This window comes from Castanea sativa, chromosome 1 (genome assembly GCF_040712315.1).
Source record: "Castanea sativa cultivar Marrone di Chiusa Pesio chromosome 1, ASM4071231v1".
Taxonomy (NCBI): domain Eukaryota; kingdom Viridiplantae; phylum Streptophyta; class Magnoliopsida; order Fagales; family Fagaceae; genus Castanea; species Castanea sativa.
The window spans coordinates 65,592,356-65,663,236 of record NC_134013.1 but is presented as its reverse complement, the minus strand read 5'-3'; the positions used below and the strand labels follow the sequence as shown (position 1 = coordinate 65,663,236).

At 35.6% G+C, this 70,881-nt stretch overlaps 6 protein-coding genes across 10 annotated transcripts in view; 4 read left to right on the top strand and 2 right to left on the bottom strand.

Moving 5' to 3' along the window:
- Nucleotides 1–16,093: 16,093 nt before the first annotated feature.
- Nucleotides 16,094–26,008, top strand: LOC142612738 (golgin candidate 6). 2 transcript variants are annotated; one of them, XM_075784889.1, is made up of 20 exons: nucleotides 16,094–16,340; nucleotides 16,451–16,503; nucleotides 16,887–16,939; nucleotides 17,516–17,643; nucleotides 17,729–17,781; nucleotides 18,547–18,693; nucleotides 19,078–19,151; nucleotides 19,245–19,314; nucleotides 19,681–19,734; nucleotides 19,837–19,932; nucleotides 20,776–20,826; nucleotides 20,902–20,988; nucleotides 21,098–21,211; nucleotides 21,304–21,375; nucleotides 21,694–21,879; nucleotides 22,034–22,137; nucleotides 22,302–22,350; nucleotides 22,492–22,557; nucleotides 23,984–24,751; nucleotides 25,243–26,008. In XM_075784889.1, the coding sequence occupies exons 2-20, from the start codon at nucleotides 16,480–16,482 to the stop codon at nucleotides 25,792–25,794; spliced, it is 2,748 nt and encodes a 915-aa protein (XP_075641004.1). In that variant the 5' UTR covers nucleotides 16,094–16,340; nucleotides 16,451–16,479; the 3' UTR covers nucleotides 25,795–26,008. The 2 variants fall into 2 exon arrangements, with proteins under 2 accessions (XP_075641004.1, XP_075641011.1); XM_075784896.1 differs by having other exon boundaries at nucleotides 16,150–16,243.
- A 1,118-nt stretch (nucleotides 26,009–27,126) lies between these two features.
- Nucleotides 27,127–32,637, top strand: LOC142611125 (glucuronokinase 1-like). The gene is made up of 6 exons (XM_075783167.1): nucleotides 27,127–27,500; nucleotides 29,161–29,310; nucleotides 30,322–30,510; nucleotides 30,597–30,713; nucleotides 31,740–31,900; nucleotides 32,337–32,637. Exons 1-6 carry the CDS (start codon nucleotides 27,276–27,278, stop codon nucleotides 32,578–32,580), a joined length of 1,086 nt encoding a protein of 361 aa, XP_075639282.1. The 5' UTR covers nucleotides 27,127–27,275; the 3' UTR covers nucleotides 32,581–32,637.
- Nucleotides 32,638–34,128: 1,491 nt separating this feature from the next.
- LOC142611135 (uncharacterized) lies at nucleotides 34,129–35,896 on the bottom strand. The gene is made up of 2 exons (XM_075783179.1): nucleotides 35,371–35,896; nucleotides 34,129–34,674 (listed from the first exon to the last, which is right to left on the bottom strand). Exons 1-2 carry the CDS (start codon nucleotides 35,746–35,748, stop codon nucleotides 34,516–34,518), a joined length of 537 nt encoding a protein of 178 aa, XP_075639294.1. The 5' UTR covers nucleotides 35,749–35,896; the 3' UTR covers nucleotides 34,129–34,515.
- A 2,654-nt stretch (nucleotides 35,897–38,550) lies between these two features.
- On the top strand, nucleotides 38,551–47,162 carry LOC142617500 (uncharacterized). Its single transcript, XM_075790390.1, has 9 exons — nucleotides 38,551–39,636; nucleotides 40,261–40,316; nucleotides 40,405–40,487; nucleotides 40,617–40,695; nucleotides 41,442–41,552; nucleotides 42,650–42,759; nucleotides 43,559–43,642; nucleotides 44,050–44,087; nucleotides 46,718–47,162. The coding sequence occupies exons 1-9, from the start codon at nucleotides 38,646–38,648 to the stop codon at nucleotides 46,786–46,788; spliced, it is 1,623 nt and encodes a 540-aa protein (XP_075646505.1). The 5' UTR covers nucleotides 38,551–38,645; the 3' UTR covers nucleotides 46,789–47,162.
- Nucleotides 47,163–48,112: 950 nt separating this feature from the next.
- On the bottom strand, nucleotides 48,113–54,892 carry LOC142617477 (uncharacterized). 4 transcript variants are annotated; one of them, XM_075790360.1, is made up of 15 exons: nucleotides 54,693–54,892; nucleotides 53,575–53,749; nucleotides 53,358–53,469; nucleotides 53,098–53,253; nucleotides 51,198–51,302; nucleotides 50,425–50,508; nucleotides 50,226–50,341; nucleotides 50,008–50,109; nucleotides 49,806–49,919; nucleotides 49,222–49,278; nucleotides 49,036–49,102; nucleotides 48,893–48,946; nucleotides 48,718–48,792; nucleotides 48,599–48,634; nucleotides 48,113–48,410 (listed from the first exon to the last, which is right to left on the bottom strand). In XM_075790360.1, exons 2-15 carry the CDS (start codon nucleotides 53,592–53,594, stop codon nucleotides 48,297–48,299), a joined length of 1,212 nt encoding a protein of 403 aa, XP_075646475.1. In that variant the 5' UTR covers nucleotides 53,595–53,749; nucleotides 54,693–54,892; the 3' UTR covers nucleotides 48,113–48,296. The 4 variants fall into 4 exon arrangements, with proteins under 4 accessions (XP_075646475.1, XP_075646487.1, XP_075646495.1 ...); XM_075790372.1 differs by having other exon boundaries at nucleotides 53,575–53,706; XM_075790380.1 differs by having other exon boundaries at nucleotides 53,575–53,615.
- A 13,230-nt stretch (nucleotides 54,893–68,122) lies between these two features.
- Nucleotides 68,123–70,881, top strand: part of LOC142639111 (SAGA-associated factor 29 homolog A) — a 10,080-nt gene continuing 7,321 nt past the window's right edge. Inside the window, exon 1 of the mRNA XM_075813213.1 lies at nucleotides 68,123–68,523. Within this exon, the coding sequence (XP_075669328.1) occupies nucleotides 68,406–68,523 (118 nt within the window). The 5' untranslated portion in view covers nucleotides 68,123–68,405. The remainder of the gene's footprint in view (nucleotides 68,524–70,881) is intronic.

Below are 70,881 nucleotides of genomic sequence, written 5' to 3'. Positions count from 1 at the left end.
CAAAGGTGGGTTACGGAAAACAAACAGAACATACCTCAGGTGGGTAAAGTGATACTTTTTAAACCATGGGTAGGCAAAGTGATTTCGGGCCAAATCAGAGGTGAGTTTACTGTAATTACCCCTAGAAAAATGATAGAAGAGACAAATAGCCCTCACTTTAGACCCATTTTTGGCGTTGGAATTTGCTACTGAGTTAGGAATTACACATGCTGTTTTGGAAGGTGATTCCTAGATGTTGGTTCAAGCTTTGAAGAGTGGATGTGTTGATTTGTCTCCTTGTGGTTTACTTTTGGATGATGTTCGGTATAGATCTAGTTTTTTTTACTGAATTGCATTACTCTCATATAAAGAGAGAAGGCAACAAGGTAGCTCCTTGTCTAAGCTCGACTTGCTGTTAATGTACCAGGTTTTTTAGTTTGATAAAGGATGTTCCGTCTTAGTCTTTTTTTTTGTGCTCAATGCTGATTTAGCCGGTGTTTCTAAATCTTAATGCATTGTCCTTTTTCTCAAAAAAAAAAGAAAAAAGACCTATTTAATTGTAAGAAACCATAGTGAAATTAAAATAGGAAAAATTTGAATAAAAATCAACCACATGAGGCTTAATGACCAATTATAATTAGATGGATATTAATTCCTCAAAAAGATGTCCTAGTTAACCAAACAAAAGGATCAAATTTTTAGCAAGTTTGACTGTAAGTTAGGATTCTAGCAAATACACTTAACAAAGGAGTCTAGAGCTTTAACAACATTTAGCACTCCTAGAGGACATTATCATTGGATTGTAATGCCCTTTGGACTTAATATAGCTCCTCAAGTTTTTCAAAGATTGGGAAGTTAAGATTGAAACTCCGTGTAGATCAAAGAAGACTGAAGTTTTTGCATCATCATTTTTTAGTTTTTTCTCCTCCTGGTAGGAGCGTTTCTTCTCACAAAGTGTGAGTTTCCCTTTCTCTCCTCTTTTCATCACCATTTTGGAAAGGGTAAGAGTCTTTCTTTGCATTGCTACGTGCTTCCATATCCATATTGAAGCTTAGTCATCAGACATCAATATGGAATCGGAGGTACTTGAACGTATTCAGAGTATGAAGCTAACAACGGAAGAAGACGAGGTCATGGCAATTCGGCCAGTGAGGAGAGACAAAATACTGGAGGAATTCTTACTAAGCCTAATAAGACGTTTCCTCATGTCAAATACCATCAATATTAGGGCAGCAAAGAACTTGATAAGGGCTATGTGGAAACTAGGGAATGATTTGAAGATAGTAGAGGTGGGCGATGGGCTCCTCCAGTTCCAGTTTTCTTTGGAAAGTCAGCTAATGTGGGTTTGGAACGATAGTCCATGATGTTTCGACAACCATCTTCTAGCCCTTCGATGTTGGGAAAAAGGAATAATCATCAAGTCCATTACTTTTACTCACCAACCCTTCTGGATTCAAGTATGGGGCTTGCCGTTTAACTTAATGACTGAAGAGGCAAGGAGCGATATAAGCAACGGCATTGGGAAGCTAGTAGAGGTGGACTGCAAAGCCTTCCAAATTGAGCAATCTCGTTCCCTCCGGCTTCGCATGGAAGTTCCGTTGAACAAGCCACTTCATTGAGGTGATCCAGTGATCAGTCCCGAAGGTGATGAGGTTCGTGTGGCTTTCAGGTACGAGCGTCTAGTTGGGTGGTGTTTCAAATGTGGTATGATTGGCCATGACCATAAGAAGTGCTTATCACCTAGCACCAACAAACTTGGAGAGAAACCGTATTGGGAGTGGCTAAAAGCAGGTACTCAGGTGTGACAGGATGGGATGAATGGAGGACAGATATAGTCACGAGGGGAATAGGGGCCAGCATCGGTGAAGAATCAAACTGAAGACTCGGTAACCCCAGTGGCGGAATCGAGCGATGCAATGAAACCCGACACCAAAAAAACCAATTCCTAGTTTGATATGGCTCAACAACCCGATATGGACAGCTTGAGAAATCCAGAGCACTAGATACATTCCAAAAACACATTAAAAGCTCAATTAGTGCACCACAGCTAGATGGACATAATGACTCGGTTACAAAAATATCCCATTCAATATTGAAATTAAGTGAGGCCGAGAATCATGGTGCGGAATTATTTTCAGTATCACCAAAACCCTAACACCATGCCCACGTGAACAAAGAAAAGATACACCATCCAAACCTATATGGACCAGAATGGTATGCATTCCCGATACAGCATGCATGGATGTTTTGAAGCCTCAGAAAACAGTGGGTGCCAAGCGACAGTATGACTCTAATGAACATGGAGACCAAAAATAGAATGAAGAGGGAAGCAAGCGGTCCAAGATTGTGGAGGACACTTTACAAACCATATTACCAATGGTGGAGGCTGATGCTCAACCCCGCCAAACATAATGATTGTCTTAAGCTAGATCTACCAGGGGCTTGGGAACCGCCGGACAATTTAGGTTCTCGCCAAGCTGGTGAGGCAAAAAGCTCCCATAATTTTATTTCTCATGGAAACAAAGTTGTCTGTTCGTGAGATGGAACCTATTAAGACTAAGTTGTGCTACCCCTCCATGTTAGTTGTATCTAGTGAAGGCAGAAAGGGAGGTTTGGCCTTGTTATAGGTTGCCAAGGTGGTTGTTGACACACAAACTTACTCCCCAAACCATATAGACACCAATATCTGTACACCAAACTCATCTTAATGGAGGTTAACTGAGATTTATGGACATCCAAAAGAGGAGCGAAAGGCTGAAACTTGGGGGCTTATGTGACACCTCCGTGCACATGGGACATTACCATAGGTATGTCTAGGTGATTTTAATGAGATTTTGTCTTCTGACGAAAAAAATAGCGGCAATACTAGACAAGTAACACCTATGCTAGCATTTTGGCACACTCTTCTTCAATGTAGGCTAGTTGATTTTGGTTTCAAGGTCTATCGGTTCACTTGGAGGAACGGTCAGTATAGGGCAACGTTTGTGGAGGAGAGATTGGATAGGTTTGCTGCTACATTAGAGTGGAGAAAGATGTTTCATAGAGCCACAGTGCACCATCTTGCCGTGCCTTATTTCGATCATGACTCAATATTATTGGACATGGCTCTAGCAAACTAGCCTCAATACCGACGTCACCAAATCCAACGCTTTAAGGTGAAGTGGGTGACACATCCCGAATGCGAAAACATAATTTAGGAGTCATGGAGTTAAGCACAACCACGTGGTAGTCACATGTATTACCTCTTTGAGAAAATAAAAAAATGCAGGTTGGATCTAATAGCATGGAGTAGGCAGACATTTGGTAACACTAGAACCATGTTAGATGCCAAGCAGGGAGAGTTGGCTGCCTTGGTGCATGAAGGCTTTGGGCAGAATGTGGAAAGAATAAATGGGGTGAAAAAGGTGATAAGGGAGCTATTACATCATGTGGAAGTATTTTGGCGATAAAGATCAAGGTTTATTTGGCTACCGGCGGGAGATAAAAACACAAAATTTTTCCACCAAATGGCAAGTCAAAGAAGAAGGAAGAACAATATAGAGAGGCTGCATGATAATGATGAAGTATGGCAAACAGGAGGGGATAAAGTAGCCAACATTGCAGAGGAATACTGTAAAAATTTATTCACTTCCTTAAACAGTTTGGAAATGGAAAGGGTGATTGAGTCAGTGGACCATGTGGTGACGGAGTAAATGGCACAATCATTGGTTCATTCTTACACAAAAGAAGAAGTAAGGACTGCTCTCTTTCAGATGCACCTATCTAAATCACAGGGACTTGATGGTATGTCACCTTTCTTTTTTCAAAAATTCTGGCATATTGTTGGGCATTATGTTACTGCTGTTGTATCATCTTTTTTACACTCAGGAAGATATTGATCGAAAATGAATTTTACACGTATTGTACACATCCCAAAAAAATGATCCAAAATATATTACGGAATTCCACCCCATCAGCTTGGGTAATATTGTATCAAGGATCATTTCTGAGGTCTTTGCAAACCAAATAAAATGTATCTTACCCAATGTAATATCTACCTCTCAAATTGCTTTTGTTCCTGATAGAAGTATAACAGATAATACCACAGTTGCTTTTGAATTGTTGCACCGTATGAGGAACAGGAGAAAAGGAAGAATAGGTCATATGTCAGTGAAGCTCGACATCAGCAAGGCATATAACAGAGTAGAGTGGGAGTTCCTCCGAAGGATCATGCTCAAAATTAGCCTCCCAAATTGTAAGGTTGAAATTTATCAACCATTGTGTTGGCTTTATTCCGTGCCAATTTACTTGTAATTCAGCACTTAGAAACCCTGTATTTAGGTGGGATTCATGTAAGGGTAGTGTGTGAGAAGGTATGAAGAAATACTCAAGAATGTGCAGTGAAGCAGAAACTCGCGGGTGGCTTGCAACTTGCAAGTCGCTAGATGATGCACACAAGTGAAGCGTGCAGAGAAGTTGAACAGTCATGCCAGCTGGAGCACTACAGGACAAAAAGTCCAATCTGGCCATTCTGTTTGCTCGCGGCTTGAACTCGCGACTCAGTCAAACCGCGAGGCTAAGCCGCTAGCCAGCCATGTTTGGAAAAATCTTACTCTTCGCATTCCTTTCTCACCCCAATATAAATACCCTTTATACCCACGAAATGTCGAGAGCTTCTAGAGAGAATTTTGAAAGAGAAACCTTAGAGAAAAACAAGATTGACTCATCCACAATCTTCACATAGAGACTCTTCAAATTCCTCTACTCTCTTCCTTTCCATTGTTACATCCTTGAGAGGTCCATTACCAAAACCTTTTTTCACCATACTCATATCTGTGAGAAGACTGTTTGGTGCTTTGGGAAGCAGTTAGGAAGGGACCAATTTCATATTGGTTGATGCTATGGGTTATAGCGGAATTCGGTAAGTTAAAGAAGAAATAGGTTAAGCGCAACCTCGTTGGAGTAGGAGCTTGGAGGGTTTAGGTATACTGGGTAGATTTGGCTTGGAGGGTCTTCTGTTATCCATGTATCCCAACTACATTCTTTAGTGGATTATTGACCGCTTGGAGGGCGGCGGAGAGGTTTTACACCGAGGGTTTAAGTTTACTCTTTGATAACACATCGTTATGTTGTCCTTGTGTTTGCATCTCTCTTCCCTAAATCTTTGCCATTTAATTTCTGCTGTAGATGTGATTTTATTTGGTTTAGATTATGTTATCAATCCTGTTTTAGCTTATTTACATTTTTCGCACGTACATTGTTTGTCTATAAGCTTGAATTGGTAATTTGTTATATAGGGGTCTAAACGTTCAAAGGTGTTTTACACGTTTTTTGAACTTTCAATTGGTATCAGAGCAGGTGTACTCTTTGGGAGAGAAAACGGAGGACTCGAAAGTTGTACGAAAAATTCTTCGTTCATTGCCAGAGAGCTTTCGCGCAAAGGTGACTGCAATTGAGGAGAGTAAGGACCTTGATGAAATCAAAATCCAAGAGCTGATTGGCTCTCTCCAAACATATGAGCTTTCATTGCCAAATCAAAGAAAGAGCAAATCACTTGCTCTTAAGACAATAAATGAAAGGGTAGAATCACATGACTCATCGGATGAGGATATAGTCGAAAAGGATGTAGCTTACATTGCAAAGAATTTTTGCAAATTCCCGAAATTCAAGAACAGTGGGAAGTTTGGTGATACAGGAAAATTCATAAGTTCCTGGAAAGGGAAAAAGGACTTCAAAAAGAAAGACGAGAAGGAGTCCCAATCTACCCAAGGAGTCACTTGTTTTGAATGTAATGGGCACGACCATTTCAAAAAGGAATGTCCAAATTATTTGAGATCGAAAGGGAAGGCTAATGCCGCCACTTTCAGTGACTCAGATTCTTCCACCTCTGATTCGGAGGATAGCTGTGATGAAGAAGGGAATTTATCGGCGTTCATGACTATTGCTCATGCTAAGTCTTTGGAGGACTTGAATTTGCTTGTGCAAGAGCTTGGGGAGCATAGTGATGAGGAATCCATGGGTATTGTAGAAGAATTGGATGCTGAAGAAGATGAAGATACAGCTGGTCTTCGAGAGAACTACAATTCACTCCTTGAGAAGTCAGGAGAGTATGCAAAGGTGGCCAAGGCGACTGTAAAGAAGATGAAGAAAGCAGAGGAGGACTATCGAAGTCTCTTAGTGAGATACAAGGAGGCCAAGTGTGAGATTGAGACACTAAATGGCGAACTAACCGAAGCTTACTCCAAGGTGAAATTCCTTGAGAGTGACGTGGTTCAAGCAAATGCCAAAATAGAGCGCGTATCCACAAAAAGGCTCAATGATGTCCTTTCCTTTCAAAAAACTTTTTCTGACAAAACCGGATTAGGATACACTGGAGAAAGTAGCTCAAATGTGAATACCTCCAAAGAAGTGAAGTTTGTGAAGGCCAAAGAGTCTGTTGTAGTTGCCCCTATTGTGGAGAAGGAAAAAGTTGAGAAGAAGAAGAATGTGGCTGACCAGCGGGTGTTGAACAAGTCCCACAATCAATCTGTGGTCAGGTCTGAAGCCAGAGCAAAATCTCTTCCACGATCGCAAAGAGGTCTTAGAATGAACCATGTGTGTCATCACTGCGAACTTCAAGGGCACACCCGACCAAATTGTCATAAGCTGAGAGCATTAAGGAATGTTAGTGATCAAAGGTCAAGAGGACCAAGAAACGACAAGACAACTTGGGCTGTTGAACCATCAAGAGGTTGAAATGGTGATCTCGGAATGATAGACGTGATGAGGATGATTAGTGCATTCACCAACTGCTTGGAAAGCTTCACAAGAAGGTTTGAAAGTTTTAACTCTCGTACCCAATCCTATAGGGATATCACCCCAAACGCATGTTACGTGTGGGTGAAAAAGGGTACTCATGCATAAGCATTACAACATATCCATGTATCAATTCTTCCTATGTCGTGTGAATATGCTTGTTTGTATGTTTATTGGTTGTTTGCTTGTTTTCACTTTAAATGTTTTCACATTGCTGTTTTTTATCAATCTTTTCTTGTTTTTTTTTGTGTCAAAAATCCAAAAACACATAAAAAGAAAAAAATCCTAAAAGTTTGATCGTCTTTGTTGAGTTATGTCTCAAAACATGTTTTGCATTGTACTTTTGTACTAATGGCCTTGTGCATCTACGAGCATAGCTTGTTCCCTATGCACTCATTTCATTGTGGGAGAAATCTTGTCATCTATGTGACTGTTGTAAATAGATCTTCGAACTTGTCATGAATGATTAGTGAATAGTTTTGTCGATCTTGAGACATGCATAGACTTGTGCCTATATATCTTCTCACTCATTTATTTATTGTTTTTGCTTACAAGAGCTCATCAAATATAAATCTCCAAATGAAAACAGATATTGAGCTGCAAAAGCCTGTCGCACATACTAGTATTTGACTAGGAAAAAGGGAAAGCGACCTTTATAAATTTGTATGATGCCTAAAAAGCCAAAGGCTGTCTCATCAATTGAAAATATCAAAATTTCTGGCATCGATCTCACAATGAGATGTATTGATTCAAAAAGATCAATTGATATGAAGTATATGGAGTCAAATGAAAAGCTTCACCCTTATGCTATCAAGTTTTGTGGGAAGTCATATCTGCATACTTCTATAATTAAGATGGGTCACATTATCTGGTGCTAATTGTGTATGCCTTGGTTGAATTGATCATTGAAACTTCACATTAGACTAAAGACTATCTCATCTTTGATACCCACACACATCACACAAGCCTATGATCAATGAATGCCATATTCATTTGCGTGATTGTACTTGATTAAATGTGTTTTCACATGCTCAATCTATATTGTTCAAACACAAAAATTTTTTTAGTGTTTTAAGTTGTTTTTAGAAAGTATTTTTGTTCTTTCAAAAATGTCAAAATTTTTTAAAAAAAACAGTGTTGCCTTGTTTTGGCGACTCAGTCGCGGGTTGGTCCAGTCGCAAGCTCATACAGAGATTTCTCGTGACTCACTGGTGGGTAAATGTCCCAGTCGTTAAAAATAATTAGAATATTTTTCAAAATTTGGGTATTTATGCTTTTCGCGACTCAGAGTGACGACTTGTTCGCGGGTGGAAGGTCTAGTCGCGAGGGGTACACAGAGATTTTCGCGAATTACTTCGTGACTTCCTCACAGGTAGAACTTCCAGTTGTGAAAAAGACTTAAACAAAATTTTCAAAATTTTGTCTTTAAGTGCTTTGACGACTGAGACTGGCGACTTGTGCGCAACTTGAATCAGTCGCGAAAAAACGCATGTTTTGCGTTTTTGGACAGTTTTTTTTAAAAAAAACTTTTCGATTTTTCCCTTGAACTTTTGTGTCTGCTCATTGCATTCCCCATTAACACCTCCCTCAAACTCACCGTGTTTCTCACATAAACCCACCATTAATATTCACCATCTCAACTTCATCTCTCAAGAAAAGGTATGGGTTTTCTTAATATCTTCTAGTATTTCCTGTTTATAACTTGCGTTTTCTTGATTTCTGATTTGTTGTCGTGTTTTGGGATGGGTTTGCTCTGTTGGGTTTGCTGAAAGGGTGTTGTTGATTCTAGTGTTTTGTTGCTTCATTCACTTGATTACTTGTCGAACTCTTTGTTATGTATGATGACTGTGTTGCTTTGTGCATATCATTCTCATGGTAGAATGTCACAATGACAGATATTTGCGACTTTGTGACTGTGTATTCATCATTGCGGAGCATCTGTTACATGATTTAGTATACATTGTTTTAGTGTTGCTTATTCTCACATACTACTGACTTGGTTCATGTACTATGTTTAAGAGATATCTCTGTCTAAATTTCAATGAGTCTTCATTTTTTTTATCTTGAATCTAATCAAGTGGATGTTTGTGTCATGTGTTTGTGCCCTTGGATCTTTGTTGTGTGTTTGTACTTTTGCAGATGTCTTGCCAATCTTCTAAAGGAAAAGATATTGTAACTGATATTTCATCATCCCCTATTGCTAAACAAACTCGTCTCTCATCTTAGTTGTCTAAAGTCTCGAACAGTGAGAGGTTCAAAACTCCTCTCGATTCACAGACTCACTCAAGCATTTTTGAAGATGCTTCTCCTATTATGGAACGAGTGGTAAAGTTTGACTCTTTGGGGACAACTTTTATCCCTAGAATCTTTGAAGCTAAAGATTGGGCTGATCTGTTCGGGAATTTGAAGACCCGATGGATGAGTTGGTGAAGGAATTCTTCTCAAACGCCAATTACGTTGGAGTTGAGTTGAAATGCTAGGTAAGAGGAAAAGAGTTCTTCATCAATCTGAACTACATAGTCAAGGTCCTTCACATCACTAGACCTGAGAATGTTGACCTCACCCCTTATGATGATAGAACTCCTAAGGTTCAAGACATTCTGCAAGTTCTTGGGCCTGATCACGAAGTCTCCAGTAAAGGCTCATCTATAATCATTGCAAAGTTTGCACCTGAGTTGACCACACTGAAGCTGATCATGTTCTCCAACCTCTACCCGTTGTCCAACACTGCTTTCATCAATCTTGGAAGAGCTCAATTCCTATGTGATCTTATTACAGGAGTCCTAATTGATATCTGTGCCCACATCTTCCAGACCATTAGGAAGACCGCAGCTCGACCTGCAGCACGAGCATGTATTTCGTTTTGTAGTCTCATCATGAAGATCATACTTCTCGAAGGTGTCAATCCCCTATTAGATGGAAATTGTTGACTCGTCCTCGACCAATATCCATGATAACTTTCCAAGCTAGCAAGAGTCATTCCTCTAGAACACCAAAGAGTGAAAACATATCTCATGCTACTCCATCTGCTCATAGGTCAGATACACCTATGCATACCGTGACTACCTCTCTTGTCACCCCCGAGTTACAGCCGACTAGCAATCAGCCAATACAGTCTGGTCCTCAAGCTGATAGATTGGGTCCCTTGTTTGAAAGTCTTCACATGCGCCTTGCCGGAATTGAAAGACATATCTATTCCACCAACAATCAAGTCCAATTGCGCCTCACAACCGTGGAGAATCAGCTAGATGCTATTCAGCAAAAGCTAGAGGACAACCTTTAGCTATTCGTGCCAAAAAGGGGGAGAGCAACACAAAGGGAAGTGTGCATAGTAAAAGGGGGAGTTATGTGCTCAAGAGGAGAAAGCTAACTTATACACTCAATACACTCACTCATCACATACCTTTGGGCATTTTTTTGGGTTTGCTAAATACTTTGTTATATATTTTGATGGTTTATACTCAAGGATCATATTTATATATTTAAGATAGTTTTTTAGTTTTTATGCATGCTCTCATCTGTACCCATGTTGCTTTTGTAAGCTTTTAGGGTTTGTTTCCTATGCTTTGTAGGCTTTTGTGGTTTGTACCATGCTTATGTAGCCTTTATGTTTTGTTCCTATGCTTTGTAGCTTATGTACTTGATGTTTTGCTATGCACTGCTTTTAGTACATCACTCTTGTACCCTAGTAGGATCTTGTTCTTAGATGCATATACTTCATGTATTGTGCATTGGTTGAGTGTTGGACATGCAAATGATTCTTTGCATTTAAGCTTAATAGCTTGCATGTCCGGATGTACATTCCAAATGCGAATGAGCATTGTGGTCACTATTTTATAGTGATTGCCTGTATGGTCAAGCTTTGGTCTATTACTTTACTCCATTGTGCTTGATCGCATTGTGCTTACCTCATATGCATTACAAGTTTTCTTGCATGCAATGATCATATTCAGGAGATACTTGTTCTTATGATTCAAGAGCTACACAAATTCTAGAGTTAAGTGTGATTGAGTTTTGTTCAACTGTTTCCAACTCACACGTTAAGTCTAGAGTTTGTTTTAGGGTTTTGTCACGGAATAGCCAAAGGGAGAGATTGTGAGGTTGAAATTTATCAACCATTGTGTTGGCTTTATTCCGTGCCAATTTGCTTGTAATTCAGCACTTAGAAACCTTGTATTTAGGTGGGATTCATGTAAGGGTAATGTGTGAGAGAGTGTGAAGAAATGCTTAAGAATGTGCAGTGAAGCAGGGACTCGCGGTTGGATCGCGACTTGTAAGTCGCCAGATGATGCACACGAGTGAAGTGTGCAGAGAAGTTGAATAGTTACACCAACTTGAGCACTACAAGACAAAAAGTCCAGTCTGGCCATTCTGTTTGCTCACGGCTTGAACTCGCGACTCAGTCAAGTCGCGAGGCCAAGCCGCCAGCCAGCCCTATTTGGAAAAATCTGACTCTTCGCATTCATTTCTCACACCAGTATAAATACCCTTATACCCACGAAATATAGAAAGCTTTCAGAGAGAATTTTGAGAGAGAAACCCTAGAGAAAAACAAGATTGACTCATCCACAATCTTCACATAGAAACTCTTCAAATTCCTCTACTCTCTTCCTTTCCATTGTTACATCCTTGAAAGATCCATTACCAAAACCTTTTCTCACCATACTCATATCTGTGAGAAAGCTGTTTGATGCTTTGGGAAGTAGTTAAGAAGGGACCAATTTCATATTGGTTGATGCTATGGGCTATAGCGGAATCCGATAAGCTAAAGAAGAAATAGGTTCGGCGCAACCTCGTTGGAGTAGGAGCTTGGAGGGCTTAGGTACACTGGGTAGATTAGGCTTGGAGGGTCTTTTATTGTCCATGTATCCCAACTATATTCTTTAGTGGATTATTGACCACTTGGAGGGCGGTAGAGAGGTTTTACGCCGAGGGCTTCGGTTTCCTTTTTGATAACACATCGTTGTGTTGTCCTTGTGTTTGCATCTCTTTTCCCTAAATTTTTGCCATTTAATTTCTGCTGTGGATGTGATTTTATTTAGTTTAGATTATGTTATCAATTCTGTTTTAGCTTATTTACATTTTCTGCACGTACATTGTTTGTTTATAAGCTTGAATTGGTAATTTGTTATTTGGGGGTCTAAACGTTCAAAGGTGTTTTACACGCTTTTTGAACTTTCACAAATCAATGGGTCCACCTAGCTATGGAAACAGTGTGCACCGCCTCCTACTTCATTCTCATCAACGATGAACCTACTGGTTTCATCACCCCCTCTCGTGGCATTAAGCAAGGAGACGCCTTGTCTCCTTATCTGTTCCTACTATGTGCGAAAGGCCTCTCCTTCCTTATCCAAAAAGCCATAGAAAACCATCACTTGAAGGGTGTGGTATCCTGCAATGGAGGGGTTAAGATCTCACACCTATTATTTGTGGATGACAACCTACTATTTTGTGAGGCAAGAACTAGGGAATGCTAAAACCTGCTAGATATTCTAGCATTGTATGAGGGTGCCTCCGGACAAGCTATCAATAGGCAGAAAACGACACTTTTTTTCAGCCCCAATACCAACCAAAGAGTGAAGCACGCAATTCAAAATATGTTGGGGGCACAAATTATGGCCAATTGTAAAAGATACCTTGAACTACCATTGATGGGGGGCAAATCAAAGGTGAACACCTTTAGGGAGATCTAAGAGCAGGTAACAAAAAGGGTGATAGGATGGAAAGAGAATCACATCTCAAAGGTAGGAAAGTAGGTGTTGATCAAAACTGTAGCACATTTACTCCATGAGCATGTTCAAGTTCCCAAAAAAAATTTGTGATGACATCAACTCGGACGTAGCAAAGTATTGGTGGGGGCAAACTCGAAATGAAAGAAAGATCCATTGGATCAATTGGGGCAAGCTATGCAAACTTAAAGACAAAGGGGGGAATGGGATTTAGGGATATTCATGCCTTTAACTTAGCCATGTTAGCTAGGCAAGTATGGAGGCTGATACAAGGAGAAAATTCTCTATTTTTCAGAGTGTATAAGGCTTGATATTTGCCTAATATTTCATTTATGGAGGCTAAACTAAGGTACAACCCTTCTTTTGTTTGGCGTAGTCTGTTGGAAGCTAGGGAATTGATCAGGGCAGGTACGACATGGAAAGTGGGAGATGGGCAGAGTATTGAAGTTACTGACCATAGGTGGCTAACCCACCCACCTCAATTCAGACCTGATGCAAATACAAACATGAAAGTGGCCGACCTTATTAACTATAGCACTAGGCAATTAAACAAACCACTACTCCACACCACGTTCCTACAATCCACCATGGAGGATATTCAAAGTATCAAGCTTGGTGAGGAGCATGAGAAAGACAAGCTGAGCTAGAAGGAGAATAAGAACGGATGCTTCTCGGTGAGAATAGCTTATCGAGTTGCACTTCAACTCAAACAACAAGAGAATGTTGAATAGTCCACTGCTAGAGAAGATAAAATTTTTTGGAACAAGATGTGGCAGCTCCTTATATCCCCTAAGGTTCGAAATTTCGTGTGGCGAGCATGCTCCAATATACTCCCAACATCTGTAAATCTATGCCAACGAAGGATATCGGTGGACTCTACCTGCATTATCTACCAACAGCATGATGAAACGGTGGCCCATGTATTATGGGAATGTCCATTAGCTAGAAACATGTGGGCAATGGTACGAGGAAAGTTGTAGAAATGTAACTCCGAAGCTTCGAATTTCTACACTCTTGCGGAACAATTGGAGGAAAAGCTATCGAAAGACCTGGAGGTATGGGGCGATGGTGTCGTGGTCCATCTGGAATGTAAGGAATCGTTTCCATTTTGAAGAGAAGCAAAGCATGCCCAGCGATATCCTGCATGGAGCGACGACCCTGCTGCAGGAGTACCAGAGACTCTACAAAACATCCACTAGCACCTGAGTGTGCTCCAACTCCCTTAAGGATTATAGTTTGTCATTAAGTTTTTCCCCACTTGTATTGCGAGTTTTATTTTGTTATGTTGTGTTACTGCTTATGCTCAACACTACACCATACTAGGACTGGCTACACTAAGCCGAGGTGGCAGCAAGTATGTCTATTTTGTTTTGAGCACAACTGTAAACTTCTTTTGTGCAATATATATTTCTACCTTTCTCTTAAAAAAAAAAAATTTCAAAGATTGATGGACAACATCTTTAAAGACCTTGATGGTTTTTGGTATAGATTATATGATGATATCCTTGTGTTCTCTAAAAAAATAGAAGACATCTCAAAGTTTTTTGTGAATTTTTTTTCAAAAGTATGGAATAATCATATCCCATAAAAAAAGGTATAAAATGAATCTATAGAATTTTTAGGCATAGTTTTAAATCAATTAGGTTTAAATCTACAAGAACATATAATTTCTAAAAATGAAAGAATTTCTTGAAAAAATTGAAGATAATATACAATTATAATTTTTTTTCTAGAAATATGAAGGAATTATATATATATATTTTTTAAAACTCTCTACAAAAGAAATCCCAGTTTTTTTTTTTTTTTTTGGACCCAAAAAGATTCAGAATTGGTAAATTTAGATGATTTATTTGAGATTTATTTTCCTCAAAAATAAGATTAACCAAAACCTGGAACATTTTTTTCATACAATAGTTTAGGGTATGTTTTAGTGCCCGTTTGTTTGCACTTTCAAATGGCAAGAAGCACTTTTTACTTCAAAGTTCAAAATGTTAAGTGTTTGGTGGGTATTAGAAAGCTGCTTTAGTAAGAAAGTTGATTTTTCGAAAAGTACAAGACCCCCAAAAAGCTAAAGAACCTTCGACCAGTTTTTGCAAAAAAACCACTTCAACTTTTAGGAATTGTTTGTTCAATTACCAAATTGCCCACCTGTTTTATTAAAAACCCAACTTTACCATTTGAAACCCCTTCAGACCATCATGCTAGAACAGATAACACCATATTCAATAAGACAAAAACATTATTAAAATAGTGATATTGATATTATTAAATATAGATAACATTATTAAAGTAAGATAGATAACATACTTGGTTCAAAACTTTTAGAATAACAAATAATTGATGCTAAAAAAAACTAACATTATTAAAATAATACCAATAATAGTAATAGTAATAGTAATAACAAATGATTATGACAATAATATTTTATTTTTATTAAGTATTTTTTTTTTTTTTGAGTAAGTATTATGAAGTAGTTGATTTAAAAATGAAATAAACTCCCTTATATATATTGTTCTTTTTGGTAATTTACTACTCAAACCACCATTTTTATAAGTGCTAGCCAAATACTCAGTTTTTAAAAAAAATATTTTTTAACAGTTTTTTCCAAACACTCAACTTTTTCAAAAAGCCCAGTTTCAAAAAGTTGAACCAAACTCACCCAAAGCAATGCCAGAATCGTAACAAGCAAAGATATAATGGTCACACCCATAAGACCAATAGAGGAATTAGATCTAGAGTAGATCCTATTCCTAAAGAGGCTTAAAAAAAAAAACTCAAAATTAAGGAAGTCAATACCGTATTGGTAAAGGCATAGCGAAGAAATATATCGTACTAGCTATTAAACCGGTACTAGTTCTTCTCCAAAACGTACCTGAAAAAATACTGGATGGTATCGGCTTATTTCGGATGTACCAACCTGTATTGGCCCATATTAACTGGTATTGAAGTTTTAGTTTTACAATAAAAAAATTATCAAATTGAAACAATTTTAAAAAAAAAAAACACTTTATTTAATCTAATATATTGGTTAATATACTTAAACTAACATTTAAGCTTATAAAATATGTGGATTTTAAATTTTATATTAATAAAAATAAAAGTTAATAAATTCATACTTACATAAATAATACAAAATAATATATTTATGTATACAAATATATAAAATAACAATAATTTAGAAACAGTACATCAGTATCAACTAGTATTGAAATATTTCACTCTCTTGACCAAACCAAAACAGTCTCCGATAAAAAATTGACTCCCTTGCTTAAAAAGTATAATACCATTGCAAATTATTCTTTTGAAGTTGAATAAGAGTATATTAAAAAGATTCTATGGAGGAATTAAGTTCATCAAAACAATGGAGGAATTATATTTTAAAAAAATCTCTCTACAAAAGAAATCCCTCTCTTTTTCTCTACCAAACAAAAAAAAGCCCAATATTGTCTCAACACGAACAAGTCCAGCCCTACCAAAATCCCTCTTTCCACATAATATTAATTGGGCTCAGAGGCCCAATATAACTCCGTTACCGGTGACTCACTGACACTGTACCTGTACGTTAATTTTTGCGACCTCATATTCATAGTCCAACACAACAACGTGATCGTATCGAAAAACCAAAAAAAAAAAAACTGCGGGCTTTCGTTTCGTGTGATCGTATCGAAACCAAGTGAAAGCGAAAGAGCTCAGATCAACTACTCCACCATCACACTGAGATCGCTACGCTCGTTTTCACAATCCTCAAAAAATAAGCAAAAGTACAATCTTGGCGTACTAATTAATTTCCATATAACCCATTTCTTTCCCTTCCCTCTAGGTTTTCTTTTTCGTCAATTCCTTTCTGTTACTGTAACTGTAAGCCTCTTTCTTTTGTTTTTGTTTTTGTTTGTGTTTGTTCTTCAAAAGTCAAACCAGCTCCAATAATCCCTTGATTCTTTTGGGTTTTTTTTTTTTTGTTGTTTCAGGATTTCTTGCAATTTGGTGACCCAATAACATGGATTTGGTATCTGGTTACAAGGTCACTTCTATCTCTCTCTCTCTCTCTAATGCATGTTCTAATAGCTGTAAATTTTTATCATTTGTGACTAATTGATTATAATCGTTTTAACGTTTTAGACTTTTAATTGTATGCTTAGGCCTCAATAACCCTTTTTATATGGTCATCTACAGCATATATTAAAGTTGCAAACTCTAAAATTTCGGTATATGGGTTTATAATGAATGGTGGGCACGATAGTTTTTTTTTTTATTATGTACAAGTCATGGGCAGAATGGGTTTTTTTATTTTTTTGGTTAGTGAGGGTTGTTGCCATTTGATTTTGAGCTTATGATTGAATGGATTTTGTGGTTGTGCCTTTTATATTATGTTTGGATGTTATTGAGCTTGAAATTATTGTGCAGGGGGTTGTCGGGCTCGTTTTTGGCAATGAGAATTCTGGTTCAAATGAAGATAGGTAAAGTTCTCTTTTATGTTCATGATATTTGTGAATTTGAAGAAATTGAAAATGGCCCTGGTACGGCTTGACTCTTTATCTATCGAAACTAATCTGGAAGAACTTGTTTTTAGAGAAATAAGGGTTTGTGGCTTATGAATCGGACACACTTTGCATTCCTGTGTTATACGTTTCTCATAAAATTGTTAACCGGTGTTGTTGTCAGTCCTTCATTGGAGTTAGGAGAGATATCATTACTGTAATGTGTCTGAACTCTGAAGGAGTTAGGCATTTGAAAGTAATGTATCATCTCATTGGAATAGGTGGTTAATGTAAAACTACATCGGTTCTGTTAGGAATTTTTGAGGCGTATGCATTTAGCAGGTTTATGCAGTTGGTAGCCTGTTTTTTTACTGTATTGTTTTCTCAAAGCAATTTAGTTGCCACATTTTGCCTCTCTTGCAACTACATTTCTTATGTCCTGAATATTCTAAAGCGTTCTTTGCTTCATTTCTTATTGCCTTGTAACACTGTTGTATTTGTCTGGAGAAGTTTTTGCTTTATGTAATATATCTTCTGTGTGTTTTGTATTGATAGCTATGTTGAGCGCTTGCTAGACCGTATAAGCAATGGTAAACTGGCTGAGGACCGGAGGAATGCCATGATTGAGCTTCAGGCTATTGTGGCAGAAAGTCGTGGTGCCCAGCTAGCATTTGGGGCAATGGGTGAATGCTTCTCTCTTGTATGATATAGTGGGTTAGTTTTTGTGCTATGATTGCGTTTTATAGTATTTTTCATTTACTTTTGCAGGCTTCCCTGTAATGTTGGCAGTCTTAAAGGAAGAACGTGATGACGTTGAAATGGTGGCAAATCTTTCTTCCCTACATATCTTTATTTCATGTTTTTCCTTTAATTTCAATTCCATCACTCAAAAAAGTACATATTAAGAGAAAAAAATTGAGAACTGAACTGTGGCTTTTAATTATCCACATTGTTCTGATATATCTTTCCCCTTAGGTAGCTTGAAAACAATTCCAACATGTTCTTCAGTATGAGCTGTCTTATATCCTAAAATATTATATGGTTTAATGGTGAAATTCAACAGTTTGGTAAAATCCATTGTTTGATCCATATTTAATTTTTGGAGATTCTTCTGCCTGTATTAGGTTAAACCATTACCAACAAGTTGAATGTTCAGGTTCTGGGATGCTATATTTTATTGAAATAATGCTTATGACCAAGATGGACCAATCACACTGATTTGGTTCTGACCTTGGACAGAGGATCTGCAGAAATTATTCTCGACTGTTATCTCAGAAATTTATATTTTACTTAGAAATTTTTTTTTTTTGAAGGGGAATCCACAATCAACTTACCAAAAGAAAGATTCTCTACTGAAGATCTTTTTTGGCCATTGGCGGAAACTAACTAAGTGGGACATGAGCCTTTTTTGGTCATGGCTGACAAATATGACCCATTTTTACTGCAGAATTTACATTCTTATCCTGCAAGATTGATTGTTATTTGTATGCCTTTTCCCATTATTTCATTCAATATGAAATAATCTTCAGTTTTATTATGTCCAAGAACTGAGTAAGACAATGAGTTCATTCGTTCCATTTGTGCAGGTTCGGGGTGCTTTAGAAACTCTTGTAGGTGCTCTGACTCCTATTGAGCATGCTAAAGGGCCAAAGAATGAGGTTCAACCAGCTTTAATGAACACTGATTTGCTTTCTAGAGAAGCAGACAGCATTTCTCTTCTTCTAAGTTTGTTGGTGAGAGCTCTTCCCTTAAATTTTGATCACCATGGATATGTTATTTGGCGTGTTTGGTATTGCTGTAGGAAGTTGATTTCTAGCTGTAGAGCATTTGAGATAAATTTTAACTCAATAATGCTTAGCGCTATAAAGCTGTTAAAACTGTTTGGTTACCAATTATTAAGGAGCTTTCATTTGTTCAAATTTCATCTTTAACCTTAAAGTTGTTAAAAACTCTTACATTTCTGCTATAAAGAGCTCTATGAGCCTTACAGAAGTTTTTACCTCTCTTACATTAATACTAGACACATTAATTGCATTTGATTGGTTTACTATATTTGCTTGGTTTATGAATAGCATCGCGGCCTTTTTCATTGTTATTTTTGTTGGATGCTTTGGCAGTCAGAGGAGGATTTCTATGTACGATATTATACTCTTCAACTTTTGACAGCGCTCCTCACAAATTCTCCAAATAGGTATTAGTTTCTCAACTACTATCTTGCTTTTGTGCAAATTTGTGGATTCTTTTAAGTTGTAGCAGGAAGAATTTTTGCTGAGTTCGTCTTCAGGTTACAGGAAGCCATTCTTACCATTCCTCGTGGTATAACTCGGCTGATGGATATGCTAATGGATCGTGAGGTACAAAATGTGTTCATGGAATCTTGCTTCTGCTAATTTTTCTCAATATTATAATTTATCATTATCATAGGCATATTTCTCCAAAATATAAGCTTTTATCAGTGATCTTGTTTGGTAGGAAGATTCAAATTTTTTTTTATTATCTCCCAGAGTTTTGCTGCTTACAATTCCTCCTGTCTGTTAGTTGAAATTTTGGCTCTTGTGATACTGTATGGGAAGGAGAACAACATATCTTTAATTGTTTGTGTTAAAATAATGGTTAGATTAAAGTTACCATTTCCGAAAAGCTTAAGCTTCTTGGGACTTGGTAATTTATCAGTTTGGTTTTCTTCTTGTATTCGTATTAAAAACAATTGTGGTTCTTAGGTTATTCGAAACGAGGCCTTACTGTTGCTTACTTATTTGACACGTGAAGCTGAGGTAAGGTCTTCCTGCCACTTTGTCATCTAATGGTTCTGCTGAACCTGTGCTTGAAAATGTGTTTGATTTCCCTACTAATTAATACAGTTTTGTGAATTTTAGGAGATTCAAAAAATTGTGGTCTTTGAAGGTGCATTTGAGAAGATTTTCAGCATCATTAAAGAGGAAGGAGGTTCAGAAGGTGGTGTTGTTGTGCAGGTGATTTACTGTTGCTCAATTTATCATGGTAGTTTAATCAACTGGTTCTAGCTTGTTTACTGATAAATTACTTGTCTTGCAAATGGCTTCTTATTGTTTGGGCTTCTACAATTTTAAACTTCTTTTCTTTATGGTCTTTTGAATGTGACACTTTCTCAATTATATCAATCAATTGAGTAGATTGTCATGGATTACTAAGACAGCTTCACCAATAAAGTTATGATAGCGTTTAAGTGCCTCTGTTGCATATCACTAATTCGCTAGTTAAATGAGCTGTTTATATGCTATAATTACATGGAGCTTCTGCACCATTTTCGGGTTTTGGTCTGAATATTTTATTTTGTCATTGGTTATTTGCGGTTATGATTCTACTTGTAGCCAAAATTAAGGACTCTTGTAGTTTTGACCAGTTTTTTGAGTTTGAAACCCACATGCTTTATATTATCCTTTGGCTGTCCTCTTCTGTATGGGTTATGTTGCTCATTTGACACATTCTAGTTGAACATTTTAGGTGACAAGAAAGCATGTAAAAAGGCTTTGTTGATCCATCATCATGATTTTCTCTTTATGGTTCTACTTGCCTAGGCAAACACCTAACATAGAAGAGGGGGGGGGGGGATATTCTTTGTAGAAAATTTGTTACAATAAACAGAGTTATGTGCATTGGCCTTGATTCTGAGTCCCATTTTCAAAACCTTTTGTTTTTCTCAGAATCAGAGAACAACTTATGGCCGTTGACTGTTGAGCTATTCCTCAATTTATTCATTTCTTTTTTTCTTTACAAGTATTTGAGAATTCTGTGAATATCTTGGTTATAAAACTATTATACATGTAATGGTGCAGGACTGTCTTCAATTGTTGAACAACCTTCTCCGAACTAATGCATCTAATCAGGTCTGCAGCCTCTGTTGTGTTATATTTTATGCTTGAGATTCTCTCATGCTCCTAATGTTTCCAAGTGTGGTTCAGATACTACTGAGAGAGACTATGGGATTTGACCCCATAATATCAATTCTGAAGCTACGGGGAAGTACTTACAGTTTCACCCAACAAAAGGTTAGATACTCAAATGTATATAAGATTTTACCATAGATCTTAGAATTTTCTGTCACAGAAGCCTTACTGGTATTTCTTCTTTTCCTTGAAACAAACGCCATGCCAGTAGACAATTAATCTACTCAGTGCATTAGAAACCATTAATTTGTTAATGATGGGAGGTACAGAGGCTGATCCCGGAAAAGATGCAAATAAGCTAACAAATAAAGCAACACTGGTTCAGGTTTCTTACTAACTTCATATCTGCTATAATTATTTCCTTTAGAATCATTAACTTGGTGGTATCTTATGCTGTAACGTGTATATTGGTTGCAGAAAAAAGTATTGGATCATCTTCTTTTGTTGGGTGTCGAAAGCCAGTGGGCACCAGTAGCTGTCCGTTGCGCGGTAAGATGACTATTCTGAACATTTTTCACTGTCTTTTTGCCTCTCTGTCTCTCTCTCTCTCACACACACACACATACTCTTTTTGTGCACATAATTTGCAGAGAGAGAGAGAGAGAGAGAGAGTTAAAAGGTTAGACATTACACAAATAAGCATTTAGGAATTCTATTTCAAATTTCTGGTACTATGTATACACCACCATGTTTCAGAAAAAAATTTCTCCTGCCTTTTAAATGCAGTAACTTTCATTTGTTATTGGTAGATTAAGAGGGTGTTTGAGGCATATTTGTTTTACATTTCTTGCCTATTCACTTTTTCAGGCATTACAATGCATTGGTGATCTGATTGCTGGACAACCCAAGAATCTTGATATCCTTGCAACCAAAGTTCTTGGAGAGGAGCCACAAACAGAACCTGCTTTGAACTCTATTCTTCGAATCCTTTTGCGGACATCTAGTATGCAAGAGTTTATTGCAGCTGATTACGTTTTTAAGAGCTTCTGTGAGGTTGATAACATGTATCTGCTCTATTTTGTCATTATCTTTGGTTCCTAAGCATGTTCAATGCATAGTTAATAATCTAAATCTTTTGCTCATATACATCATTGCTTCTTGACCTTTTATTTTTGCTTGTTTTTGTTTGCTCCACCTCTTGTACCAGAAAAATTCTGATGGTCAAACAATGTTAGCATCTACATTAATTCCTCAACCGCATTTAATGACTCATGCTCCCCTTGAGGAGGATGTGAACATGTCGTTTGGAAGGTTTGTCTATTCTCTGTGCATTAAGGACTGCATTTTACTGATTTATCTGTTTTGAGTTGGGTCCATATATTAAATTATGTTACATGAATTAAAAAAAAAGGCATCACATTCTTTTTTTCTTCTTCTAAAAGCTACTTCTGATGAATAACCTTTTTCTCTGGCAGCATGCTATTGCATGGTCTTACCTTGAGTGAAAATGATGGTGATCTTGAGGTAATGTGACTCTTTGGTAATTTAAGTTCTAAAGACAACAGTAGTACCAGCTGAATTTGTTGGATTGTATCATCTTTACGTACATAGATTACAATCTCTCTGTGTGTGGCAATGGATTTTTTTTTTTTTTTTGAAACGCAGACTTGTTGCAGAGCTGCTAGTGTTCTTTCTCATGTACTAAAGGATAATGTCCAGTGCAAAGAAAGGGTAAGCAACTGCATTTCCTTCTCATTGTTGTCTTCCCATGCTTTTAGTACTAGTTTGATCAACTGATGTATCATTTGTATACCTGTCATATACATGGCTAGCATAACTACATATGCTTTTTTAGTGCTTCTTTTACCTAACAAAAGAAAAAAACGATTATCATCATCAAATTAAAAGTTATCTGGAGAATGATTGCATTTGTGTGGGAGGTCAATTCCTTAACAGTGGGCAATGTTTTACATGGCCTGGTCTAATACATATTTCCCCATTCTTATCTTAACATTGCTTATTTCTTAAAAGTTTAATAGAGTTTATTTTTTCCTTCTTTGGACTAAACAAACATGATAATTGATAAGGAACATTCATCAGAATTTATCATGGTTTTAAAAACCGGACTGGATGTTTCAACTGGGAACCGGACCTATTTTCGGTTCTTTGACCGTTTCGGTTTTTAAAACCATGGAATTTATACTTAATTGCTGTGAAATTACTTTTCTCATATTGATGTTTGCCCTTTTAATTGCATTATAAATGGTTCTAGAACCAAGGCAACTGCCTCAGTGGCTGCAATGCGTGAAAAAAATTGTTGGAGTTGGGGACTTCAGGTTCGATTCCTCTTGACAACATTTTCAAAACTTCTATTTCAATATAGGACACTACATTGGATTGGACAGCACTTAAAGAGAATGTTAATGTGGATAAGTGAAAATAAATGGAATGATAGGATTTGAAATGAGGAAATCCACTTAAAGATAGGGGTAGCTCCTATTGATGAAAAGATGAGAAAGAGTCTCTTGAGATGGTTTGGTCATGTTCAAAGGAGAGCGATTGATGCACCGGTAAGAGTGAGTTGATCCAAGTTGAGGAAATTAAAAAAGGTAGAGGAAGACCCAAATTAACATTAGTGGAACTTATAAAAAAGGACTTGCAGTTAAATAAGTAACAGAGAATATGAATTCAGATAGGAATATAATAGAGGAAAATAATACATGTGGTTGACCCTAAAATTTTTTTGGGATTTAGGCTTCTTGTTGTTTTTGTTGTATGAATTGTTATAGTTGGGGTTATCCATCCTCTATATGTTATATGATGCTGAGAACTTGGTGAAAATAAATACATAAATTTATTCTTTGTGATGGTGTGCACCTTAGGCTTACTGTTGAACCTTTTTTTATCTCACACCATTGGCCACTTTGATGGCCACCTTATAAAGCTTGAGTGTTTACAAAGAAATGTTTCTACATGATGGATGTATAGTTTTGAGGTAGGTAACTAAGTGCCTCAAGATGGAAAGAAACTCAAAGATGACTCACTGTAATTAAGCTATTGAAAAAGAGAAGCCTCAAAAAAAAAAAAAAAAAAGAAGGAAAAAGTGAAAACAATGACTGTTGCATATATCAATCTGATTTTGTTAGAGTATGTACAGGTTATTCGAATTGAGCTTGAGCCACCCATGCCATCACTAGGAGCTAGTGAGCCGTTAATGCACCGAATGGTAAAATACATGGCTCTTGCCTCTTCCATGAAAAATAAAGATGGAAAATCAAGCACAACAGGAAATCTGTATGTTCAACCAATTATCTTGAAATTGCTGGTCACATGGCTAGCTGATTGCCCTAATGCAGTGCATTGCTTCCTAGATTCGCGTCCCCATCTTACATATCTGCTTGAGTTGGTGTCAAATTCCTCTGCAACAGTGTGCACAAGGGGTTTGGCAGCAGTTCTCTTGGGAGAATGTGTAATTTACAACAAATCCAATGATAATGGAAAGGATGCTTTTACAGTGGTTGATACCATAAGCCAGAAACTCGGGCTTACATCATACTTCTTGAAGTTTGATGAGATGCAGAAAAGCTTCCTTTTTACCTCTGTAAAGTCAGCCCAGCCTCGTAAAGCATTGACGAGATCTACTGCTGCTAGCATGGCAGATATTGAAGATGTGGATGAGAATGATTCATCTGATCAGAAAGATGAGGATCATCCGATTCTCTCGGCAATCTTTGATGTTCAATTTGTGAACCTTGTCAAGAAATTGGAGGGAGATATCAGAGAAAGCATTGTTGAGGTCTACAGTCACCCAAAGAACAAGGTGTCGGTGGTGCCAGCAGAATTGGAACAGAGAAGTGGGGAAAGTGATGGGCAGTATATCAAGCGGCTGAAAACATTTGTGGAGAAGCAGTGCTCTGAGATACAGGTATTGTTCTTTTTACAATTCATGCTTTTCTAATCATTCTTCCGAAAAGTGTAGCATAATGAATGGGAAAAGCGTCATAATGAATGGGAGGGTACCATTAGGATAGTAATATGGATCAGCTGTAGGTAACCCTCTTTGTTTGTCGGATGGCTGTCTGGTTACAAATGGTGTTACAGTTGTCAAATCTTTCTTATGCTGTACTATGTCAACATTTCCAATGTCCTTATATGTCATTCTATAATGATTCCAATATTATATGTCATTCTGAGGCATGTCCTTACTCCTTGGAGAATTTTCTAAAACGATAATGTTATACCACTGATCATATTAAAATTTGTGGTCAGAAGTGTCGCCCATTAACTCATTGTTGATGAGCATAAGCATTGGCGATTAACAGGCCATCTTGTTGGAAGATTTCTGTAGAACTGCACTTCAGTGAGGGCTAAATTTGACTTGCTTTTTTTTTCCCCTGCCCTTTCCTCGTCTTTTAGGACCTTCTTAGCCGAAATTCACTTTTGGCTGAGGACCTTGCAAAAACTGGTGGAGGCAGTAATTCCCAGCCTGAGCAGAGAGTGAGTGGGGGCCTGGATAGAGTCCAGGTAGAGAAACTCCGAAGAGATCTTCAAGAAGCATCTCAACGGTTGGAGATGCTCAAGACAGATAAGGCCAAGATCGAGTCTGAGGCATCCATGTACAGAAATTTAGCCGGGAAGATGGAATCTGATCTGAAGAGCCTGTCTGATGCTTACAACAGTCTTGAACAGGCCAACTTATATCTAGAAAAGGAGGTGAGAGCTTTGAAGAGTGGAGGGCCCTCAACAATTCCAGATGTTGAGGCAATAAAGGCTGCAGCAAGGGAAGAAGCCCAGAAGGACAGTGAGGCAGAACTGAATGATTTGCTTGTGTGCCTTGGCCAAGAACAGAGCAGGGTGGAAAAATTAAGTGCGAGGTTGCTTGAGTTAGGGGAGGACGTTGACACACTGCTTGAAGGTATTGGAGATGACGTTGGGCTGCCTGAAGAAGGTGAAGAGGAGGAAGACTGAATATATGGGTCCTTCTTGTCTTCTGCACTTAGGTTTGCTTTGTTTTACCTTCTGTTTATTTGTAATTCCTCCTTGTGCCGAAGGCAAATCTTAAATTACGCACTAAAACCAGTATCTTTATGTGTAAATTAACATAGACTAATGTTAATCATGTGATCTTTGTGCCAAGTTTGGTTTTGAGTATCAGCCTGCACAGTTATTATTCACTAGCCAATCATATGCATGTATTACTTCACGATTGGTCGATTTTTGGTTCGGATCCTTCTGGGTGTGGCAGTTTTGTCGGGTTTCGGGTTTTGGATGTACAGCATATGGTTAGATTGAGCATTCAATTGGATCCAACCATAAAAATTGAGTCTTGGTTGGATCAAGCAATTCATATTTCATACACTCCTCATATGGCCTAAAACAAACATTATTACAGTTCGTTTATCAATTCCCCTAGTTCTGATCTAATTAGCACCACCTATGAGCTCAGCAATCCTCAAATTTTGGATAAGTGGAACTGCTTTTTAAGTTAAATTAATGTCTAACGCATGGCTTATGATTTAAGTTCAACAATCCTTAAATGAACAAATTATAACAGAAACAAAAGAAGCCAGAAATCTTGGGGCAAAGCTGGAATGAACAGAATAAAGTGACATATATCTTGCAGTTTTTTTTGTGATTATTATATTACTCTTAATAAATCTTAAAGCGTGTAAGCCTGACAGCAAATTAATATTGGATAAGGATTAATTATGAAGGAGATTCACATGACACCTTACTTAGGTGGCTAGAGAGATAATACTTTTGGCTCACCTCTTGACGTTTTGCCACATAATCTTGAGAAGGCCTAACATTTTATTTTATTTTCTTTTTCTTTCACTCTAATATAGTAACCCATATTTTCAATTAAGTTTAAATGGTATAAAGATTCCATTGTGACATATTTTTTTAAAATAGTAATATGAATAGTTTCATATGCAAATGCAATAATACAAATATTTATTAATAACTATCATTTTTATCAAATTTCAAATTTTAGAAAGAAAAAAAATTATATTTTGAGAAAAAATTCTATTTATTGCACAGATTATTGGCTAATAATAATATGCATAAAATCGAAAACTTTCGACAATTTTACACATTATTTTTAATATTTAAATATCTATCACGCTTCTTATTTAATATAATCATAATAAATATTTATCACGCGTCTATAAAAGTTAAGCCGACAAACTTTTGAAAATTATCAAGTGGCCCACCAATGACATTAGATCTTGAATAGTACCATTAACCATGCCACCTTATTAAAAGTCTAGATTTGGCAGAGCATTAGACAGACAGACAGAGTGTATTCAACATTAGATAAACTCAAACTGAAGAAAGGAAAAACCTTAGCAACAGCAACACTTGAGGCTGACGTGGCACCTCGTATGTGTTTATGTATATATAAAACAGAATCCAGTTTCTGCAAGTAGAGTTAGAAAGAAAGAACAATGGAATCATCAAAGAGTGAGAATAACAACAAAAAAGTGATAGAGCACAAGGCTTATGCTAGAGTTGGACTGCTTGGAAATCCAAGCGACGTGTATTATGGCAACACTATCTCTTTCACTTTCGATAACTTCTGGGCTGACGTTCAATTACAGCCGTCTGATCACCTCATCATCACTCCCCATCCCACCCACGATCCCGTCCAGTTCCGGTCTCTCCATCACTTGGTCTCTCTCTCTCTCTCTCTCTCTCTCTCATAATTGATCTCTATAATGTGGCACTTTGAATTTTGAAGATCTGTGTGTATATATGTTCTTGTTTTTGTTATTGGTTTTGGTATTGCCTTCAATGTATAACAAGCTCAACTTTTGTTTTTGTTGTTTATTTTGGTGTTATCTACATTTCTCTAAATGGGTTTTTTTTTTTGGGGGGGGGGGGGGGTATTAGAATGTGATTTAGATTTGATCTGTAGCTTGCATTTGCTGTGAAAGATGATATTTGAAGGTTAGATCTTGATATGTGGGATTTAAAGGTTCAGTTTTTGATATGGTAACTGGTGGGATTTCATGTATAAGATTTGGAGAATTATTTTTACTGCTCTGGGGGGAGTGGATCCTATCAGGAATATGTTATCAATAGGACCCACTAGTATGTCAGATCCAAGTACTGAATAATTACTTTAAATCTATATATATATATATATATATATATATATATATATATATATATATATATATATATATATATATTAAGAATCTCCCCTAACCCTTTATATGGCGATTCTACGTGTATTGTAATCACATGACTCATTGACTGATTCAAACAAGCCATCTCACTTTTAAATAGGTCCTAAAAGTACTTGTGAATAATCTTTTTAGTCACCATGTAGTGGGTTGGAAGAATTTCCTCGAAATCAATTTGAATGAACATGTTATCCTTTATGCTTAGGAGAAATGCCCTTGGAATTATTATTAAATCATGTTTGCCAGTTGAGTGTGATGGATAGAGCAAAATATATGGATTTGTTGCACAGTTGTGGGCTGCAAGGACCGGATCCGTATGGTGTCACATCAGTTCAATTGAAGCCCTTGTGAACTGGGCATTGGATATTGCTCTGAATAGAGCAAAAAATGCAGATTTCTAGAGTTGATGCAGTTGTATATTTGGTGCCTTAAACTGCTGCATTTGCCAAATCAATGGTTTAGGAGTGTGGGTATTTTTTTCACAAACCGTGTGCAATTCTATAGTTTGCATGTGGTAGGATAAAGGAGATTTGTTCAGGAGAGTATGTGTTGTCACTTAAGTATTTATATGTTTCTTTTAACAGATTGAAAGGTAAACTTTTGCATACCAAAGTTATAGCTCTTTTGTTCTGATATGCATTTGGAGTTATGTGTGAAAATTCTTTTGTCCGGTAATTGTAGTTGATGGTGTTCCTCTAGTGTTAGTTTTTCAATTACCCAATATACTGTTAGTCGTACTCAGTTCACAAAGCTTCCACTTTGGAGTCTAGGAGAGGGCATGGTGGGCGGCCATACGGCATTTTTTTGGAGTGGCTGATTCCCGGTATCCAGTAATACCTTCTAAATCACAATTTGTGTTTGGCTTGACATTTTCCAATTCACATCCAAATGCAAAGACAAAAATAATAATAATAAAAAAATGAATGGGAGGTTTTGAGTTTTTTTTTTTTTTGGTGGGGAAACAGCTTATCTTACAGTATTATATATTTTAGTTCGTCTCTCTCTCTTGATGGGTGTGTTTTTTAACGTTAAGGTTTTTTTCCCTTCATATAAAATGTTGTGGTGATCAAGTCTTATCTTAGTCCATGTACATGATGCTACAGGTTTTGGATAATAAAAAATGTTATTTTACCTTTTTTAACAGGTGAATCGGTTAGATAATGAAGGTTATTATGGAGGTGTACGATTGCTTATGGCAATTTGTAGAGTTTTCCATAATTATTGCACGGATAACAAGATTGATCTTCATGGAGGAAATTTCACTCTATCATATGACACTAATATCCCTCGTCAGGTAAAGCTTTAGTCCAGTTCTGCCAGAAATTTCTTAGCTCTTTTTGTGATAATCATTATTTCAGTTGTGATACACATCTCTATGATTTATTTTTTCCAGTATTCCTATGTTTCTTTGCAAAGTTTACTGTTTGCTACATGTCTATTTTATTGGCTTTGAGGTTATGCCATCTATTTATTCAACCCTCTATCTTGGTAAAATGACAAGGAATAACATGTATTACGTTGTGGAAAAAATTGTTTCTGTTGAGTGAGTTACATCCTTGTTGCTGATTTGATTTTCCTCTATGAACCAGTTATAAGTCCTGGTAAGACTCATTTGTTTGTTGCCAATGAGCTCTTATTCAATTGGCACCTCCTCCCTTTCCAAGTTCTAGGTGTAGGATGAGATTGTGAGTTCAAGATCTACTGGTTGTATGTATAACTTACCAATTTAAATATATATATACATACACACACACACGCACACTTATTTGTTATTGTTTATTTTGAGAGGAATTGACTTGCAAGATGAATAAATGACAAGGCATGAGTCCCATTTCTTGTCTTTTCTTTTTAATTTATTTTTTCTATTATGCACTTGCTCATGAATGCCATTATAACCATGGTTATCTTGCGTCTTCCAATATATTGTGATTGATGTTTAATTTAACAAATTAAGATTTAAATATTTCTCACTTTGTGAAATTTTTATCTTCATTTCCTTGTTTGGAGGTTATCTTTTCCTTAATGTTTATGGACACTGCTGAAAGTGAATATAACAAGGCATGAGTCCCATTTCCTTAATGTTTGATGTTATATATATTTGCTTGTAGACAAAAATGAATTGCAAGCATGTTTCACTTTTTGATTTTGTAGCAAAGTTTTTATGTGACCTTTGGTGACCAAATGTGTTATAGTGTCTGTTGTTGTTACTAATCTTCTCTTCAATAGAAGAGATAGTTGTTTAGAACTTAATTTTTGACTTTTTTGATATTGCAACATGGCTTAAGTTATGATTTTGACATTTCAGACAGGACTTTCAGGTTCTAGTGCTATTGTATGTGCTGCCTTAAGCTGCCTTCTTGACTTCTACAAAGTTAGGCATTTGATTAAAGTAGATGTCAGGCCTAATCTTGTCCTCGCTGCAGAGAAAGAACTTGGAATTGTTGCTGGTCTCCAAGACCGGGTAGCACAGGTTTATGGAGGCCTTGTTCACATGGTATGTGGTTTGAATTTTTGACAGAGCTTGTGCACATCTAATGGGTAAAAATGTAATCACCTAGATATGCAAATTTCCTTGTGTAGGATTTTAGCAAGGAATACATGGATGACTTGGGGCATGGCATCTACACACCCATGGATATTAGTCTTCTCCCACCTCTTCATCTCATCTATGCTGAGAATCCTAGTGATTCAGGGAAGGTTAGCATCAAACCCTGCCCTCATCTTCCTTCCTAACTTCTTCTTATTTTTTTCATTTATTTATCATATATTTTTATTTTTATGGGGGTATCATTTTCATCTTATGTAGTTATGTAGGTTCCAAAATCTCATGTTCGCATAATTTGTATTTCCTCTAAAAAAACGACATGCAGTAGGTTTTAGTGAACAAAAGAGTGCTGAATATAGGAGAACTTGCTTATCCTACATTTTGCCTACATTGTATCCAGAATGTCAAACAGACAAAAGCTTTATACTTTTCACATCTTAAATACTTTTGGTTTGATTCTTTATGGATCCTTCTTATATGCGTTTCTATGTATTTGTTACAAAACTTGTGACACTTTGGAATCATGTGATGGATTACGAAGATGATGATTTTCCTCTAAGCATAATGTGAATTGATCTATAATAATAATTGAGTGAACTCAGTGAAGCCTTTTCCCAATTCATGGAAGCATATCCATCTATAATCATGTTGGATTTTATGTTTATTTGTTTGTTATCTACTTTTTTGATATACAATCTTTCTTTCTAATTGATTGATATTATTCGCTCTAAACATCTGGTTTCCATTGTTGCATTAACTTTTTATTAGTTACCCTATATTTGATTTTTTTTTTTTTCTGTTCTTTTCCTATTGAGAGAGAATAAGAGAGCTTAAGAGAGAGTGTCTTGATTTAGTGATATCATGTTAAGATTCTAGTAGATAACCTTGATTTTGTAATACCATCTGCTGGTTTTGGTCAAGGGTTTGTACTTGGATCTTTCTCTGCCAACATTTTGAGTTGAAATCTAGTTCATTAGGTATTACTTATAATCTTTAACTACCATCATGGGAATGCAAATTGGGTAGTATTCTGGAAGCAAGCTGGCTGCTTCATGAAAAGAACCCACCAGTCTACTTATGTCTCCAAAATTCAGGGTTCTATAGCAGGAGTGTCTTCCCATATTTCCTTCCTGAAATTGTAATGGTAGAATAATTTCAATGCATTATTATAAATGCAGGTTCATAGTACAGTACGCCAAAGGTGGCTGAATGGCGATGAGTTTATAATATCATCAATTCAAGAAGTTGCAAATTTAGCAAAAGAAGGAAGAACAGCATTACTGGAAAAGGACTATTCCAAGCTTGCAAAGCTCATGAATCGTAATTTTGATCTTCGAAGGTAAGAAATTTATTTAACTGTATAGTTTAAATCACATCTGAGGAGAAGCCAATAATCAATATAATCCAGATGAGCATTCCCAACTCCAACGTATTGAAGCTCTTTCGCTTACGTATCTCTTTATATAGATTGCACCTGGTTTAATTAAAGATTTGTTTTGTGAAAGATAATGCTATTCTTATGAAGGGCTTTTTATGCAACATTTTTGTCTGCTGCTTAGAAATGTAAGTTACTAAAATTGACAGAAAGATGTTTGTTATCTAAGAGGCACATGTCTTTGAAAATGCCTTCTTGTTTTCTTGTCAAATATAGTTATAGCATCAGCATTACTGAACCACTATCATTTGTATTCTTCTGAAACAAAAACCCTAGTTTTGCAATAAGAACTTGTGTACATTTTATTGCTACTGAATATTATAATTTAAATATTGTGCAGGAGCATGTTTGGTGATGATGCCCTTGGTGCTTTAAATATAAAAATGGTGGAGGTTGCGCGAAAGGTGGGTGCTGCATCGAAATTTACAGGTAGTGGAGGAGCTGTAGTTGCATTCTGCCCTGACGGGCCTTCACAAGTAAAGCTGCTGGAGAATGAATGTCAGGAAGCTGGTTTTATTGTTATACCATTGAAAGTTGTTCCATCTTGTTTAAGTGATGAAGAGCTTAAAACCCTTAAAAAATAGAGATTTAGGACCAACCTCCCCCCAAAAAGAAAAGGGAAAAAAAAAAAAAACACTAAAGAGAGCAAGAAAGAATAAGCTCATATTTGTGTAGAACATTCTTTTATACTGAATCGCTGATGTTTTATTTATTGACATATCCAATTTTTTAAGGAGCACATCTTCTAATGTGCTTAATAAATGCCAAGCCTTTTCATTTGTTTAGTGAATTAAACATGCACCCGAGTCTTAAACCCACAACCTAATCATCTACTTTACACTTATTAAGGGATTTGTTAGTTGAATTAGAGCTCATTGGCAATACCAAACTTCTTCATTGCTAGGCCATGAGCTCCTTTTGGTAAAAGAATTCAACTCAAATTCGAATGACCCGCCATTTCTTATTTCATGAACCCTTAAATTTTATGAAACCTAAATCAGAACAATGGGATACTGTACCCTTGTTAACTGTGGCTCCTTCCTATTCCATGCACTATAGTTGAATAACCAAATTACCAAATGCAGAAAAATCCTCTTTTTGCGGTCTTCACCGTGGATATAAGTTTGGAAATGGAACACTTTGCCAAGAATATAATCTTTCTATGGACATTAGCACATGGAAAGACAACCGTGCAATAGCCAAGGTGGAAAAAAGTGTGGTCATATTTACCTTAAATGCTATAGTGTAGAACAACAATGTCGTTCAAAATTTTCACAATTTTCATGCTCACAGCTCCAAATCAAAAGAATACTCTCCCCAACCATGAGTCCATGACATCCCATTGGATCTCTAGTACCGTTCCAGAACAAGAAAATCAACCATTCCCGAGCCATTTCATATGCACAACGATTCCGTATGTTCTCTCTACTGTTATCACACCGCACATGTTCTCAATGGTGCCTCACAAACCAAACCCGTACTAGAGGTAATGGGGTCAATTCCCTGTTAGCCTAGAGACACCGTTTAGATTAGCTCTTAATTTTAGTTTTCCTATTATTTCATATTATAGTTTTAATTTTAGTTTTCATATAATATGTTAATTTGTTGAAAGTGAGTATAAATATAACTATATCCAGACAAAGTAAGACTTTAAAAAGCTATACATAAGTAAATTACTTAATTTTAGAAAGCTAGTCCAAGCACGTGTGCACCAGAAATTTAGATGTTGAGCAATGGGATATAGGGCCTCCTTTTGGTGAAAACAACCAAGTGCAACCAATTTACTTTTCTCAAAATCAGCTCTTTCGCCTTTGTACTTGCTATCTATTGAAGTCAGGCCAACCATGAACCAGGTGCACTAAGAGATGCTCCTCAGCTTTACCTAACTCTTTTTCTTCCTTTTTCTTCCGACTTCCATTGTGTCTGCATAGCTCAGTAAATATTAAATAGGCTAGTTCCATAATTGAAAAGTGGCAAAGTAGATGAAATAAAAGGCCTAAGAAGACCAGACTTTCAGCCTAGGAACCAAGCACACTTCCAACCTTTTACTCTCAGATCACCGAGAAGCAAATCTATGACATTAAATGAAATGAGCTCATTAAACTCCAAATTTTACAAACTGCACAATGTAATCATATCTGAAAAGCTTGATAAGAAACTGTATTAGAAATCATACATGCATATACACCACAAAGTTTGATCAGAAACTACTTCACAGAAGTTACTCCAGGACACAAGTTTTCTCAACCTCATTTTGAGCATTCTCCATCTTCTATTCATTCAACAGATGGTTAGTTCAATTACACAACTCCTACTAAATCACATTATCTAACGACGAATAAACAAACTAAAAAAATTCCCTATCTGTCTGAAAGTAATGACAACAGAATACACTAGTAAGGCCTTCTTGGAGCACTAAAATTATAGTTACAGGTGAAGATAATAAATACCAGTGGAAGTCCTGGCTTTACTTTTTTTTCCTTTCCAGAGCATAACATGACAAACTATCCAGAAGAAACTCAATCAACACAAAGTGATGCAATGAGCTCATGCGGTGAAGCCCAAATCGGAAGATCAATAAAAGACTGCTTCATTTGCTCCTCTTGTGCATTGCACATTGCTTCTGCTACATCGCATAAATTTGAAACATCACGAATTATTGCTTCCTGGGCCTCCACCTGCATTGTAAAGACCCAAGAATTAGGAAACTGTTAGAAATCAAGCTCAATCAAAGCCTCGGAATTGGAGTTATGGAATTAGAAAAGCATAACAGGAACCCTCTAATTTCGGGTCATAAAGACTCAAAATCTGTGTTTAGTGGCTAAGATTGTACTATTTTTAGTCTTAAAATAGTACAAATTTTGGGATTTAAAGGAGCATAACTACATAGCTACTTGCTCAGTTCCTGAGGCACCTTTTTTTTTTTTTTTCTCTCTAGTCTCTTTTCAGGAAAGACATGTTTCAAAATTATTGTATAAACAATACTAACAAAGCTAAAAATTTAAGGAAACTGAAATTTAATTAAAATTAACTTAGAAAAAAATGCCCTAATGATAGTATTAGTAAGAGCTCTAACAATAAAGGAATAGTCTTTAGCATGAACTCTTCAACAAGAATAAGAACTAATGAGCAAAATGAAACAGTTAGAACCCTAAAACCCGTGTTTGGTTGCTCAGAAACTGAAGCAAAGGAAAAGAAAAGGGAACTTTTCGAATCATATTCTCAATTGGGTTCAATTTTTCAAAGACAACATCAATTTCAGCTCAATATAAGTGGACTTCTCTATCTTTTCGAAAAAATACCCAAAGACCCAAAAATTCAATTTCTTTCTTTTTCCCGCATTTTCCCACCAAGCAAACAAACCCCAATTTTACCTGCAAGAGAAGCTCATCCACGAGTGACCCATTAACAATCTCGGGCGAAGACAAAGGCAAAGCACTAATCGACGGCGTATCTTCATGTTCTTGTCGTTGACGCGCTCTCTCTTCCATTGCACGCAAGGTGTTCGACAAAAGCTCCCACCGGTCGATCTCTCTCTGGTACCGCTCTTTCAGCTTCAGCAAAGTCTTCCTCTTCCGCTCCCTCCGGTTCCTCTCCTCCGCCTCGGGATCCATACTCGGTGGCCGAGCCGCCGCCGCCAACGCGGCTTCATCTGGGTTGAGGCGGCGCTTCTTGCGCTTGTAGACGAAGCCATCGTCGTTATAGAGTTCCCACTCCTCGTCGTCTGCCAAAGATGTGGCGACCGTGTCCATCACCCAGACAGACGAAGGTCGTTTAGTGCTAAAAGTTCAAATATGAGTGCGAAATTTTGATATTTTCAAAAAATTTGGGATTGAAAGTTGAAATTTGTGAGTTGTGAGCGAGAGCTATTTTGGTGGGAGTTATATTTTATATTATATTATTTGTACTTGTCCTTTTATTATTTTTACTTTTTGATTGTTAGTTGATAAGGTCTGTGGATGTGGATCCCACTTTGTGTACAGTCTGATTTTAGATGCCACTTGCCGTTTTAAATGGAAATTTTCTTTTTCTTTTTTTAATTAATTTTATCTATAGTTGTTATTAAATTTGATCCATCCACTGGTTAAACTAATGAACCGATGATTTGATATTTAGATGGATTCAACTATTTAATTAGATTGTGTAAGTATTCGATCTAATCACATTCAAAAAAAAAAAAATCGATCTAATCAAATCCAACTTGATTAATTCTTTATAACCCATTCAAACCAAATGGAAACCTGGTTTTGTTCATATACTCAAAATCACTTATTTATTTGATTCATACTTATTATTATTATAATTTGGCATTTTGACCTTTTAGAGAAGAGAAATATGGTAAATCAAAGAAATAAATAAACCAATATAAGCAATTTCATAGTTTATTTTGTGATTTATACAAATTTATTGCAAAGAAAATAATAAAATTTTAAACTTGTTTTTTAAGCCATTTAATTATTATTTTTTTCATTTTTGTTCTTATGTATTTCTTTGTCAATGCACTTTTCTTTGGAAACAAACACACAAAAAATCATTGCAAGCCAATCTCACTGCAACCATTGCATGTGACAATCCACACACACTCTAGAGTCTTACCCAAAAATTAATCTCAACAATCACCCAACACACACTCACGGCAAGCCAACCAAGACCTCCCATGCCTAGTCTCGACAAACCTAAGCCTAATCAACTCCCAAACCACCCTAATTAGTGATCCAAATCTTCAATCGACCATTGCCCATCAACCCTTTTTCAAGCCACATTGAGATCTAGATAATAAAAAGAGGATGATAAGAGATATAAAAAGTGTCAATGATCATTTCAATCATTGGCGTATCCAATCGAAGGCTTTGTACTTCCACTCACACATGAAGTACATTTTTTACCTGATTGCAGGTATTTGCGTAGTTAATTAGAGACTCATATCAACCATAACATTCTCACGTAAAGAGAATACCGTAATGCAAATTTCCTAGCTAAAAATGGGTAACATTTTTAATGTTACACTTGTTTTTTTTGTAAACTTAAGGCCAATAAAAAAAAGGGGTGTTAGCCAATATATATATATATATATATATATATATATATATATATATATATATATATATATTGTAAAGACCAAAAGAACTGGTCGCCTAAGCCCACTAAGAACAGTGAGTTGTACAGTTCAACCTCAGTCCAAAATAATAAATTTGTAAGAGAGTGAAACAAATAACAAGATGGGGCTCTGCCCGATGATGAAAATAAGGAAGAAATGGTCAATATTTATTGAATAGATGGGCTAATGTATCAATACAAGCTAGCCGGAGGAAGCCAAAATTATACAAAAACAGTATTGTTCACTATTTTTCTCAATGTTCTTCTGGTTTCTTTTCTATTTCTTGATACTTGTGTTTGGATCTCTCTCTCTCTCTCACTGAAAACCCTCTTTCTCTTATATCCTCCCCTCTTTCTTCACATCTTGATCTTCCATCTTTTCTCAATAAATCTCTCCTCTTGACACTTGTTCCTTTTTACGTTTGAAGAAGATGGTAAAAGTAGTCTGCTTAGTTGTGACTTACACTGTTCAGGTCACTTCCTCATTAATGTAGCTGATAAAGCTATTGTCCATCATTTAATGCGGATGCAACAAGCTACTCCAAATTGGAAACTTCCCCTATTATCGCTGATTCTCTCTCTTCAGATCCTTCTTCCCACCTGGAACGCCTTAGAGTCCTTTATCTCATTTCTTCCTCTCCTCGGGCGACTTTCCTTCTTAGGCCTATGATACCCTTACATCAGTATTGCAACTTTTCAACTTCATCCTTGGTCCTCGGGCACCCACATATATTATTTTGAAGTAGAAGCTACACAAATTATTTTGATTTGGGATAAATTATAATATATAAATAGTTTGGGATAGATTATAATATATCCCTTTTTAATTTCCATCCAATACAAACAAATTACCTCTTTTGGTTTGATTCAATCACAATTTAATCCAAAAAACCTTTTCAATAGTTACCTACTCCATAAAGTTTAGATTAAAAATGAAATCATTCAAAATACTTTGTTAGGAACTCTAAATATTTCATTTTAGTCCAAAAATTAGGGATAATATACTAGAATTGAAGTTTGTCAATTAAATTATGATAGTATTAGCATCAAATCACATTTAGGTAAATTGTATAAATTTCCCTTTGATTTATGTTTTTTTTTTTTCATAAACCCCACTGATTCATTTTAGTTGTTCATTTGGGCCCAAAAAAATTTTCTGATCTCCGGGGGTATACAAAATTAAAAATAAAACTTAGATTTTAATTATAACTGTATTGATTTTAATTATTTTTAAAAAATAACATTGTTTATGCTGTATCATTGATGAACACATACAATGTTTGTCAAACAATGCTAAAATCACAAAAACTTACAATTAAAAATTATAAAAAAACTTACAATTTTTACCTCAACTTACCATGAGTTGTTAAATAGTGGAATTATGGCAAAAGTTTTTTTTGTTTTTTGTTTTGTTTGTTGGTTTTGAGAATTTTGGCAAAATTGGGTAAAGTTTGTGTGTTTCTAAAAAACGGTGAAACCCACACTTCACCACAAATATGAAAAAACAAGCGCCTGCGAATCCTTCTTTTTCTTTCTTCATTCATCGTCAACAATGGCGAAATCACTGTCTCTAACCCACGTATCCCTCCTTCTCCTCTCCCATCAAAGACTCATGGCAACACGAATACACACACACTCTCTCTCACTGCCACTCCCAAACCCCAAACCTTTCAACAAAACCACGTTTCCACACTCTTCCCTCTCTTTCTCCACCAATTCCACTCCATACCCTCTTCAATACGACATGATCATCAACCGCCCAACTCAGCCTCACCCTCCTCGCCGACTCACCCGAGTCAATAACAACCCCAACAGCTCGGAAGACTCGCCCCAATCGGACCCACCAAAATACCCCACTTCAGAAACGGGCATTGAGGACTGGGTGGACCAGAAGCTATTGTCAGAGAGTGAAACAAACAGACCCAGTTCGGGAAACTTGGAAATGAACAAGTCTATGAGGAAGTATTACAATAAGAGGAGGAAAAGAATGTATGGGTCGGATGAGGATGAGGATGGTAGGAGCTCTGAGGAGAGGTTTGTGGAGTTGAAGCCTGAGGTTGTGGAGTTTAATACCTTGCATAAGAGAGAGGAGGAGTTGTATTTTTATGATACTTTTGCTTATCCTTGGGAAAAGGAGAAGCATTATAAGATGGTGTATCAGTTGGAGAAGAAGTATTTTCCTGATCAATGCCTTGACAAAGCGTTTCTTCAACCAGGTGAATCCAATGAGAGTAATGTGAAGAAGGGAAAGAAGAAGAAGAAGGAGAAAGAGGAGGGTGTGGATGGTAAAGGGTTGGTTTTCTTTGAGGAGGAGGAGGAGGAGGGAGGAGGAGAAAAGAGTAGGAGAGAATTGGCGAAAAAGGATGCGAATAAGGATGTTGTGGAGAAGAAGGTGGAGGAGTTCTTTAAGTGTTTGAAGAAAGGCCCCAATAGGGATGGTGAAGTTAAGAATGAGGAACCATATCTCTTGACAAGGAGTACTGAGCTTCCACCAAGATGGGATGGTCCTTGTGGGACGGTGGTGTTGGTGAACAAACCCAAAGGTGAGTTCCATTGGTTCATTTTGGCAATGAATGTGATTGCAACGTTTATTTCAGGGGTATTGGTCATTAGTTCTTGTTTGAACATTTTGAATTATGCCTATGTGATTGATAAAATGTTGGAATTTGGAAGCTTTATACTCTAGTTTATTCCAAGTTAAGAGTGGTAAATTATGGGACTCAGGGAGTGATTTAGTGCAATACTAATCAATAGTGAGGAGTGAGAATCCTTATTGTTATTGAAGAAAGAAACTTTGCAGAAACTCAATGGGAGTGAGAATAATTGGCCTACAACTACAAAATGTGGGAGATATCAGATATATGAGTCAAACTTATTATTAAGAATGAAATTCATTAGTTTTGGCTGGACATGCTGTGAATGCTAGTAGAAAAGGAAATGGATGTTTAATGGGATACTAGGGAAACTATTTGCCTATAATTTAGGTTGCAGCAAAGGATTATGCTATATCCTTTGTTTTCTTGATTTAGGATTAACAAGACAATTTATCCAAATTCTCAAATCTCTTTATGTGTCACCATTTTCTTTGAGGTTACAAGTAGAATCATGACAATTTTAGGTGTCATTTTACATGAATCAAAATATAACAACATCATATTGCAAGACAGGGTGGACTTCATTTACAGTTTGTGGAAAACTGCGACGCCTGGTCAAAGTTAAAAAGGTGCCTTTTTGCTATTGCATCTGCATGTAGGCATGCTTTCTTTTGTAACAGCTCTTCCAACTATTTATTTATATATTTGGGGTTGCAGGTAGGGCATGCTGGAACCCTTGACCCAATGGCAACTGGTTTATTAATTGTATGTGTTGGTAAAGCCACTAAGTTGGTAGAAGGGTAAGTTTGAATCTTATCCACTTAGAATAGTAATTTACTATCTGCCCCATGAATCTAGAATTTTTTTCCCCTTATCAAATTTATGCCAATGATCTCTCTCGTAAGACTCTTAATGTTTTTATACTGTAGATATCAAGGTATGGTTAAGGGTTACAGTGGAGTTTTCCGTTTAGGGGAGGCCACTTCAACTTGGGATGCTGATTCACCGGTGTGTTTATCTCTTCTGGATAACTATTGTTCCTTATTTTGAACTTATATGCACCATGATATAGGTTATTTAGAGGATTGTCTTGTTGAACAACTAACTACCTATTGTACCAGCCAAATGGAATGAATGTGAGGTATGATCGGGTAAAAATAGCAAATCCCCCCACCCCCAACTTTTGTATTATCAAAATAAAAATTGAGTAAAAAAAGCAATGCTTTGTAAGCATATAACACTATCAACATTAGAAAAAAGAACGCAGAATGCACTGAAGATGAAAGAGCTTGCACTGAATTTTGCTTTATGCCTTTTCTGCATATAGCAGTTTTTTTAATATACTTTTTTCTTACTCATCAAAAAATATATATATATATATATATATATATATATATATATATATATATATATAAAATAATCATACAAATTATTTGCAACAAGGGTACTGTTGTGAGTTGTGACTTATGATGTTGGCAACAGGGTATATGTATGCATACTTGGATTGAGAGAAAGGGAAATCATGGATAGCCTATAGTCCAATACTATAATCTAGTTCTTGCAGACAAGTTTATTTATATCCATGTGCATAATTTCATCTCAAATGTGGTTAGACTGTTTACAATTGTCTTGCAGGATTACCTTTAGAGTTTCTACAGGACACTAGAACTGCTAATAATGTTTTATCTCTTGCTAGGATTTAATCCATAGCTACACACGGTGCAAATATTAGTCATGGATCACCTCTTGTGTAGGTTATTCAACGAGAGCCTTGGGAGCAAATCAAAGATGAGGACTTGAAGAAAACTGCCGCATCCTTTTGTGGGGAATCTTGGCAAGTTCCCCCAATGTTCTCTGCCATCAAAGTAAGTATTTCTGTCAAAATTAGTGATGAAACCATGTGTGGACCGATCCTTGGTTTCTTTTTCTTATATTCTTTTCTCTGAAGACTTTGGAAATACATCTATCATCTGAAACACTTTGCCAGGAAGCTAATAAGTATATATGGGGCTGAACAATTGGCAGTATCCTCTATATGCATGCATTAAATAATCCTGTTTTGTTTCATAATTGCTTTTCATGGAACAGGAAATGTATAGAATGGGCTAAAGAGTAAAGAGTGTCCATCCTCTTCTTTGTTTTTCCTCCAGAGCTCAATCCCTGACTGTCATTGGGTTTCAGTCCACCTATTTTGAGAGTAGGATTGTCAATTGGGCAGGGCTGAGTTGGAATGAGGATTCCGCAGGCTCAGCTGAGACACAAAACTCTCCTGAGCTCATTCCATGACTGGAAGACTTATGGCCAAGTTTTGGGCTTGCACAAAATCAATTGTCCCATACAGAATGCAAAGGTTTTTGAAAATAAAACAAAACTCGAGACTAAGACTTTGATGTATAACATCTACTTGACCACTTGACTCGCAGCTCTTCTTGAAGCAAAAAATGTATAATTTATGTAAAATTAATGTAGGATTACTTTCTGGGAATTAAAGAAAAAAGTTGGTCTGGATTATACTGGCTGAAGTTTTTCCAATCAAGCTTCTCCCAAATCTAACTTTAGGCTTCAAGAGCTGTTTAAGCTCAGCCCAAAAAAACAATCAGGCTCCAGGCAAACTCACTGCTCAACCCAATTGACTGTCCTATTCAGGGGAGATCTAATATGAATGTGTCAAATAGAAATTCCATAAAAATGCAACAGAAACTTTGCAGTGTTGTAGTATCAGTAGTATCATGCATGCACATTTCATCTTAAGTTGTCGAAATTTTACTCTCAAGTTTGATTTCATAATTTGTATATTATATGCAATTAAGAATCATAAGAATGTAAGCTAAAATTTTGTATAAAAAATCTGGACCAAAGTGAATTCATTAATGTCTTGGAGACAAATGTCAAATACATATTTTATGCAAATTGACTATCAAACTCATCGTAAACTACATAAAAGATTCAATTTCTGTGATAGGTCGGAGGAGAAAGGATGTATGAAAAGGCAAGAAGAGGAGAAAGTATTGAGCTTTCACCTAGAAGGATTTCAATCTTCCAATTTGATATCGAGCGTAGCTTAGATGACAGGTACCCTAGGTTTTGTTTGGATGTAGACACACTCTGGCCTATGAAGGCCATTATAGTTGACGTTGTAAAATCATACATATATTTGATGCATTTTAGGCATATTATATACCTGGAATTTACTTCCTTTTTTTTTTTTTTTCCTGGACTTGTTGATATGCTTTGTGCTCATGGATGACTGCAGTTCCTAAGATATTGTATCAGAGTGAACTTTGCCATGCTCTGTGCCTTATGTGCACTAAATTTTTTCCATTTGAAAAATCTCCTTGACATAAAGTACACAAGTTATGGTTATGCCATATTTAAAATTTATTTTGTCACATTCAAGGGGTCAAGCCTGCAGAGGTAGGGTGATATTTAGCCAATGTAGAAGTTTGAAGGCTTCATTTTCTTATATAAATATGAGTAAACAATAGACAGCACGATAACTCTGGGCCATGATTTAAACCTTTCTGATCACTCTTCAAAGGTCTTGAGTCAGTTACATCCAGAAATTTATTCTACTTTTATGTTCAAGAACTTTCAGACACATTCCTTCCATATATGCGGGTGATTAAATAAGATATGTTTCTTTAGATCGTGCTTTTAGAAAAAAGGTGGTGGTGGAAGAAAAACTTCACATACATTTGAAGGGTGTTTTCGAAATCATCACAATGAGATATGTGGTTCATGCATTATTTTATCATGAGTTTGCCATATTTTGAGCATGGTATAATTTTGTGTTGGGTCATATTTGAGCATTGTTTCATTTTGTGTTGGGCCATATTTGAGCATTGTTTCATTTCGTGTTTGGTGTTTACAGACAAAATCTGATTTTCCGTGTGACATGCTCGAAAGGTACATACATACGTTCATTATGTGCAGATTTTGGGAAGGCTCTTGGCAGGTAATTACTTTTATTAAGCTCGATACCACATTTTGAAATTCTCGAGCTCTAGTTCAACTGGTGTCTCCTCCCCTCCCTTTATAAGTGCTAGGTGGAGGGTGAGGGCTGCGTGTGTAACCTACCAATTCAAAAAAAAAAAAAAAATCCCCATTTTGAAATGTTTCCTCACAGTTATTGATATCCCCTCATCAGTCTATCCTACCAATAGTTTTCTTTCTAAAAATGGCTGGACTATCTTCAGCTTTCAATTCTGTAAAAGGCCTCTTAAACAGATAGCACTTAGAGTTTGCATTAAGAAATTCTAAAGATGAAAGAAAGATTGCAGGAACTTGAATCTCCTAAATGATTTTTTTGGCTAAAGAATCTTTTGAGTTTGAAGTTTCTCTAACTAACTTCTTCACTTGCAGTTGTGCTCATTTAACTGCTCTTCGAAGGGATTCAATTGGTAAGTGCTGATCAAACACATGATTTGTTCAATACATTTACAACATACTGAAGAATTTTATGAGCTCTATATTTAAATTTGCATGATACTGAATCTATACTACCCAAAACAAATATCTTGGAACCAGTTGATTCTTATAACAAGTATTCTTAGTAATGCATGTTACTATTCGTGGAATTTGGGATTACTTCTTTAAATTGTAAAGCTACATAATGCCATGTCAAACAGAGAACTTCAATTGCACATCTTCTTATACTATGAAAAGCAGAAGAAGAAAATAAAGATTGAAATTTGTATATTCCCCACAATAGATGATGTGCACATCCTGAATCTCCATGTTTCTTGGTGTGGTGAGAGTGTTTACAATTAAAGCTGCACCTTCTTCCACCATTACATTCGTCCAGCCTTGACTTGTAAGCTCAACAGCCCATTTCAGCGCTTGAGCTTCAACCACCCTGCCAAACATGTCATAATGCATTTAATCCAAGCCATTACCCTTTGCTCATTGTGTTTCCTTGCAGTGACTACTAAACAGCAGATCTGCCTCCTTATTGCTGAATTCTTTAGCTTGATTTGGTACTCCAAAGGAGGGCACCATTTCTTGAGTGCTTACAACTTTAGATTCATCATTCTGTCCATAGTTTCTCCTTAGAAGTTTGTGAAAGCAGTTGTGGCATGGAACTTGATTTCTTTTTTCTCTATTGATAAGTTACACACACACCCATGGGTCTTGAACCCATGACCTCATGAGGTCATGAGTAAACAATAGTAAGCAGTTGTGCTCCGGTTGATGCTCATTGGTGCAGTTTGGAAGTCGTTGAAATGGTATATTTCCTTTTCCCATGGAAACCTTGTTTCTTATTCTGTACATGGTTTCCAAAGCAACTATTGCAAAGAGGACAAACTGGTTTTTCGGAATTCTAGACTCCAAATGCTGAGGGGGTGGCTCAACTGGGTACCCACACAAACTGTTTGGCTGAGTTTGCTTAAATAGTTTCTATCTAAAACTCCAGTTGGTCACCATCCATGTCATCCTCAAGAAAAGAACATCTTCTTCCTCTGCTTGACATGATGGACACATACTGTCTTCTATATGGATAATCCCTGCACATCTTTTCCTCAATGGTAGTCCCCTGCTTCAACTCCCCATTGAAATATCTTGTCTTTCATCTAGTTTGAACCCAATATGCTCTTCCAAAAACTCTTGTTTGATTAGTCAAATCTTCCCGTGTTGGTCTATCCAATACGATTACTTGGTTGAGAATTTACCTCGTTTTTCATGAACCTAGATCATTTTATCTTGTTGACTGGTAGTAGACATTAGAATGTTGAATATGTTGCTGATTGTTTGTTGCTCAAATAGTAGCTCAAGTTTTCTATCTTGGCAATGGGCACGTCGGGCTAGGTTAGGAGTGGCAATTTGTGTTCGTGTGTCGGCGTCGGGTTCGTGTCGTGTCAACTCATGAATATTTGACTATATGGGTCAATACTAACCTATCATGTTTGTTAAACGGGTCAAGATTCCTCAGCCTTAACACGATCCAATTATTAAACGAGTCAGTTGTGTCGACCTGTTTATTAGATTTTATCAAAATGAAAAAAAAAAAATTATGAAAAAACAAACAAATAAATATTTTTAATATAAAATTCAGAACTAATGAATAACTACATCACAAATAATCATTCAAAATTAAAGCATATCCCAATATCACAAATAGTCAATTACAATATGTCAAAGAAAATAAAGCACAACAACTAATAAGTTTATATTCCTAGAGTTTGAAAGATATATTTGTAAAATGTCATTTAATTAAATGAGAGTTGCGAGATGCTTTGAGGGCTGTGAACGCTCTATTTTAGAGATTAAGTCTTCTTTCTTACACACTCTACTAGATTGGAGTGTGGTTTTTTGTCATTTTTCTTGTTCTTCCATTCCTGTTTTACTTGATCGTTGTAATCTTGGTTTTTGATTTATGCCCCCATAGTACATTCCCAATGTACTCGGGTTGGCTAGTATTCATTTTTTTAATAAAATTTTCTCGTTACTTATCAAAAAAAAAAATTAAATGAGCTAGACGGGTCAAACAAGTTCTATGTGTTCAACACTAACCCAACCCATTTATTAAACGGGTCAGCGGTGTTAATCCAAATATGACATGAACCCATTAAGCCTTAACCCATAATCTGCTAATTTCGTGTCTTGTCAGATTCGTGGGTCGTGTTTAATTTTGCCACCCCTAGGCTAGGTTTAGTGGTGACTATCTGCACATCATTTCCCTTCAACTCTTGCTAGGGCTCTTGTAGCATATTATTGTAACCACTCTTTTGGTATTATGTAATTATCTTTTCTAGCAGGAAGGGCAAAAAAAAAAAAAAAAAGAGAGAAAAGAAAGAGGACTTCAACTGCAAAAGCAATTTCAAACCAATTTGTTTAATATCAAGTGTCATCTCTATTCCTGTGATTTCTTAGCAATGAAATACATAGATGGAATTTGCACATGATAAACTCCGTTTCCTTGGAAGTAGAAAAGGTTAAAGATTTCCAAGGGGATGTTCAATTGAAAATTATCACAATTTTAATTATAGGGCAAAAGGCATTAGTAGTTTGATCACAGTTTCCTCCAATGCAGGGGAATATTCAGCAGATAATGCATGGGATTTCAAGGAGCTCGAAGACGCAATTACCAAAAATTATTTCTAATTGCCAATCCAGTCTGTTGCTCCCTTCCAAAACTTTTGGGGTGACTAGAATGAACAGGTCCACAGGATAGGATAGAACCATTTGTTGAGTGCACAGTAGCATAAGAGATTTTGTGTTCATATTTTTGCTCCTTTGAAAATGTGATACAGTGAAATCTGTTGTAGCATTTACAAGACATTTACAACATTCATTGTCTGCATCAACGCACAGTGCAAAAACAGGTATGACTCAGCCCCACTGTCCATGTGTTTGTGTTCTGATTCACAGAACTTCCTCACACCTGACTCATTGTCCTAGACTCCTTTATGGCGAGAATTTATATTGTTTGTATCACAGTTCTTTCTTGTTTTCAATAGTTTCACAAACTAACGAAATAACTTTTGTATTTTTTATTTTTATTTTTATTTTTATTTTTTTAAAAGCCCATTTGATACTGCTAAATTTTCCCTTTTTCACTAGTGAAATGTGCAGGGATATGTGTGTATCTGATAATTCGATAGTTGGGGCTAGAAAGTTTGAATTGTGGATATCTCAGTTGGAAATACCATGAGATACCAATTAAGTTACAAGACTCTTAATGTGAAGCGCAATATTTGATGTGGCACACATTTATCTATGTGCTCTCAAAATGTACATGGCATCATTTCATTTCTATTAGTTTGGTAAAATTGATTAAATTGAATTTTGATATATACATTTTTTTTTTTTGACTGAGTTTTATGTATAATTTACCCCATAAAAGGCATCTCCCAATTTGTGCTTGGAGCATTCCATTAGGTTTGCATTACCCTGTAGACTACATTGACTTATGAATCACTCTAGAAAACAATAGAGGATGCTACAGTAAAATCTATTTGTAAATGCTACTGTAGACATTGTGTTGTTGATCAATATGTGGGATGTGGGTTCATTGGCCATGGCTGACGCTGGGTTGTTGCTGGGTTTGTTTTGGCCTGCTCAAAAAAATAAAAATTTAAGTGTAATGTTATAGCTATAAACTATTTTACAACATTCTTACAAATTGTTGTTGTATCCAATTCTTACTAATTTTTATTTGGCTCTACCACTAATATCAATTTTTTTACTTACTAGTAACCACTTACTAAATCAACTTGTAAAATAATTTATAGCTCTAACATCCTCTTTATTTGAATTTTTAATATGGTGTATTGCAAAATAAAGAACAAGACGTGAGATATGTTGTAAGAGTGGTTAGGTAAAATAAAATAAAAATGGCTTTGGGTGATGCAAATTACTTTATTTTTTGGCATTAGCCTATGGAAGTGCTCTCAGAGGAGTGGTTTGAATCACAAGGATCAAGATTCAGGGCAGCAAAATCAGTTTTTCTCTATCTAGAAATCAGCCAGCACATAAAAGAAGGGAATGGTGTGTCCAAAAAGATAACAATATAATGGATAAATATACACTGGATGTAAGTAATTTCTTTGTCTGTTGAGTTCAATGAACGGGTAAATTTACAGGGTTTACTGATTCCAAAATTGTCTCCCCTAACGAGCTGTTGAATTGCGGGGATCCATTCCCATTGCCTCAAAGTATGCTTTTTCTGCATTATCTATTCGATCTCGGAACATTGTCCATTCTTTTCCACACCTCTCCCTTACCTGACACATAAGAACTCAAAGTTTTCAGTGCTCTTCTTGTGTTAAAAAGTGAACCATAAAATCCAACACAAATGCCACAAATCTGTATTTCTTCTCCATAAACAAACTAGTCTAAACAAGTACGAGGGCGTGCACACACACAGTATTTAAATAAATTAAGGACAGAGATTTCATTAAACTTTACATACCCCTTCCCACGGTGCCCTCCCTATCTCTGCTTGTCCCTGTTGAAAGAAGAATTGAGCGACTATAATTTCTTTCACAGAAGATGACTTAATGACTGGTGGTTAAAAAGCTTTGAATTTACCTGGCTCCCAAGGGAAGGAACACTTTGATGAACAATCCATTGAGAATCTACAACTCCTATCTTCTCATGAGCAGGCTGTTTCCAAGCAAGGATACGAAAGCGACAAGAACCCAATTGTCATCATAAACAAGAGCAACTAAATGCCTGAGGCAGAAGAAGAGAAGAGGCAACTAACCTCTACACATTTTCTAAGAGCAAAATCAAGGCCCCATCCGTGAACGAGATCATTCTGCAATGGTGGGACAAATTTTTTTAACTAGCTAGCAAGGGATAAATTAAGGAGTGGAAGCTAGAAAAGATAAAAATGATAATCCATACCTGAATCATATGCCAAACACAACGCCATGAATCCCGAGAAAATACAGGGGCCATGATCTCAACAAACCTGCATGTTTTGAATACATTATAAATTTATTACCACCTGTTGAAAGGGTTCTTGAAATGATGGAGGAAGTAAAGCGCAAATCCATTTAAAATTGACCAGGGTCAGTTAAGTTTATATACCCTGCACATGGTGGCACATGTGGATCGTTACACCAACCAGGTCTCTCCTCTGTGACCCTGTTGGAGGAAAAAAAGATATAATATGATCAAGCTAAAGGGGAAACCATTCGTGGAATAGGAAAAGTTTGGGTACAAATTAGTTTGTAGCCAATGGCTACAACTCTTGCTTAATATTTTTTATTAGATGTGAATTTTGACAAATCCACCAATGGATTTCATTTTCTTCTGATATCCTCCATGCTTGCAAAATTTCCAGAAAATTAAAGATCAATAGCTATGTCATCAATTAAATGTTTAAATTTCAAGTTTTTGTAATCTAAAATTATGCATAAAAAATAAGATTATGGATTGAAGAGTAAATAACATCCGATTAGCACGAAATTTGACATGCGTATTAACAACATAAAGAACACGAAATCCAATGGTTAGAATTTCAAAATATGTAGCTTTGTTAATTTTTTTAGTGGGAGTTGTAGCTAGTTTGTGGCCAAACTTTGTACCATGGAATATATTCAAGTCCTAATTAAGTGCGCACATTTTTAAGCAGCAAATGAAGACAGATTTAGGAGTTCTGTCACTCTTACTTGTGAACTTCACTATCACCTCTTCTCTTTGTCATCTGCCACGTTAATCCATTATTCGGTTCTAAACCAGGCTGTGAAATCTCCAAACCATGCTTCCTCACCAGTTTTATATATCTGCATTATAGATAAAATGTGAAACTTTTAAGAATCCTATTTCATCACAAGTTTTTCCATCTAAATCAGGATATGATTCAACACTCACTCTTCTGCATCAAAATGCTCTACACCAAGATCCTCATCCCAAATAAAGATGTAGTCGTAGGGAGCAACAATGGCAGGATGCAGAAAACGTTTGGCGTACCACCTTGGACCAATTTGCAGGGAGTTTACATGAAAACATGACTACATATTCCTTGGCAAAATTATGCTACTAGCTATTACAATAACTTAAAATTAACAAAAGAGGTGTTAATTGCTAACCATTTAGTTTGCTTCCGAGCACTCACATGGATAGCTCGTCTTGACCATTCAAACTCATCCCATTCACTTGTCCGACCATCATAGTGAAACAATACAATGGTGAAGTTCTCTGAGAACTGTAAACATAACTTCTGAGTGAGGGAATGAGAGAGAAGGGGAATTGTGGAAATAAATTGAGAGAGCAAAAAATCAAACTGGCCTTTTTAACTGCTGCATCAATATTTTTCATCTGATCATAACCAACAGTGAAGGTCACAAGATACTTTGGCTTGATGGCTAAATCCTGCAAGTACCACCTCCATCAACAGATTCAAATTAGATAGAAAGATCTAAAGAAAGTTAGCCATTTGGGAAAATGGAGAAATCTTCTTCATTGTTGGGAAGGGAAAATATTCATTAATAATCTAGTTGAAGGCTAATGAAACAAACTAAAAGTTTGGTTGTTCACATTGACATCATATTTGTGATGATGTATCTAAGAATGAGTTTAGCTTTATATGCAATAGTGAATTTCTTTTCTTTGTTCTGCTCAAATCTCTTTTAAATGATTTTATATATTGTTCATTTTTGTTCTCTGTTTCTGGTTTTTAAAGAACATTCTGAGCCCTCCGTCTTCAGTTTAATGCAAACAACTAAACATAATTGGGGGTTCTTCAATCGTCTTTAATTCATAATATGCCATTCAAAGATTCTTTGTTTAGTGGGCTTGTTTCTTGATAGTCATTGCTCACATGTCAACTATCAGTCTAATTTAACCCTCCTTTTCTTCATTATTCTTGCTTGTTCTCTACAAATAAACACAGGCTCCTCCCTACCAAACTGTAGCTCTTAATGACTTTCTCTTGGGGTACTTCGCTACTTTTAAATCAAAATAGCAAGGACCACACATGAAGCAACATCACTGACTTTCTAATAGTGAATTTACAGGCCAAATGTGTCTTTCATATTAAAGTCATGGTTGAAGATGCATACCTCACTAGGTTGACCCCATAATCGGTGGAGAAAAAAATCTGACTCGGCTGCAATGATACCAGGAGGTAATCTTTCAGCCCCTTTAGGATTTGTCGGCACCCAAATCTGCATTGGAATAAAAGGGTTAGTAGCTGGAGCTAGCACATAACATCAGCAAGGGCACATGCTGGTGATGTTCCAGGATAATTACAAAATTAGATGCTAAAAATAGCAGGTCTTTCAGGTTCCTCACATTATTAGTCTGAAACAGATATTAATCAGGTCGATACAATGCCCTGCCCCCCCACCCCCAAAAAAAAGGGGTCAAACTGTACTAGATTTAAGTAACAACTAACAAAGACACAAGTACAGTGATTATTTGTCCTCAAACCACATGGCATTACCAGGTTGGCTTTGATACTATTTGTCATGACTTGAGGAAAGAGTTAGTAACTTGATCACAACTAAATTATACTCCAAAAGGACTAGTCAAGTTACAACTAGAGTTCCTCGCAATCGCTTATATGGTCCAGTTCAAACAAGTAATCACCCAATGTGGGACTTAGAATATGCCCAAACAGCACAAACTTATCCAATCCAATCCATATAATCCAAGTTATCACAATCTCACCTCTTAAATCCTTGACATCTTCATCAGGGCCCAAATTATGTTCTAGAGCCCCCAAGCCACATGTCATTACTAGTTTGGCTTCGAAACCATTTTTTCTTGACTAAAGGAAAGCACTAATCACACATATGTTCTACACCCAAAAAGACTAGTCAAGTTACAATTATGGCTCCTCATAATCCCGCATATATAGCACAACTCAACCAAGTAAACACTAGATGTGGGACACAACACGCACACACACAGCACGCACTTATCTAATTCAATCCATATAACCACGGTAGCACAAACCTCCACTCAAATTCTCAACGTCCTCGTTAGGTCCCACATTGTGCTGTAGTTCCCTCAAGCCACATGCATTGCCAAGTTGGCTATGATGCCATTTGTCACGATCCAAGGAAAACTCTAGTCACATATGCGCTATCCAAAAGGACTAGTTAAGTTACAGTTAGAATTCCTTGTAATCCTTATATGGCCCAGGTCAATCTAGTAACTCAATTGGGGAATCAACACATGCTCACAAAACACACGCTTATTCAATCTAATCCATATAATCCAAGGTATCACATACAATGTCAAAATTTCAAGGAGGCATGGTTACATATTACCAAACAGAGTTTGTAGGAAGCTCAAGTATTATGGGTTACTTTTCTACATCTGATCATTCATCACCACATTAAACCTAAATTTTGCAATTTTAAGAACAAAACAAACACAGATACCCATAAATGATAAAGATTCACCATTATATTACACAAAAGGTGTACCTAAAACCAGGATTTTAAATCAATGAGTGCCCTAATGAGCTCCTGGTTTCTATGCAACCCACTCCTATCACAATCAAAATAATGGTTGTGTCTAGGTCTCCTCTCACAATCAAAATAAGGGTTTGTCTACCTATATGAATAAGACTTATTTGATCCTATTTTTTAACACAACTACCGAGTTTGTATGTAATGAACAGTTTATATTCTATGAATAATAAAAACTGACAGTTCTTATTGCAAGTTGAAAGGGATTGGCTTCCAATGTATCCTACAAGGTACATATTAATTCTCTTCTTTAATAGGGCAAATAATTTCCACTCACTATTATCACAACATGGACAATCTAGGCATTGTTACGGGCTGTAAACTCCAAATAAGGCAAAATTTAGAGAACATTTGAAGAAGGCATAGAAGAATTGAGTTGAGATCAAATAATTCCAAAACATCAAAATTTCAGGACGAGATTTTTGGAAGGAGGGAAAACCCATATTATACTGCACAAAGCAAATAATTTGAGAGAGCCTACCTCTGTATCATTATATCTGTAAAAATAAGTGGAACTGTCTCTATTACCCTTCAGAGAGGACAAAGCATTCAACAATGCTTGTCTTGAAAGGCCTGCGTACTTGTCCTCAATATACGTGAGATCGATGGAAGGAAAAAGGCTGGTTGGAAGATTCATCTACCAAATTGATGTGCAAAAAATTAAGTTCCATTACTCTTAGTTGAAATCATTGGAATGTAATGGAGGAGAAACACAACCATATAAACAAAAAGCTTTTGCACCTTGGTTAATGTGAGTGTTGGAAATGACGCTCCCAAAAAAAAGCCAAATACAACTCCAACAAAAGTTGTTACAATAAGCCTCATTGTCTCATTCGGTTTTCTCAGAATTCCACTGCATCCCAAAAGATATCCATGTTATGAACTTAGAATCAAGAGAGGCAAAAAAAGAATATAACATTTTTCCTTATCACAAGAATACTAGTCGGTGGTTCCATACCTGCGAAAGGGAGTTCCCATATCAGTCAAAATCCTCCAGCTCTACAATCACAAAAGTAAAAGCACAAGCTGAAACCCAGCAAGCAATCGCTTTTCCAAGCACACATAAACTTAGTATTCTCACTTCTCAGAGCTTCAAAAGTAAAACAGAACCCCTCATTTCAAAACAATCAATCCTGTCAGAATTAAAAACATTGCATAAAACGTGCTGCATTGATCAAACTCCACAACATACCACAACCATATAACAACACTACAATGAGACCGCCAAACCTAGTATTAGTAACCTCATGCCCAAGCAATGTGTATAAAACATTAAAACAGCACAAAAGCTCTAATAAATTGTTCTAAACCCAACTGGTGGAGCATGACCAAAAATCAGCCGCCAAGAAACTCTATCTCAAATGACACCTCCTTCGCTTATAAGACTAAGGTGGACGGCGTGGCCGTGGTTCAAGGAAGAACTATCTCCTGCATATGCAGCGTGTCTCACAGTATGTGGGCCCCCATCAACTTTGAGACACCCATTGCTTATATCTGCTGCAAGAGATTCCTCCTCGACTCAAAGGGTGAGTGTGAATTAAAAAAATTAAAAAAAAAAAATTTTGAAAGAACACAAATCAGTAGCTTTGCACATAGGAACCAAATGAAATTCAGAATTGCAAACCCTACAGCGTAGAAGAAAAAGTGGGACCCCCTTTTTCAAAATGGGACCCACAAGAAATCTCCAGTGGGTCATTGTGCTTGAAGAGGATGATTAGTTCAATCATCCAAAACCAGAAACTGCAAAGGTTAAAGCAACCCCAACAACCTAAACAAACCAACCAATGTTAACACTTTATAAAATATTCACACACACACACACACACTCCCTCTTTGACAACTTCAATTCAAATTTCCATAAACCCTTTTAAAGTTTCAACTGAAAAAACCGTTTATTCAGCTAAGAAAGTAGTACCTGCTTGTTCTTGTTATATTAACTACTCCAAACACACAAAATAATAATAGTAGTAATAATAAAACATCGTTGAAATTATCTTCTATATAAGTAGCAGTCTGAAACAAACAACCATAAAAAGGAAACTAAGATTACTATGTGACAAAACAAAATCAACTTACGTGGAAACCAATGAAGAGGATTAAACTCTCTGCCCCAGAAGAACAAAGTCCTTCAGAATGAATAACAATACACCGATCGAAAATTTTCTGGAGTGACTCTCCAAAGGGTCCTCAAAAAAAGTATACTTTTTTTTTGTGTTTGTGAACTCAGAAGTCAGAACTGAACTGAGTTCTAAAGATTTTGGAAACAATATAAAGAAGTGAATGCTAGTAATAAATAGAATTTATTAACAATAGTAAAGAAAGGCAATTGTATAAGAAAAAGTTAATGAAACTTTAATGGGCATGTTTTTAAATATTGGACTTTTTAAAAAAAAATAATAATTTATTAATAATTGCTCGAATAGTACGGTTAATATAACTAATAATAACTAATTATTTTAAGAAAAATTTGATACCATAAATATAAAAATAATTATACTAACGAGTGTCTTTAAGACAATAACTAATAATCTATTTTAGAAAAATTTTGACACTATTTTGATGAGTAATAAAAAAAACTGTTAAAAAATTAATTAATTTTTCTTTTCCCATAAAAATTTTCTTTAAATGAATTGTTAACCATTACTCTAAGAGGTTCTGTATGTATTTCCTATATAAAAAAAAGTTTTCCCATAAAAACTTTCTTTAAATGAATTGTTAACCATTACTCTAAGGGATTCTGTTTGTATTTCCCATATAAAAAAGAGTAATGCTGCAGCTAGAAACTATTATACAATATTTTTACAAACTGTTGATTGACCAACTTTTTATTATTTTTCATATGGGTTTATCATTAATGTTACTTTTTCATTTATCAAAAATTGCTCACCAGAGTCACAACATCAGCGATTTGTAAATTTTTTTTTGTAAGATAAATTTGTATCTCTAATATTACTCTATAAAAAATCATTAAAAAAAGTAATTATTTTTTCTTATATTCATAAAAATATTTTCTAAACTAATGCAGGACATCAATTAATTTTTTTCTCATAATATAAAATTAAGAGATATGTGTGATTTGAATTTCAAAAGAGCTAAGCAAAGATTATATGATTTTTAATACTAAGTAATATTTAAAGTTAATAGATGCAAACTAAGCTGTGTATGTGTGATTTGAAATTTTGAATTTCAAAAGAGCTAAGCAAACAATATATGATTTTAATATTAATTAGGTGTGTCTTTGTTTTGTTTGTTGGGGCCTTGGGGGTGTCCTCTTTTAACTTGTAACACTCAAACGGACGAGGTGGTATATCCTGCACCCGGCATATATGCCGGGTGTCTCACACAGGGGCGGGCCCCACACACTGTGGGGCCCGCCCCTGTGTCTCACACCCGGCATATATGCCGGGTACAAGATATAAAAATTGCAAACGGAGAGGAGCGTGTCGTTTTCGTTGGTGATCTTCTAAAGGAATTGTGGTGGGTCACACTCATTGTCTCTCTCTTATGTGGGACCCTCTTTGTTGTTTACATTTAAATTGTGATCATTGGTGCAAAGTCTTTTTACAATAATATACTATAAAGTTTGAGGTTGACATATTCTAATCTGTAACGTGACTTGACATTACTTCACATTAGTTGTTATATGAATATAAAATATTACGTACACTTTAAATTTAAGTAGCTTATTTATTTGATTCTAAAAAAAAAAAAAAAAGTAGCTTATTTATTCCTTAAATTTTGATTTTCTTTTAATAAATACAATATATTATTAACCAATAGTTTTCGTTCTTACTTCTTATCATCAGACTTAAATATCTCTTAATTGATTACGGGTGTAAGTAGAATTCAAAGTTCGAACCCTAGATATATAATTCATTAACAAAAAAATATAGTTGTACCAGTTTGATTTAAAAATTTGAAATTAAATCTCTTACTTCACCGTGTTAAAATTAAAGTAATAAAAAAATTTAAACTTAAAAAGAACCAAACTTTGATTAGGTTTCACCATCCAATAAAGTTTTTTTTTTTTAAAACTTTGTAATAGTAATTGGGCTCCACCTTGGCTGTATCTTGCGGTTCTTGGACAGCTTTTTTGATGAACAACATGAAAGAATTTTATAAAAACAGAGAGCAATTCTCGGACAACTGTGTCAAGAGAGAAAGGGCTGAATCAGAACATATTTTGTGTGTCTGTACGACTGTACCTGTATAAGATCACCTTATTTATTTACTATTTTTCTTCCCTTAATGGAATAAAACATCCTAAAAATATGTTGGAGACAAAAAAAAAAAAAAAAACTACATGACTTCTTAAGTATCATATTTATAATTTTATATTTGTTATTTAAAATTTTTTTTAGGGTCACGTTAAGCCATCCATTTTATATTTAAATTTTTTTTTAAGATACACATTAAGCCATTTATTTTTTAAAACATTTTATAAGAAATTTAAAAAGCTGTAAAACTTTTTCAATTCCTGATAAATTTTTTTCAAAAATAGTATACTATTAGTAAATTTTTTTTTTTAATCACGTTCACATTTAAAACATAAAATGAATAATATATACAAATGATGTATGTAGTGTCAAGTGTGTAATAATCAATACCCAGTAAATTATATGCTCAAGCAAAATGTTGGGGAGGTTCATAATTGGCAGCCACGTGAATGTGGGGAGTGTGATGTATAAGCAGATTGATGGGAATTTTTTATCTATAATTTCTTAGTTATTTTATGGATGAACTTTGCTAATCGATGCTGTTGAGGCTCAGGCATGTGATTGAGTTTCAAATCTGGAGGTTACTACTTATTAATTAATTACTTATCAGGATAGCTCTTGCAAATTAACCGGCCAACTGTTTGATTTTGTTTGTTTAAATTAAAGAGATAATGGCCTCCCACAAACTCAAATGTCTCTTTTTTGCTTAGGATAAAATAAATTGCTAAACTTTAATCTATATATTCAAAATGAACCGGCCCCCCCAATCAAAGAGTTCCCCCAAAACCCACAAAAAGGAGTTCTATTTAATATAATGGGTTACACCTTTGGCCAAAAGAAGAAAGCAAAGTGCTTGTTATGTTTCCTTGTTGGCTTGTTGCTTTAATTTATATTTTTATAGAATATAGATTCTACTTTTATATAGTTCATCTTGATGCAAGAGAGGTAAAATAAATAAACAAGAGGATGCAAATCGTTTGCCAAGTTTGAGCTCAACTTTTATACTTGATAAGTATCAAACTTGTGTTCTTGTAAGTGTAATAATATTCTCAAACTCATGAATATTTCACAATTTTTCATCTAAATCTTGTGATTTTCTCAAATTCTTTCTGAAATTTATAAAATATCTCATTGAATTGGATGGTAGAACATGTTTATTTCTTCCATTTTCCTAATAGAATTCCCCATTTACAAACATGGACAAATGACAGAAGGTTCTCAAATCTTTGAATCTATTACTATGCCTAGCATCGCATATGTATGCTTACTAAATTTATGAATTTTGTTTCAAATGAGTTTGGAATTACATCAATGAAGAGGACTTCGCAATTAACACAACACTAAAGTTACATAGTAAGGAAATCCACACTTTGCATTGTAGATGCTCATTTTTTTTAGAAGCCCAGCAGGAGGAAAAGCCCAAAGACGTGGGCAGAAGAAAAGTTGGATAGAAAATGCCATTAAGCTCAAGTGGTAGGATTAATGGATCATGGGTCTATCAAGCAAGCAAACGGACCCTGAAGAAGTAAGTGGGTCTAAGAAGGCCCGGAAGAAAGAAACAACAAACCCATGGGCTGCATGGATGTAAGAAAAGCACGAATGGGTCATGGCTGTCATGGCAGGTCCGAAGCAACATAAGTAAAGAAAGTAAGGGGGAATGGAGAATCCATGAGCCCCAAGGAGGAAGAAAGAAGTGCTTGAGCCAAGGAAGCCCAATGAGTTAGCAAAAGCCCATGGGAAACATAGAATTGGAAAAGGGCCAAGGATGCCTCAAGAAAGTAAATGGACCAAGGATGCCCAGAGGAAAAGTAGGTGGGACGAAGGAGCCCACGAGTGGTAAAGGGCCCAAAGAGTTTATTGGGCCTTTAGAAAAAGAATAAATAGAAAAGCCCAGAAGAGCCCCAACAGGCTTGGGTTAAACAAATCTCACAGCAGGCATAATAGTAGAATGCGGCAGGAAAATAAATAACAAGGGCTGAGAGCATAAGAACAGCCCATAGACGGGCAAGGCCTAGCCCCTAAGAGAAGCAAATCATAAATGCAAAGTCAGGTAAAGTAGCCCACGCCATAAGAAGTCAAAAGTGAACGGCTGACGGGGCAGATTGATTTTCAGACCGCGACAGACGCATGAGCAGTGGGCAAAATTTGAATGAGCATGAAGGCAAGGCACGCGCAAGGCCCAAGCATCACCAGCCTGTACCCAGCCAATACAGGAAATAGTGAGGTCATGTATTAGAGGTAAGAGGGTATGGTTTGGCAGTGGGGAGGGAGGAAGACCCATTTTTGTGTTTCCTACTTAAGCTCTTTTGGAGGCAATGTTCTGCTAGGATGACATACCACCCAAAAGAGGCAAAGCTGAGTTGGAACCACTAGGTGCATGCCATGAGGGACAAAGAGAAGGAGAGTATTTACACCATGGCAGGTAAGAGTGCCACGACGAGCAAGCAAACAAAAAAACCTTCTCTGTTTGGAGAAGGCGGAGTAGCACTGGTTAGGCAAACTGACCATTCAGTGATGGTCGGTAAAGAAATCCACTTCAGACAAAAACGGTTAAGGGCTAAAAAGGTAAAAAAACCAAACACGGCTGGCCCTATATAAGGAGCCTTACCGTGCACAACCAAGAGGGGACGGCAACCTCTGTGAGATAAGGACTAGAATCACAAAAATAGGGAAGTAAGAAAAAGAAGAAGAAAAAGAGAGAGAAAGAATCGAAAGGAGAGTAAAAAAAAAAAAGAAAGAAATGAAAGGATTAAGGAACGGAGAGAAGAAAGAAGAGAGAACGAAGAGAGCAGAGTGGCAGGCATGCACCAAATGGGTTAATTTCCCTCTCCCTCTTCAACCCATACTCTTTGATAACAAAAAAGGACTTCACTAAACCCAAGTCAATCAGACCCGCTCTTCAAAGCAACTAATTTTTCTTCAGAGGGATTAGTCGCATTGAAGAAGTGGTTCTCTTTTTTGACGCAGACTCCGCAGGATAGCTTAACGCGGTAGGCCGACATTTATTTCTTTAATAGGCTTACTGTTGTCCATTCAATACTTATTCTTTTTGTTACTATTGTGTAAAATGGGCACTCTTTATCAAAGCCCACTGTCTATTTTACCTAAATCTCAAAGGGATTCCCATTATTATTTTTGTTATATCTGCCTGCTATAGTTAAAGTAACAGCTCTGCCTGCTTGGGGCGTGTGGTCAAAAGTCTGATTAACAGGGACATTGTTTACGCGCAAGCCAGACCAAGGAGAGTTGCTCTTGGACCAGTCCCAACTCCCTGATCCAGAAATATTTGGGCCTAGTATAGCGGCAGGCGGCCCAGCCCAACATTTACAAAAAAGGCTCACACATGCATCAACAGAGTTTGAGAAATATATATAATCATTGAAGAGAGCACTCACTGAATTTGTCAATTAGGACTATCAAACTAATTTTATCTTATTTCTAAGTTTGGCAAAAATTATTTTTATCAACTTATTTTACTATTCAGCTTATTTTTACTAAAATTTATAGGACCTACTGCACTTTTAGGTACTATTCATGAGTCATATTGTACTATTTCAGCTAACTTTTATCTTTATCTACAGTACTTTTGGTAAAAAACTTTCAATTTTATCAAAATAAGTAGATTTTAAATAGCCCCTAAGGCTACATAACTCATAAAGACATAAAGTAAAAGATTTTATTCAAACTAGGATTTGTCTTTCGTCTACATCTTTTTGCTTTTTCGTCTGCGTCTTTTTACCTTCATTAACATCTAACACAGCCTGCCTGAAACTCTCTTGGAGGTTTGTATGGCAGATGTCTGTCTTTGTTAGTCTTTTCCTCTTTCAATAAAGATTGAAGTTTATCAATATATATATATATATATATATATATATATATATATATATATATATATATATATATATATATATATCATTTTGCCTTCTCCTTATGGCCCTTGTCTGGTTTGCTACTACTAATATTTGTATTTCTCTTTTGATCGATCAATGATATCAAATAATGCTTCAAATATATACTACTACTACTACTACCTGTTTCAGATCAACATTCTATAAGACCGCTTCCATGCTTTTTAGAAGACACATAACATGGATCCAAATAAATTAACTGCTCATACTGACATTCCGTCAAAATTTCCAACACACTTGGATTTTTAAGTTCCAAAATTAAATGAGAATCACAAGTCTGTAACTGAGCATCACATCACAGCTTCAGCTATCTCTTGACAAAGGTCTCTCATGCTAAATGTTAATTTAAAAAAAAAAAAAAAAAAAAAGAACGCTTCAACGGATCCTCAAGCCTTGCATTGCCTGTGACCCATCTTCAGTGATCCTGTTGGCTTGAATAGTGCTGATGACGCTTGCAATATTACCCTAAAAACATAATTGTCATGGAATTAGAAGCTTGATGAATAGAATATAGTGGTGTTATATCTAATCATTATCTGACAAACAATTTACGTCAATAATCAGAAAAGAATGTCCAATTAGTGAACATGAAATCCAGAGAGAATCAGATCAGCAAAGAAAACCCAACAACTTTACAAATGTCTCATTTTATTGACAGACTAAACTTTCTCCAAGACCAACATTAATTTTCTTTACCATTTATACAATTTAAACTAATTTAATAAAGAGTAATGTATTTTGTAATTATATTTTTATTTATTATAAGAATAATCATAAATGTAATATAAGAACAATCATAAATCATAAATTCAATAATTTTTCTCATACTAAAATGAAAAAAATATAATTTTTCTTAGAAATTTAAAAGGCAAGTTAACGAAAATATTTATTTTTTAATAAAATTTATTTACAACATTTTGTGAATCATTAAAAAGAATATAAAATTTGGAAATTATTCTTTTAGTTTTAAACAAACTTTCTCAAACTTATTTTTTCTGCCTACAATCCAAAAAACTGGAAAAAGTAACTAAAAAAATTAATAAAACTTAGCTATGATTAATTAGACCAATTAGGAAAACAATTTGTTATTTATAATCTACTAAGGTTATTTTCTTTGTAGAAATTGTAATTTCGGCCATCCAAAACATATTATCAAATAATACAAAACATATTAGCAAAATCTAAGAATTAAATTTCTATATATGCATTGTTATAAAATAATAATAATAATAATTAAAGTAAAATTGCGAAAGATAAAATTTGTCTCTCATCTAATAATTATTGTTTAGCCAACCTTTGCCTTTCTCTAAATAAATGGCATTATAGAGTACCTTTAATACAATTATTAAGAGTACTTTGTCCACCAAAAAGGATTAAAAAATAAACAAAAATGATTAAAGTCTCATAGTTTAACATCTAAATTGAACACTATAAAAATCATGCTATCAAATTACAATAACTATCAAATTAAATTATCCAAATTATGCTATGTAGTAAGATAATATAATATTTTTATATTTAATCCTTTATAATGCAATAGGATAACATTTAACAATCAAAGAGAGAGAAAAAAACAATTAAAAAAAACAAAACTGAATTGCATTAACCAAAAGTAGACTTAAGAATATAAAAAATTATCAACCTAAAGCGAAGATGCAAGAAAAATAAAAAATAAATATCCACCCAAAATTTGAGTGTGAGAAAGAGAGAGAATCTTTTTTTTGTAAGGGAAAACTATGCATAGAATGAAATAGATAGTGACAAATTTATAGTAAGAGGGTGTGAATAAGAAGAGACAAAAATAGAGGAAGATGAAGGGAAAGATAACGAATGATATTAATGTAGAGGGTAGTGGGGAGATAAGAAGGTGATGGAAGGAGAAAGGTTGGAGAAGTAGTAGAGAGATGAAAAGGTATAGAAGAGAGAAATGTTGGAGAAATATAATTATGAAAAATACATATATATATATATATATATATATATATATATATATATATATATATGTGGGGAGTAAAAAGACCCTGATGGGAATATGGGCCGTTGGGCCATGCTAAGGAAGGCCGACCTGCTCTTGGGTTTAGGACTTGTCAGTACTACGGGTCGGCTCATACTCCGAGGATCCGAGGATCCAGCCGAGGGTGATTTTATCTTCGGACGGACACCAGAGAACCCGGGACTTCATGATAAAGGTTAGGGAATGACACGGTTAAGACCGATGGTTAAAGGGGGGAAGCCCTTGAATGTCCCAGAAACACCGATGTTAGAGAGATACCAAAGATAAAGGCTGTCACCTCCACATTAAAGACCCTGCACCTACCACCCTGGCCGCATTAATGGGGAAGTGACACCTAAATAGTGGAAGGGAAACTTCTGGTTACTATTCAAAGGCACTGAGAAAAGAAATATCTAGGTTAAGGGGGAGTTTGGGGCAACACGTGTACAAAGCATAAAAAAGAAGAGTATTTAAGGAGCAACCTAGAACAGAAATAGAGGATCCCTTTTTTGTAACCTAAAAGAAAGAAAACAAAGAGAAATAGATTATATAAGAACAGCCCTCGGCTTACGTCCGAGCAGGTTGATTTATAATATTCCTTGTTGTTTTCATATGTTTGCAATCTTTGGCTTGTCATTTAATCCTTGCACACTTCTAACCTGGGTTTCAAGCCCACACTCTACAAATCATATTGTTTAAGGTTCATTGGGCCTGAGCCCGTAACTGTTCTTGGGGCCAGGCGCAATTGTGCACTTACAATATATATTAATATAAATATAAGAAAATGGAAAGAAAAAAATAATGACGTGGACGCTGACGTGACTTAATGTGAGTGCGGCAGTATTAAACGCTCCGCTTCAACTTTTAGTAATATATAGATATAGATTATTTGTGTCAATTTCCTCTTTTATGTCTTCCCCTTTTATAATATGAGAATTGCCGTTATATGAAATTGCTTCTAAAGATTTAAGATGAAATATCTTCTTTTATATTACGAGAATTTTCACTATTATATGTGGAAAATTGCGCTGACTTCTTCTAAGGTTTTTTTTGTTATTAATCTCACCTCCCCACTAATTTAGAATAAAATACTCATCTCTATTAAAATGTAAAATATTTACATTGACCTCCTCTAGATGACGGGAAAAAAAAGCATTAAAAATTCTTTAATTTTTATTTTATCCTCCACTTAAATTGTTTTCCACATCATCTCTAATAGCAATTTTGTTATGTGAGGAAAATTACACTGACTTCCTTTAAGGTTTTTTGTTATTACACTCATCTCTCTTAAAATGTAAAATATTTACATTGACTTCCCTTGGATGACTGAAACATGCTTTAAATTTTTTCTTAATTTTTTTTATTTATCCCTACATAACCTATTGTCCACATCCCCTCTAATAGGAAATCGGGATTTTTTAAAAGTATTTTCTCAACCTTTATGAGAGGTTAGTGCAGATAGTTTCCATTTTAGGGGTCTCTTATTCTAAAATAAAAGAGAAATAAGTATAAAAACAGAAAACCTCAAGAAAAGTCAATACAATTTTTTCCTACTATTTGAATATACCACAAATTTGTTTGTAGTTATCCATTTTCTTCAACAAAACATTGACACAAGTCACCCTTGTTGTCTTTCTCAACAAAAATAAAAAGAGAAATGATATGTCCACAACATTTTCTTTAATTAAAGATATGTCCCTCTCAAATAAAAAATGTCACCCCATAAAATTAATTTATGTTGATGTGACTTTTTTATTTTATTTATAGTAATGATAATTTATAAGGACATATCTTTAATTACTTTCACTTTAACTCACCATTAATATCACTTTTAGTATGCATTAATCACATTGAATCATATTAGCAAATGTGAATTGGTTGAAGAGTAATGCTATATTCACAAACTATTTTATAATATTTTTACAAAATGTTGATATAGTCAACCTTTTATTGATTTTCATCTAGGCCCATCATTAATCAGTAGTTTGCAATTTTTTTTTTTGTAAAATAATTTGTGTGGGGGGCAAAAAGATCCTGATGGGAACGTGGGCCTTTTGGGCCGTGTTAAGGAAGGCCGACCTGATCCTGGGTTAGAAATTGTTAGTACTATGGGTCGGCTCATACGCCGAGGATCCGAGGATCCAGCCGAGGGTGACCTTATCCTCGGATGAACATTGAAGAACTCGGGATTTCATAGTAAAGATTAGGGGATGACATGGTTAAGGCCAATGGTTAAAAGGGGTGAACCCTAGAACGCCCCAGAAGCACCGGTGTTGAAGAAATGTCAAAGATAAAGGCTGCTATCTCCACATTAAAGACCCTGCACCTACCACCCTGGCCGCATTTATGGGGAAGTGACACCTGAACAGTGGAAGAGAAACTTCTGGTTACTATTCAAAGGCACTGAGAAAAGAAATATCTAGGCTAAGGGGGAGGTGAGGCAACACGTGTACAAAGCATTCAAAAGAGTAGTATATAAAGAGGAATTTAAGACAGAAAAGGGGGGAGGACTTTTTGTAACCTAAAAAAGAAAGAAAAGACTAAGAAAGGGATATAATATAAGAACAGCTCTCGGCTTACGTCCGAGGAGGCCAATTTACAATATTCCTTATTGTTTCCAAGTATTCGAAATCCTTAGTTTGTCATTTAATCCTCACATACTTCTAACTTGGGTTTCAAGCCCACACTCTACAAATTCATATTGTTTAAGGCTCATTGGGCCTGGGCCCGTAACTGTTCTTGGGGCCAGGTGCAATTGTGCACATACAATTTGTATCTCTAGCATTATTCTTGGTTGAAACTCAACAATCACATTTATTGCCATAACAATTTGTAAGTTGTATATAGTAAAACGTGTAGTAACTTTAGCATTATTCAAAAATATATATGAATAAACAAGGAGCATAATGCCACCAAAACGAGCTTGGATATGGTAAGTGGTTAACACAATAACTCTTTAATCCTACCTAGGAGTGCACCAAACCGCACAATCACACCTATACCAACCAAAATTCATGAATATTTCACAAATTTTCATCTAACATATGAGACCTCAATTGTTCTAAATCTTATATATGATTTCTCAAATTAATTTAGAAATTTATAAAATTCTCATTCGATTGGATTGTAGAACATGTTTATTTTTAATTCCCACCTATAAAAAATTTCTAATGAGTCTTGACTACTATAAGTGTTAATTTATGAAATTTTTCTTCCATTTCCTTAATAAAATTCCCCATTCACAAACATGGGCAGATGACAAATGGTTCCCAAATCTTTGAATATATTACTATGCCTAGTACTACATAGGTGTGCTTTAGTGCTTACAAAATTTATGAATTTTGTTTTAAATGAGTTTGGAGTTGCCTCGATGAAGAAGACTTCGCAATTAACACAAAGCTAAAGTTACAAAGTAAGGAAATTTACACTTCAAAAATGATACTTACTTGCATTAATAGAGTTTGAACAATATAATCTGTGAAGATAATTCTCACTCAATATGTCAATTAGAACTATCAAACTAGTTTTTATCTTATTTCTAGCACAACTCCTAATTCCTAAAGATATAAAATAAAAGATGTTGATTCAAATAATTTGTGTGCCTTTCCTCTTTTATCATTGTCCTCTCCTTTAAAATTATGACCATCCCCGTTATTATTTGAAATTGCTTTAAATTTTTCATTAAAAAAAAAAAGCTTTAAAGATTAAGATGAAAGATACTAAATCGAATGATCTATATCCCTTCCCTCCTTTATATGTCTTCTTCTTCTTCTTCTTCTTCTTCTTCTTTTTTTTCTCAATTATATTCTCGTTGTTATTTGAATATACCATTATTTAGCAACGAAAAAAAAAAAAACCACAAAACTCTGTCTTTATCCATTATTTCAAACAAAACATTGGCAAAATGCACAGGTCACCCAGATGTCCTTATTGCTCCATTTATCACCCATAAAATTTGGGTTGATGTGACTTCTTTTTATTTTAAACTAGTGACTTATGCATATGCACTATACAATTAAAAACAATCATAATTATACATATATGAGTTCAAATTATACTTGGTGTAAGAGTTGCACATTTTTAAAGTCATAAATGAGTTTTACTTTCTCTCTCTCTCGCTCTCTTTTATTTTTTATATATACACATGAATTTACTCTTTTTATTTTTTTGTTTATTGAGTTTTCGATGGTTTGTTTATATTAAACTCTTATTCTTTTGCACAACATTAACTTACCTAAAATAAAATTTTAAAATCTTAGATAAGACATGTGACAAAAAATTAGATAACAATTGGAATCCAATTCACAATTTAATTGACTTTTCTCTCAGTTTTGATCTTCATTATTTATATATATACAATGCTTGGAACTCAACTTTTTCACAAATTTTTACATGACCTATTGTAATTGTAGTAATATTAATTTCACCTTAACTCATCATTAACACTGCTTTTAATATATATTAATGACAATGAACCATGTGAAAAAAAGAAGAAGGTATTATGATGTAGGAGCACAATGCCAACAATCTTTACTTTAGATTTGATAAGCTTGCCATTGTTAGAGCAACCATATTAGTGGTTGCAAAATCTTGCAAAATACAAAAAGTAGTTTATTTTACACATTTTGACCCAAAAAATACTCACATCAGTGGGTGTAAAATTGTGTATAAATGCAAAATTGCTACAGTAATCGTGTATATATGCACGGTTACTATAGCTTTGCAAATCAATATTTTATTTTATTTTCTCTCTCACCGGTCAAAACTCTCTCTTCTTCCTCATTTCACACACACACACACACACTCTCTCTCTCTCTCTCTCTTCATCTAAAGAGCACAACCGATCAACCATCCACCCAACACCACCCACCACTACCATTACAACAAATAATAATCCAACCAAAAAATCAATGGAATTTATATATATATAAAAGCGAGGTTTTTATACAATTTAGATAGTAGGAATTTTTATGCAACCTATTACTTGACCGTTAAATAATCCATGAGAATGGTTCTTTTAACAACCACACAGTGGGTTGCATAAAAACACCTCCAACCTATGGGCCTAAAGGCCCTAAACACTTGAGCTTAAACATAGGGCCTTCTGTGGTCAAAACAGACATCAACTCAAAAAACTATCGTCAAATGCATTGACCAAAAAAGAAAAAAGAAAAAAAAAAGAAGCACAAAACTCCAAAAAGGAAGAAGAAGAAAAGAAAAGGCAAGGCAATCAGTATATCACACGTGGCGACCAAAAAGAAGTTTCGGTTAAAGAAATTCCATTAAGTTTGTTTCACCTTACTTGTCAATCCTCCACGTGGCAACCTCAGTCACACAAAAAAAAAATCCCATAAGTACCAAACTAAAAAAAAGAATCTCATAATACTAAATACTACTATTTTTGAAACCTATTTATCCACAACTGATTCGATGAATAAACAAACATTACCGTTCATAAAACGACATCGCTTATTTTCCTTGCCTCTACCAATTATTCTCAAACCCCAGCAACTACAAAATATAGAGTAATTTGTCTGTAACATTAATATACTTTTATTTTTAGTTTTTAGTTGGTAATTTTTTTGTGTGGATTCTTTAACGTTGGAAAATGGAGATGATGAAAGTGAAATTGTAGTTGTTGTATGTAAATTAAACTTGTCGACAAGAAACAATGTCGTCTCCGGAGATTTCCGGAATCTTGGATAACTCAAAGGAGCTCGATCGGTTAAGGAAAGAACAGGAGGAAGTTCTGGTCGAGATCAACAAGATGCATAAGAAGCTTCAAGCCAGTAAGCCTTTCCTGTTTTAACTAATTGACCCAAATTTGAAAATTCACATAAAAATTGAAACTTGAGGTTCAGTCTTTATCTTTTAGTGCCTTGGATTAACGGGTATGTGTTAATTTAGTAAGTTAATGTTTGTGTTCTTGTTTAGATTTTCTTTTTTTAAATTTTAAATTTTAAATTTTTATAGTTATGCGTTTGAATGCTTTGAGTTTATGTTTTTTTGGAGATGGGTTTGATTGAAATTAGCTGCTATTGGAGGTATCCTAGCTGGGTTTTTTTGTAATTATGAGCTTTGTGACAATTGGTTTTGGTGTCATTGAATGTGGTTATGTTTTGAAGGGATGGTTTGGGTGGGTTTTTTTTTTTAATTTTTAATTTTTATTTTATCAGTTTGTGAGTGTGAGAAAGTTTAAATTACTATCTGGGTGTTCGTTTTTGGGGAAGCCAAGATGGGAATTATTTGATCATAGGATTAAAATGTGTAGATTGTGGACCTGTAATCGGTCACTGTGTCGTGATCAATGACGACCCCATCAGCTCATCACTTTAGCTAATTTTTGTTGTATAGTTCATAATAGGTAGACTTTATGGGTTATAGAAGCTCAACTTTGTTGGGATTCCTTAAGTTAAAAATAAACGTGAATTTAAGATGACAAGTGGGATTACTGTGTTAACTTCTAGCTTATTTAGGATACTTGATAGGGATACCGGTTGTATTGAGTATATGTCATTAAGAGAATACAGCTTGTTAGACACTGATGATTATTTGCGTGTATGCAGTCACTGTTCCATATGAAGACTGATGCATCTTTTCATACAAACCTCTTATAATTATATTCAACGGTATCTTATTTTGTCATAAATGATATATTGTAAGGCTGGAAACTGAAGATCACATTTGTTGGAGACCCACAACAAGGAAATTATTTGAGGTTAAGTCTTTCTAGAAACTGCTTTCTAATGGGGAATCTAACTCTTTTCCCTGGAATTCGATTTGGAAGGTCAAAGTTCCTTTAAAAGTGTCCTTTTTTGTGTGAGCTACCATGTGGGTGAGAATTGTAAGTTTAGATAATCTTCGGACTTTGGAGTGCGGGTTTTTGACCGGTGCTTTTAGTGTAAGAAGAATGGAGAGAATGTAGATCATATTATGCTGCATTGTGAGTATTCTAGGCTAGGGAATTATGGTCTTTGGTTTTGTGCTTATTTGGTGTGCAATGGGTTATGCCTCACTGTGTGGTGGACTTGTTGGCTGGGTCGCTTTAGCAAGCTTGGGTGGTAATTGCTGGAAGGCCATTCCTTTGTGCCTTATGTGGATCATTTGGCTTGAGCGGAACAATCGGGCTTTTGAAGTAACAGAACACACAGCAAGGGAGCTTAAGATGATTGTCTTAAGATCTCTGTTTGATTGGATGGCTGTACCGTCCATGTACTTGAGTTCTATATATATATTTTCCTTAAATTCCTGTAATATGTTCTAATTCTGCAGTTCCAGTATGCATCTTGTGTACTACTGGAAATGTATTCCTTCATTCTACTAAAATTTCTTATTTACCTATTAAAATAAATGATATGATTGTAATCATATGTTACCTTTTATTACTGGCCTCTTTATATTATACACCTATGAAAGGTAAGGAATGGTAACATACAACAGTATAATAAAATATCTACTATGCGTGTCAACTCAACCTTAAGATAAATGGGTACATGTGGGAGAAGGAATACATTATGCGATAATATCTCATTAAGCCTCCATTTGGATCTGTTAAAGAACATAGGAGAGTAATAGAAAAGTTTAAAATTTCTTAGGTATCTAATTTCTTAAGCAATATAGTAATTTCCTTTTTCTCACCCAAATTCCAAACAGATTGACATACCCGGCTTTAGAAAGTTTATGTTAAATAATTGAAAATTGCTTCAAATGTATATTGAATGGGGGAAAAAAGAGTCTCAGGGATGATTCAGTCTGGGAATAGAGTCAGAAAGTACTTCAATGGAAAAAATAGAATGAAGATAATCGGTATGAGGAAATCTGTAAAAGCCTAAATCCTATGCTAGCTAGGTTTTGTTTCTGATTATTAGCTTTGTTGACAATTCGATTTGGTATCACTAAATGTGGATGTGTTTTGAAGGGATGACGTGGGTGGTTTTTATCAATTTATGAGTGTGAGAAAGTTTAAATTACTATCTGGGTTTTCATTTTTGGGAAAGCCTATATTTGATCATGGGATTAAAATGTGTAGATTGTGGACCACTGGACCTGGAATTAGTCACTGGGTAGTGATCAATGGGGAGGTCACCACTTTAACTAAATGTTTTGGTAGTTTGTGCTAATTCTGTAAAGGTGCCTAATTTGGATTA

Bases quoted from the DNA above. Each gene is read 5' to 3' on its own strand.
- LOC142612738 (XM_075784889.1), top strand. From the start codon at position 16,480: ATGGATTTGGTATCTGGTTACAAG. The intron at 17,782-18,546 runs GTGGCAAATCTT...CCATTTGTGCAG, and splicing joins AACGTGATGACGTTGAAATG to GTTCGGGGTGCTTTAGAAAC. The intron at 24,752-25,242 runs GTATTGTTCTTT...CTCGTCTTTTAG, and splicing joins AGCAGTGCTCTGAGATACAG to GACCTTCTTAGCCGAAATTC.
- LOC142611125 (XM_075783167.1), top strand. From the start codon at position 27,276: ATGGAATCATCAAAGAGTGAGAATAACAACAAAAAAGTGATAGAGCAC. The intron at 30,511-30,596 runs GTATGTGGTTTG...TTCCTTGTGTAG, and splicing joins ATGGAGGCCTTGTTCACATG to GATTTTAGCAAGGAATACAT. The intron at 30,714-31,739 runs GTTAGCATCAAA...TTATAAATGCAG, and splicing joins ATCCTAGTGATTCAGGGAAG to GTTCATAGTACAGTACGCCA.
- LOC142611135 (XM_075783179.1), bottom strand. From the start codon at position 35,748: ATGGACACGGTCGCCACATCTTTGGCAGACGACGAGGAGTGGGAACTC. The intron at 34,675-35,370 runs GTAAAATTGGGG...TTTACAATGCAG, and splicing joins TGGATGAGCTTCTCTTGCAG to GTGGAGGCCCAGGAAGCAAT.
- LOC142617500 (XM_075790390.1), top strand. From the start codon at position 38,646: ATGGCGAAATCACTGTCTCTAACCCACGTATCCCTCCTTCTCCTCTCC. The intron at 40,488-40,616 runs GTAAGTTTGAAT...TTTATACTGTAG, and splicing joins GCCACTAAGTTGGTAGAAGG to ATATCAAGGTATGGTTAAGG. The intron at 41,553-42,649 runs GTAAGTATTTCT...TTTCTGTGATAG, and splicing joins CAATGTTCTCTGCCATCAAA to GTCGGAGGAGAAAGGATGTA.
- LOC142617477 (XM_075790360.1), bottom strand. From the start codon at position 53,594: ATGGGAACTCCCTTTCGCAG. The intron at 48,947-49,035 runs GTATGGATTATC...CCACCATTGCAG, and splicing joins GTGTTTGGCATATGATTCAG to AATGATCTCGTTCACGGATG. The intron at 48,635-48,717 runs GTAAATTCAAAG...TTCTTTCAACAG, and splicing joins TTCCTTCCCTTGGGAGCCAG to GGACAAGCAGAGATAGGGAG.